The following is a 60,948-nucleotide window of genomic DNA, read 5'->3' on the forward strand; positions in this document are numbered from 1 at the left end:
GACAACAATCCGTCCAGGCCCTGAGGCAGCAAAGCAGCCCCAAACCATGATGCTCCCTCCGCCATGTTTCACAGTGGGGATGAGGTTTTGATGTTGGTGTGCTGGGCCTTTTTTTCTCCACACATAGTGTTGTGTGTTCTTCCCAAACAACTCAATCTTGGTTTCATCTGTCCTCAGTATATTCTGCCAGTAGTGCTGTGGAACATCCAGGTGCTCTTTTGCAAACTACAAACGTGCTGCAATATTCTTTTTGGCCAGCAATGGCTTCCTCCGTGGTGTCCTCCCATGTACTCCATTCTTGTTTAATGTTCTCCTTATTGTAGATGTGTCAACAAAAATGTTATCATGTGCCAGAGATTTCTGTAGGTCTTTAGCTGACACTCTGGGATTCTTCTTTACCTCATGCAGCATTCTGCGCTGTGCTCTTGCAGTCATTTTTACAGGACGACCACGCCTAGGGAGAGTAGCAACAGTGCTAAACTTTCTCCATTTGTAGACAGTCAGTCTTACCGTGGACACAGGAACATCAAGGCTCAAGGAGATACTTTTGTAACCCTTTCCAGCTTCATGCAAGTTAACAATTCTTGATCGTAGGTCTTCTAAGAGCTCTTTTCTGCGAGGCATGGTTCACATCAGACAGTGCTTCTTGAAACCAGTAAACCCAAAACAGGTGTCAGCAACACATCCAATATCATCACACTGATTGGAGTCAAGGTTGGCTCACTCCTGGCTCCAGTTAGCTCTGGGAGAAGTCATTAAGCTAGGGTCTCACATACTTTTTCCTCCCTGCACTGTGAATGTTTACATGTTATGTGCAATTAAACCATGGCAACATCTAATGTTTGTGTAGTATTATGTTCAGCAGACTGTGTTCTTCTATTGTTGTGACTTAGATGACGTTCAGAGCACATTTTATGCCCAATTCATGCAAAACTCCACGTAATCCCAAGGGGTTCACATACTTTTTCTTGCAACTGTAGGTATTCTTTCAGGTAGCTATGATGAAGTCTGTGCTTGAAACAAACAGTAGACTTCAGCTTTGAAACAGTAGTAGTAGTAGTAGTAGTAGTAGTAGTAGTAGTAGTAGTAGTAGCAAATTAGATCAGAGTCCCTTTAAGTAGGAGCTTAAGTGGACTAAGCTCTTCAGAACACCAGCTGGTGTCCCATTTAGCTGGACCCACAACTGACTCCTCAGCACCAGAGGGGTTTAGGTAGCTCACAAGATCCATTAAGAGTGTCTGTACTCACAAGGCCCAGGATCTGCTGGTTACCTTCCTCCATGATACCAGATCAGATCTGCAGTAGATGACCCCTCAGTCAGCTTTAGCAGAACCCGGGTCTCGGCATTCAGGCCCTCAGGTCACCCACCTGAAGCCTATGACAGTAGAAGCTGCAGCATTGCCTGGGAGGGCAGCATGTCCCCTCCAGGCTGGAACAATCCCATACTGGGAAGACCCAGAACTCGCCTAGGCAATCGGAAGCGGAAGTTGTCCTCCCCCCCTCCCTCCACGTAGTCTTCTGGGACACGTAACATTTCCCAGAAGGCTATGGGACCATTCACAAAGCACAGTGCTACTCGCGCATGTGCAGTGGGCACCCGGCTGTGAAGCCACAAGCTGTCACAGCCGGTTACCCACCCTGAAGATGCCAGTGCTGAGGAGGCAGGACGGTCAGTCAACCCGGCCAGTGTGAGGACACCACAGAATTGAAGGACAGGTGAGTGTCCTTTTTATAAAAGTCACCAGCTACAGCTTTTGTGGCTGATGACTTTTATTTTTTTAAATTCCGACTGGACCTCCCCTTTAGGGTAGGAGATTAAATGGACAAAACTCTTCGGAACACCAGCCGGTGTCCCCTTTAGGTAGACCGGCAGCTGAATCCTCAGCACCAGAGGGGTTTCAGTAGCTCACAAGATCCTTTAAGGGATTTTTGGGGGGGCCCCCATTCCATTTCTTTATTAATTCTGGCATGGGGGTTCTCCTCAAAAACAATACCAGACCCAAAGGCCTTGGTATGGATGGGGTGGGAGGACCCCCACACCAAAATTTAAAAAGAAATGGCATGGGAGTCCCCCTCAAAATCCATACCAGACCCGAAGGGCTTGGTATGGATGGGGTGGGAGGACCTTACACCATTTTTTTTTTTTTGTGGGGTTCCCCTTAAAATCCATACAAGACCCGAAAGGCCTGGTATGGATTGGGGGGACCCTCACACTGTTTTTTGATTGCCGACAATGTTTTTTTTTACATTCAGCTGTCAGAGGGGAACCCTGCTGACCGCTGATGACTCATCGGTTGTTAAGGACGCGGCTGCCGGCTTGCTGATCCGCTCCTTAGCAACCAGCTATTCGAATCGGTGGATCAATTTTCAGCCGATTCGAGTTCTAATGTTCTAAATATTAGAAATTCCTTAGGAAACGGATGTCCACAACAGATGTAAAAGATGATGTCCGGATCCGTTTTTCATCCAATTTTCAATTAAAAAAAAAAGCGGCTGAACGGATGAAGAAAATAGAAGGCCTGTGTGAAAGGGGGCGTAAGATGACATATCCAAGCCCTATCGCGGGATCCAGCTGCCAGTGTGCGCAATGATGTCACAAGATCAGGTCCATTTGAAGCATATGGTGGAAAGGAGAAAAAATTCTCCAATGCATCAGTCAAGTTCTCATCAGTCAAGCTCTCGTCGGTCAAGCTCTTGTCGGTCAAGTTCTCATCGGTCAGCTTCTCGTTGGTCAAGTTCTCGTCGGTCATCTTCTCATCGGTCAAGATCTCGTCGGTCAGCTTCTCGTCGGTCAGCTTCTCGTCGGTCAAGTTCTCGACGGTCAAGTTCTTGTTGGTCAAGTTCTCGTCGGTCAAGTTCTCGTCGGTCAAGATCTCGTCGGTCAGCTTCTCGTCGGTCAGCTTCTCGTCGGTCAAGTTCTCGACGGTCAAGTTCTTGTTGGTCAAGTTCTCATTGGTCAAGTTCTTGTCGGTCAAGATCTTGTCGGTCAGTTTCTCGTCGGTTAAGTTCTCGACGGTCAAGTTCTTGTTGGTCAAGTTCTTGTCGGTCAATTTCTCGTCAGTCAGCTTCTCGTCGGTCAAGTTCTTGTCGGTCAAGTTCTCGTCGGTCAACTTCTCATCGGTCAACTTCTCATCGGTCAACTTCTCGTTGGTCAAGTTCTCACTGGTCAAGTTCTCATCCGTCAAGTTCTTGCCAGTCAAATTCTCCTCTGTCAAGTCCTCGTCAGTCAAGTCCTCGTCAGTCAAGTTCTTGCCAGTCAAGTTCTCATCGGTCAAGTTCTTGTCGGTCAAGTTCTCACGACATCCGATGGGCACTCCTTTAAGAAGGAGTTATAACAAAATGTTCTCAGTTCTCTGTATGATGTCTCTACACGGGGCATCTCCTGTTAGGGGACATCTGTCTCACCAGCATTCCATCCTGAGCTTCATACATCTTGGCCAGTTCAGCAAGTACTGGTCAAGATGAGATCCATCTATAGACATTATGGTTGGAGAGAAGTCCACCTACAGATTGACGTTTGTTCAACCAGCTTGTTGGAAATGTTTCATATGCTCAGTTTGGCAGGCTATAGCCTGTAGCACTGATCAGTGTCCCCCCCCCGAACAATACCAGGCCACATGCCCTCAACAAGGGGGAGTGCTTTGGAGCAGGGCGGGCTCTGAATCTCTAGCAGCGCACAAAGTAAATGAAGAAAGTGAGACTTCCCGCTGGTAGCTAGATGTCTCATCACACAGCAGATGTTACATCACTTCCGCTTTCACCGCCAAACATGGCGTCACTTTCACACCTGCCAATCATGGAGGGTTTCCATATTTGTGTCAAACCCCCTGTTTATCTGCACAATATATTGTTTTGGGCACTGCATATGTTGTTCGTTTTGTATTTCGATCGAGTTACATATATTTGCAGATTTGCTTTTTTGAGTTTTTTTCTGTGAACTATATATGTACTTTTTTGTATCTGACATACACAATGCAGTCAGGCAAGTACCGTTCTCCTGGCCACCGGCAAACCCAGACACGTCCATCGGATTGTCAGACAGAGAAGCGTGATTGGTCCCTCCAGAGTACACGTCTCCATGCTCTAGAGTCCAGTGGCGGCGTTCTTTACACCACGGCATCCGACGCTTTGCATTGCACTTGGTGATGGAAGGCTTGGATGCAGCTGCTCGGCCATGGAAACCCATTCCATGAAGCTCTCTACACACTGTTGTTGGGCTCATCTGAAGGCCACACCAAGTTTGGAGGTCTTTAGCTATTGACTCTGGGACACAGTGGATCACCAATCACTGTAAAGAGCCAATGATGTTGGCTGTGTCATGTGATCAGCTGTGTCCAATCACAGCTGATCACATGTAAATAGGAAATGCCGGTTATTGGCAGTCCTCTCCTCACATTGACAGCGCGTGAGCAGAGGAGAGGAGAGGAGAGCCGGAAATTGGCATTCCTCAGAGGGGACATCTACACTGATCATCAGGGCACTGGTGATCAGTGTAGCCCAGGAGCGGACTGTCCAATCAGGCACTCAAACACTGCCCGAGGGCCCAGGGTCAGTATTGGGCCCCATGAGATGCCCCTAGTACCTTTCATAGTCTTTTTTGGGTGTGGTTTGAGTGTGGGTGAGGACACAGGGACCCCATGATCCCCTATTGCCCGGGGGCCCCATGAGTTGTCAGTCTGCCGCTGGTGTAGCCCCATCAATGCCACCTGTCAGTGCCCATCAATGCCACATATCAGTGCCCATCAGAGCTGCCTTTCAGTGCCAACTATCAGTGCCAGTCAGTGCTGCCTAACAGTTCCAATCAGTCCTGCCTATCAGTGCCCATCAGTGCCACCTATCAGTGCCACATATGAGTGCTGCCTTTCAGTGCCCATCAGTGATGCCTGTCAATGCCCATCAGTGCCACTGATCAGTGCTTCCTCATCAGTGCCGCCTATCAGTGCCCATCAGTGCCACTTCATCAGTGCCATATATGAGTGCTTCCTTTCAGTGCCCATCAGTGATGCTTGTCAATGCCCATCAGTGCCACCTATCAGTGCCGCCTATCAGTGCCCATCAGTGCCGCCTATCAGTGCCTCCTCATCAGTGCCTCCTCATCAGTGCCTCCTCATCAGTGCTGCCTATCAGTGCCCATCAGTGCCACCAATCAGTGACTCCTCATCAGTGCCTCCTCATCAGTGAGGCCTATCAGTGCCCATCACTGAAGCCTCATTAGCGCACATCAGCGAAGGAGCAAAATTACCCCCGAGGTGATTAAATACCACCAAAATAAAGCTTTATCTGTCTAAAAAAAAATGATAAAAATGTCATCTGGGTACAGTGTTGCATGACCACGCAATTGTCATTCAAAGTGCGACAGTGCTGAAAGCTGAAAATTGACCTGGGCAGGAGGGGGGGGTGTAAAAGTGCCCGGTAGGCGAGGGGTTAAAAAAAGTAATGTTTTAAACTATTTCTCTCCCTGATTTCTGTCCCTCAGGGGCCCCCGGGGCCCTGTACCACTGTTATGGCCAATACGTGGCCTTTGAAATGGGCACTTTTGAATAGCAAGTTGGAGTCCCATAGACTTACATTCGATGTTCGCGACAAACTTCTGGTCTGTTCAAATGTTCCACCACAAACTGAACTACGGGGGGGGTGTTCGGGCCATCACTACTGACCACCGATTTCAGGAAGGCTTCTACATGGACCACCAATGTAAGGGAGGATTCAATGATGACCACAAATGCAAGTTAGGATTTCTTTACTGACTACCAATAAAAAGAGGAGATTCTACATTGGCCACCAATGTAAGGGGAGCATTCACGGTGACCACCAATGTAAGGGGAGCATTCACGGTGACCACCAATGTAAGGGGAGCATTCACGGTGACCACCAATGTAAGAGGAGCATTCACGGTGACCATCAATGTAAGGAGGATGGTTCACTGACCACTAATGTAATAGGAGCATTCACGGTGACCACCAATGTAAGAGGAGAATTCACGGTGACCACCAATGTAAGAGGAGAATTCACGGTGACCACCAATGTAAGGGGAGCATTCACGGTGACCACCAATGTAAGAGGAGCATTCACGGTTACCACCAATGTAAGGGGAGCATTCACGGTGACCACCAATGTAAGAGGAGAATTCACGGTGACCACCAATGTAAGGGGAGCATTCACGGTGACCACCAATGTAAGGGGAGCATTCACGGCGACCACCAATGTAAGAGGAGCATTCACGGTGACCACCAATGTAAGAGGAGCATTCACGGTGACCACCAATGTAAGAGGAGCATTCACGGGGACCACCAATGTAATAGGAGCAGTCACGGTGACCACCAATGTAAGAGGAGAATTCACGGTGACCACCAATGTAAGGGGAGCATTCACGGTGACCACCAATGTAAGGAGGATGGTTCACTGACCACTAATGTAATAGGAGCAGTCACAGTGACCACCAATGTAAGGGGAGCATTCACGGTTACCACCAATGTAAGGAGGATGGTTCACTGGCAAAGTCCGATCTTAGCAGAGCCATGGCGGAGCCCACTCCTCCTTCTGCTCCCAAGGGACATATCCTGCCGACTCCTGCCACGTGTGGGTAGGTGCAGAGTGGTGCAGTGGCACTAAAGACACAATCTGGTTGCAGATGAATGCCAACTACAATCAATCCCAGCGGGAGGGTGCCGCTTAGGGTAAAACTCACAGTTCACTTCAATGCAGAGATGCAGCAGGTAAAGATGCACCACCAGCATCCATCTTCAGAGGGAGTGCAGCTTGGCCAGTCTGGTCTCCAGGTAGAGTCATTTCTTTGCAGGATTTTGTGTCCCTAGCCTGTCTCTAGTAGTCAGGAACCTTTCCCTGTCACTAATCATGTTCCATAACAAATGGGTGCTCTTTCCCTACTCTAGCCAGGGACCTATAAAGACTCTGTGGACCCAAGATGGCCCCCAGGGGTCACCTGAATGCAGTGTAGCCAATTGGAATGCTGCCTCCAGGGACCAGGAACCATAAAGAAACCAGGTTTCTCCTGGCTTCCTTGCCAGGCTGTGGTATTGCTCGGGTCGAGCGCCTACAGTGGAAGAAGCAGACTGCCCCGCCTTCTAATATGTAGCCCACCACACTGCAATCCGCAGTCATTTCATACAATATGGATCTGTAAAGCAACTCATCCCCCCATGGTTGCCTTCAGCTCTCCCTACAAGGCTTCAACAGACACTGACAAATGGGTGCCGGGAGCCCATCCTTGTATAGTGAGGGGTTGGTGCCTACATAGGTCCCTATTAATGCCCAGTCTTATTCTGCAGAGCATGATGGGAGATTTAAGATTCGGTCAGGTCAGGTACATTTCCACAAACCTTGAACCTGCACAATTCTCAGTGAGCCTACAGGAGCTATGAATGCAAACTTCATTCCCATTCATGATGCTGAGAAATACTTGAATCTTACATAGAACATGAAAGCAGCATGTTTGTACGACAGCAGATGACCAGGGGCGGACTGACAACTCATGGGGCCCCCGGGCAATAGGGGATCATGGGGCCCCAGTGTCCTTGTCCAAACTCAAAAAAGCCTATGAAAAAGGTACCAGGGGCATCTCATGGGGCCCCCTACTGACCCCGGGCCCTCGGGCACTGCCCAAGTTTCCAAATGGTCAGTCCGCCCCTGCAGATGACCCCTGGAGAAGAATGGGAGGACGGTGACCTTTCATCACAAGAAGATTTGAGGTGTTCAGAGGTGTGAGGACCTGGGAACTCATCACAGAGATCTGACCAATAAAGTCCCCGAGATATAAAACACTTTCTGCTGGTTACACTCACTGCCAGGCACAGAAATATCGGTTGTGGTTGGACGGACACATCAGGTTTCATGTAGTTTTTCTACATAAATTGCAGAGGAAACACACGTCTTCCGGAACAAAATCTTCTTCCTCTTTGAGTTCCTTATAACTTCCATTCTTCACACACAGATCGCACACCTGACTGCAGCAATGTGGCCCCTCCGTGTCCTCCTCCTGTGGGTTCTTCTCTGTCCCGGCACAGGTATGGATAAAACTCAGATTGGTGGATGGAGGTGGATGGGAGGTGACAATGTTCTACAGATGGACAGTTGTATCCTCTCCTGCAGGGTGCCGGTCATTTCTTTAGTAGGAAAGCTTTTCCATTTGGAGCTCTACCATCCCCCGGCTATTCTGAGGAGAGGACTAACCAACCTTCCTTTACATGGCTCCCCATCCATGGGGCTTCTAGATGGGACTTCAGTCCATGCAGATATTAGACCTTACATAAGACAAGAAAACATAGGAAGTCTGGAGGGACGAAAGAGATTTTCCCAATCCACCAATTTCTGAATCGTAGCCGGAAAATTTGTATTGAATCCCATGGAGCAAATGTGAGATGTAATATGTGGGGTGTACTGGGCCACCCATGAGGATACGAAGATCTGAGCAGACTTGTGTAGGACAGAGGGCTGGGGGTGGTCATTCCAACCTCTCCAGACAATCCTGGGATTTACATAAAGGGGACATGAGGTCTTTCTCCTCTCACGGTGATATGAAGGGTTCATGCTGCACCATGTAGTGGAGACATCCATCTATAGACCTTCCAGTGACGTGGGGACATGAGGTCTTTCTCTTCTCATGGTGATATGAAGGGTTCATGCTGCACCATGTAGAGGAGACATCCATCTATAGATCTTCCAGTGACATGGGGACATGGGGTCTTTCTCTTCTCATGGTGATATGAAGGATTCATGCTGCACCATGTAGAGGAGACATCCATCTATAGACCTTCCAGTGACATGGGGACATGAGGTCTTTCTCTTCTCATGGTGATATGAAGGGTTCATGCTGCACCATGTAGAGGAGACATCCATCTATAGACCTTCCAGTGACATGGGGTCATGGGGTCTTTCTCTTCTCATGGTGATATGAAGGGTTCATGCTGCACCTTGTAGAGGAGACATCCATCTATAGACCTTCCAGTGACATGGGGACATGGGGTCTTTCTCTTCTCATGGTGATATGAAGGGTTCATGCTGCACCATGTAGAGGAGACATCCATCTATAGAACTTCCAGTGACATGGGGACATGGGGTCTTTCTCTTCTCATGGTGATATGAAGGGTTCATGCTGCACCGTGTAGAGGAGACATCCATCTATAGAACTTACAGTGACATGGGGACATGGGGTCTTTCTCTTCTCATGGTGATATGAAGGGTTCACGCTGCACCATGTAGAGGAGACATCCATCTACAGACCTTCCAGTGACATGGGGACATGGGATCTTTTTCTTCTCATGGTGATATGAGGGGTTCATGCTGCACCATGTAGAGGAGACATCCATCTATAGACCTTCCAGTGACATGGGGACATGAGGTCTTTCTCTTCTCATGGTGATATAAAGGGTTCATGCTGCACCATGTAGAGGAGACATCCATCTATAGACCTTCCAGTGACACGGGGACATGGGGTCTTTCTCCTCTCATGGTGATATGAAGGGTTCATGCTGCACCATGTAGAGGAGACATCCATCTAAAGACCTTCCAGTGACATGGGGACATGGGGTCTTTCTCTTCTCATGGTGATATGAAGGGTTCATGCTGCACCATGTAGTGGAGACATCCATCTATAGACCTTCCAGTGACGTGGGGACATGGGGTCTTTCTCTTCTCATGGTGATATGAAGGGTTCATGCTGCACCATGTAGAGGAGACATCCATCTATAGACCTTCCAGTGACATGGGGACATGGGGTCTTTCTCTTCTAATGGTGATATGAGGGGTTCATGCTGCACCGTGTAGAGGAGACATCCATCTATAGAACTTCCAGTGACATGGGGACATGGGGTCTTTCTCTTCTCATGGTGATATGAAGGGTTCATGCTGCACCGTGTAGAGGAGACATCCATCTATAGAACTTCCAGTGACATGGGGACATGGGGTCTTTCTCTTCTCATGGTGATATGAAGGGTTCACGCTGCACCATGTAGAGGAGACATCCATCTACAGACCTTCCAGTGACATGGGGACATGGGGTCTTTTTCTTCTCATGGTGATATGAGGGGTTCATGCTGCACCATGTAGAGGAGACATCCATCTATAGACCTTCCAGTGACATGGGGACATGAGGTCTTTCTCTTCTCATGGTGATATAAAGGGTTCATGCTGCACCATGTAGAGGAGACATCCATCTATAGACCTTCCAGTGACACGGGGACATGGGGTCTTTCTCCTCTCATGGTGATATGAAGGGTTCATGCTGCACCATGTAGAGGAGACATCCATCTATAGACCTTCCAGTGACATGGGGACATGGGGTCTTTCTCTTCTCATGGTGATATGAAGGGTTCATGCTGCACCTTGTAGAGGAGACATCCATCTAAAGACCTTCCAGTGACAAGGGGACATGAGGTCTTTCTCTTCTCATGGTGATATAAAGGGTTCATGCTGCACCATGTAGAGGAGACATCCATCTATAGACCTTCCAGTGACACGGGGACATGGGGTCTTTCTCCTCTCATGGTGATATGAAGGGTTCATGCTGCACCGTGTAGAGGAGACATCCATCTATAGAACTTCCAGTGACATGGGGACATGGGGTCTTTCTCTTCTCATGGTGATATGAAGGGTTCACGCTGCACCATGTAGAGGAGACATCCATCTACAGACCTTCCAGTGACATGGGGTCTTTTTCTTCTCATGGTGATATGAGGGGTTCATGCTGCACCATGTAGAGGAGACATCCATCTATAGACCTTCCAGTGACAAGGGGACATGAGGTCTTTCTCTTCTCATGGTGATATAAAGGGTTCATGCTGCACCATGTAGAGGAGACATCCATCTATAGACCTTCCAGTGACACGGGGACATGGGGTCTTTCTCCTCTCATGGTGATATGAAGGGTTCATGCTTCACCATGTAGAGGAGACATCCATCTATAGACCTTCCAGTGACATGGGGACATGGGGTCTTTCTCTTCTCATGGTGATATGAAGGGTTCATGCTGCACCTTGTAGAGGAGACATCCATCTAAAGACCTTCCAGTGACATGGGGACATGGGGTCTTTCTCCTCTCATGGTGATATGAAGGGTTCATGCTGCACCATGTAGTGGAGACATCCATCTATAGACCTTCCAGTGACGTGGGGACATGGGGTCTTTCTCTTCTCATGGTGATATGAAGGGTTCATGCTGCACCATGTAGAGGAGACATCCATCTATAGATCTTCCAGTGACATGGGGACATGGGGTCTTTCTCTTCTCATGGTGATATGAAGGGTTCATGCTGCACCATGTAGAGGAGACATCCATCTATAGACCTTCCAGTGACATGGGGACATGAGGTCTTTCTCTTCTCATGGTGATATGAGGGGTTCATGCTGCACCATGTAGAGGAGACATCCATCTATAGAACTTCCAGTGACATGGGGACATGGGGTCTTTCTCTTCTCATGGTGATATGAAGGGTTCATGCTGCACCTTGTAGAGGAGACATCCATCTATAGACCTTCCAGTGACATGGGGACATGGGGTCTTTCTCTTCTCATGGTGATATGAAGGGTTCATGCTGCACCATGTAGAGGAGACATCCATCTATAGACCTTCCAGTGGCATGGGGACATGGGGTCTTTTTCTTCTCATGGTGATATGAAGGGTTCATGCTGCACCATGTAGAGGAGACATCCATCTACAGACCTTCCAGTGACATGGGGACATGGGGTCTCTCTCTTCTCATGGTGATATGAAGGGTTCATGCAGCACCATGTAGAGGAGACATCCATCTATAGACCTTCCAGTGACATGGGGACATGAGGTCTTTCTCTTCTCATGGTGATATGAAGGGTTCATGCTGCACCATGTAGAGGAGACATCCATCTATAGACCTTCCAGTGACATGGGGACATGGGTTCTCTCTCTTCTCATGGTGATATGAAGGGTTCACGCTGCACCATGTAGGGGGAAGACGTGAAGCTCTTTGGTGATTGACCTTTGAGATGCCTTGAGGTCTAACTCACAGCTTATTTCTGGTGTAAGTTATTCGTTTTCTCTTGGAGTATCGTTCAGTTTGGTTTTATAATACAATGTCATTATAACGTTTCCTCCATGGACCGTTCTCTTTATTTTTGGGGGATGACTTTGGGGGAGGGTATAAAACAGGACATGTGCTGTATGTAGGGATGGCTGAACCTCGGCTATCTGGCCATTCAGACAAACGTTGACCCCTTACCCCTTCAGTGGGAGCCAACCATCCCGTGTAATGGTGGTATTACTTCCACTACTATACATGAAAGCTTCCCTATATCAGTGGTTGTCGAGGATGTTGGCGGGTCCAGGTACCACCAAGTCCTGAACCTGGAACTACGTTGTAACTGAGCACCACAAACCAAAAACTATGTTTAATAAATTGTAATATTCAAAGCAAACTCCCCCATTGGTCCATGTCTATGCTTTATTTTGATAGGAAATTGCTTTGAAAAACACCCCCTAGCATTTCCAACCATCTTCTGGCCATCTTGAATGAGGGCAGATGATTCAAGTGGCATGTACTTCCTGGAATCCATCCACTCTTAGCTCAGGCATGCAGGCAGGAGGGAATGCTTAGCTGAGAAAGTTCCTCCTCCCCTGTGATGTATGACATCATCTTGGCCTAGGCCAGAGCCCTGAAGAAAAATAAAAAGCAGCATAAGGATTACAAATAGTCAATGTTGATGGAGAGGGAAGTCCCACAACCAGTGAGGTCACCAGCCTCTTCCACTTACATGGCCAGGACTCCTCCCCCATGGGGTGGTGGTGACATCACTGACCAAATATGGCAATGGTCATAGACCAAATATGACCGGGTCCATACTTGATGAGTGATGTCACCACATCCCCGCCCCCTTGCATATGATGAGGGCTGTCATTAACACTGGAGTGCAGTGTCAATGATTGGGGGAGGGGCATATGGATGATTTTTTGTCAGGGGATGACCATTGGCAGACAAAGTTCGTTGTGATTGGGGCTGGATTTACAACGTTGGATTTTTGGGGTATTTCATTAATAAAGGAATTGTCAAAAACGCACCGACTTTATTTTGTGAATGTGGGTGTGCAGATATCTGGGGGGTCCCTTATATAAAGGGGGCTTCCCAATTCTGATTCCCCCCCACCAGGCAGTCAGTGAGCAGTATGTAATGGGAGGGCAGGCAGTGAGCAGTATGTAATGGGAGGGCAGGCAGTGAGTAGTATGTAGTGGGAGGGCAGGCAGTGAGCAGTATGTAGTGGGAGGGCAGGGAGCAGTATGTAAGGGGAGGGCAGGCAGTGAGCAGTATGTAGTGGGAGGGCAGGCAGTGAGCAGTATGTAGTGGGAGGGCAGTAAGTGAGCAGTATGTAGTGGGAGGGCAGTAAGTGAGCAGTATGTAGTGGGAGGGCAGTCAGTGAGCAGTATGTAGTGGGAGGGCAGTCAGTGAGCAGTATGTAGTGGGAGGGCAGTAAGTGAGCAGTATGTAGTGGGAGGGCAGTAAGTGAGCAGTATGTAGTGGGAGGGCAGTCAGTGAGCAGTATGTAATGGGAGGGCAGGCAGTGAGCAGTATGTAGTAGGAGGGCAGGCAGGGAGCAGTATGTAGTGGGAGGGCAGGCAGTGAGCAGTATGTAATGGGAGGGCAGGCAGTGAGCAGTATGTAGTAGGAGGGCAGGCAGGGAGCAGTATGTAGTGGGAGGGCAGGCAGTGAGCAGTATGTGGTGGAAGGTCAGGGGCCCTGAAGAGGGACAGATGGATTGAATTCTTGCTGGGGAAATTTCTTATCAGCCACTTGCCACTCGGCTGGTAATTCAAGCGTTCCTGGGCTGCTCTCTCTGCTCCTCCTCCTGCTCCTCCTCCTTTCCATTCTCCAGCTGCTGGACCAGACATAATGAAACAGCAGCTGTCAGCAAAGGGAAGGATGTGGTTCAAGCTGGAGGTAGCTGGAGGGACTCTAGAAGGGTGTGATTGCTAAATTGCTCCTCAACTCTAATCATTGCACCAGATTGTATATAAGATTTGTATCTGCCAGTGTGTGGTCAGCCATCTGGATTGGAGTGGAGTCTCCCTCCGGTGGTGGGCAGAGGTAGTGCGGGCTGTGGAAGGATATCACGGCTGATCTTACATACGGTTTTATATATTCAAAGTTAAGTCCCCTTTATTCCCTCTTACCCCCAGCCTCGGTTAGCTAGTCGCTGTGGGCGTGGCGTGTGGGGGAACCTGTGACAATGTGTGTTCTATGAGGGGGGAGGGGAGCGTACACTGTGACCTGACTGGGGTCTGTATTCTGTCTGTGCAGGAAATGTCCCGAGTGTTCAGGAGGAAATATTCACCCGGCCAGGATCTGACCTTCTCCTCCCCATCAGACACCATCTCACCCTCAGCCATATCGATAGACAGAGGTGTGACTGGATTTACTGGGGCTTTTTCCAATTTTCTGGCAAAAAGGGTAGCGGAATAGCTGAACACAAGTTTTGTGAGCCATTTGATCTCAGACATTTCCCCAATACGAGGATATCGGAGAATGGAAGTCTGATCATAGATGGTGTGACTCCGGAGAATAAGGGGGTGTACAGTGCGAATATATACAACTCTACAGGAGAACTAATACACGTTGATGAGTACACCGTCCATGTAGAAGGTAAGTCCCGTCCAATCCCCACCTCCAGTCCTAGCAGTGTCCTCCACGCTCCGTGTCCTTATATCCATACATGATAGAGTAGAAGATCCGGGAGACATGTATGTACAATGTCCTCCACGCTCCGTGTCTTTATATCCATACATGATATAGTAGAAGATCCGGGAGACACGTATGTACAGTGTCCTCCACGCTCCGTGTCTTTATATCCATACATGATATAGTAGAAGATCCGGGAGACACGTATGTACAATGTCCTCCACGCTCCGTGTCTTTATATCCATACATGATATAGTAGAGGATCCGGGAGACACGTATGTACAATGTCCTCCACGCTCCGTGTCTTTATATCCATACATGATATAGTAGAAGATCCGGGAGACACGTATGTACAATGTCCTCCACGCTCCGTGTCTTTATATCCATACATGATATAGTAGAAGATCCGGGAGACACGTATGTACAATGTCCTCCACGCTCCGTGTCTTTATATCCATACATGATATAGTAGAAGATCCGGGAGACACGTATGTACAATGTCCTCCACGCTCCGTGTCTTTATATCCATACATGATATAGTAGAAGATCCGGGAGACACGTATGTACAATGTCCTCCACGCTCCGTGTCCTTATATCCATACATGATATAGTAGAAGATTCGGGAGACACGTATGTACAATGTCCTCCACGCTCCGTGTCTTTATATCCATACATGATATAGTAGAAGATCCGGGAGACACGTATGTACAATGTCCTCCACGCTCCGTGTCTTTATATCCATACATGATATAGTAGAAGATCCGGGAGACACGTATGTACAATGTCCTCCACGCTTCGTGTCTTTATATGCATACATGATACAGTAGAAGATCCGGGAGACACGTATGTACAATGTCCTCCACGCTCCGTGTCTTTATATCCATACATGATATAGTAGAAGATCCGGGAGACACGTATGTACAATGTTCTCTGCTTACTGCCCCATCCTCACCATTCCCTGTGGATTCAGATCTGAAGCCCTCAGCCCTCCCGAAGTTGCTGTGACCTGACCTGTGCTGGTCCTTCTGCTCGGTGGTCTCCATGTGTTAGATCTGACCATCAATGGTCGTGTGACAGACCCCCAATGCACACACTGACAAAGCATCAATCTGGAGACATTGGAGGGGATTTCAGTGACCCCAGTTGGGGCTCCAACCCTCAGGTTGACCTCTGACCCGGATGGAGCTCCTCTCCACTGTAAGTTGGAGTTCAGTTTACTGGGATGGAGCCGATTCATCAACATTGGAGGGTGGAGCTTCTGCCAACAGCAACTAATCAGATTCCACCTCTTAGCCAATGTGACAAAGAATTATGATTGGTTGCTGAGGGCATTCCCCCCCCCGTGTGCTCATTTTCCTCTCCATATCTCTGACTTGGAGCGCCCAGATGAGGTTGTGTAGCGCTGTGTATGGAGGTCACATGACTGCATCCCAGAGGAATCCACCAAGAACCGCCAGGCGGAGGTCTCCTTTAGAGGAAACTTGTCACACCCAGTTCTGTATCATCCAGTGTACAGAATATCTCTCACACAGCAGTAGCCATGTACAATGTACGGTGTTCTTAGAGCTGATCGTCCAGATGAGGTTGTATAGCGCTGTGTATGGGGGTCACATGACTGAAGAAAATCGATGTGATGTTGGTGGAGTGATCCGTCTCCTCCAGTCTCCAGGAAGATGTCTGCACACCTGTCTACAGGTAAGGATGGGGGAGGGGCATGCTGTGTATATATTGGACCTTATCAATGGAAATGATTGTCTCTCTCAGTTCCAGTATCGGTTCCGGTCCTCGATGTCCTGTGTCTCCGGAATGGCAAAGCTGAGATCTTCTGCAGGGTGGAGGCCGGGACTAACCGAAGACTGCATTTATACGTGGATAAAAAACCCTATTGGGTGTCTTCCACTGACCCCTCTATTTTTAAAGGCATTGTGGCCTCACCGGGACCCTGGAACATCACCTGTTCTGTGGAGAATGAGGTCAGCCAATCGAAGAACAACAGAGCCGGGGTCACCTGCCCAGGTGAGGAGATCAGAGGTGTCATGGATGGGCAGAGGTGGTACACAGAGACTTCAGCTGGTGGGACTTTAGAGGGTCACTTTGTAGAGGTCCCTAAACATTCTCTTCTCCAACCCTCTGGTTCTCCCCTCAGAAGAAGTCATTTTATTTGTCTACAATGAAGGAAATGGGATTTATATCCATAATCAGCCCCTACAGTTCCAACCTGTTCGATATGACCCACTAGCGCCCCCTCTCCAGTCTTGATAGAAATTCAGGTTATCGAGTTTTCTGTAGATCAACTGCATTTGTCCAAACTCTCCATCTCCAACCTAAACGGAAATTCTACTTCATTGTCTGTAATTCGGCAGTGGAGATCTATCTCAATATATAAACTATTTGGTCTCATGGTCTTCCAGAAAAGTGACCCCCCCCCCCGGGGGGAGGTGGGGGTGGGGGATGGTTGGTCTACTACTGGAGTTCAGTGTGTTGGCTTTGCCCAGAGTGAATTTTCACTTATCTCAGTGAATGAGGCAAAGCTGTGCTGACTTCCATCATCCAATCATGTATGAGAACGCATCCTTTTCCTTGTTCATGATTGGGTGTTCTTCGCTTATCTTCACCTCATTCACTAAGCTGACCTAAAATGTACCTTGCAGAGTGAAGTTCTATGAGGGGGGAGCATAGAATGTGACCTGACTGGGGTCTGTATTCTGTCTGTGCAGGACATGTCCCGGGTGTTCAGGAGGAAATATTCACCCGGCCGGGATCTGACCTTCTCCTCCCCATCACAATCCATCTCACCCTCAACCATACAGATAGATGGAGGTGTGACTGGATTATCTGGTACTACCGGGAGTCACCTGGGCACCCACTGAGAGAAATAGCGGAGCACAGGGAGTGTAAGCCGTCTGAGATCGAAGATTTCCCCAATACAAGGATGTCGGTGAATGGAAGTCTGGTCATAAACAATGTGACTCTGGAGAATGGCGGGATATACAGTGTGATTATATACAACTCTACACTAGAAGTGATACTGAGAAATATCCACACTGTCATTGTAGAAGGTAAGTCCCGACCAGTCCCCACCCCCAGTCCTGGCAATGTATCTCCATCTATTCCAAGTCATCACCCTCTGGGCATTTCTCCTGGGATAAAAATGGGGTTCGGGGGCTTTGTACCATGTGACGGGCACAGCATAGTTCCATACAGAGGCGGACTGACCATTTGGCCACTCGGGCATTGCCCCATGAGATGCCCCTGGTACCTTTCATAGGCTTTTTTGAGTGTGGTTTGAGTGTGGGCAAGGACACAGGGGCCCCATGATTTCCTATTGCCCGGGGGCCCCATGAGTTGTCAGTCCGCCCCTGGTTCCATAGTTAGTCTGGCTGAAAAAAGACAAAAGTCCATCCAGTTCAACCACGAAAGAAAAAATTTATAATCCTACACCCACACTTGATCCAGAGGAAGGCAAAAAGAAAACCCAGCAAAGCACAATCCAATTTGCTCCTGCAGGGGAGAAAATCCCTTCCTGACCCCCCGAGAGGCAATCGGATATTCCCTGGATCCACGTTCCCTATAAATGTTATATCCAGTTATATTCTGCGTATCCAAGAAAGGATCCAGGACTTTCCTCCAGCAATCCACTGAGCTGGCCACAACCAACTCTGGAGGGAGTCTATTCCACATTCTCACAGCTCTTACTGTGAAGAAACCTTTCCGTGTTTGGAGATGACATTTCTTTTCCTCCAGATGTAAAGAGCGCCCCCTTGTCCTCTGTGATAACCTCAGGGGGAATAACAGTGCTTGAGCCACATGATTGCCGACAACATCCGATTCAGGGAAGGTGAGGGCACTCTTAGAAATGAGGACCTCAAGGATTCTTTGATGTTCAGGCTGGACCCCTACCAGATAATCACCGACTACTGACTGAAAAATATTTGTGACTATTGTCTCTCAGATAATACATTCCAATGTTCCTTTCAAGACAGAACCTACCTTGTCTCTCCCTCCTAAATGTTGGCTTAGAAAAGCCGCTTACATACTGCCCAGCCATTGTACAATAATTCTGGTATTGGCTCTAGAAAAAACTCATTAAAATGTTTACTCTGAGGATCGCACACCTCCCCCTCTTGAAGTGGTCTCAGAGTTTTGTTCTTGGTGGGCTGAATCTTAGGTTGGGTGCCAGACAATTCAGTCTTCTTCACATTTTATTGGTTAACTCAGTTTCAGGAGAGAAGGTTTGAGGTTTCTGGATACAAAAATAGTAGAGCATTCTGGAGTAGCAGTAGGCCCTCAAAGAGCAGCCTCTAGGTAATAGGTGGTCCTGTGAAAGCAGCTAGAGAGATCTATGGCCCTGTAAGAGCGGTCACCATTTTTCTTGGGGTGGATCTCTCCCTAATGCAACGGGCAATGAATTCTTCTCACGATGTTAAGACAATATATTCTAGTCTGCTACTCTGCAACCCTCAGGCTGAGGAAAGGCCTAAGTGGAAGTCATTCTAGATATACATCCTAAGCGGAAGTGCTTCTAGATATAAGTCCTAAGAGGAAGTCCTTCTAGATATACATCCTAAGCGGAAGTCCTTCTAGATATACATCCTAAGCAGAAGTCCTTCTAGATATACATCCTAAGCGGAAGTCCTTCTAGATATACATCCTAAGCGGAAGTCCTTCTAGATATACATCCTAAGCGGAAGTCCTTCTAGATATACATCCTAAGCGGAAGTCCTTCTAGATATACATCCTAAGCGGAAGTCCTTCTAGATATACATCCTAAGCGGAAGTCCTTCTAGATATACATCCTAAGCGGAAGTCCTTCTAGATATACATCCTAAGCGGAAGTCCTTCTAGATATACATCCTAAGCGGAAGTCCTTCTAGATATACATCCTAAGCGGAAGTCCTTCTAGATATACATCCTAAGCGGAAGTCCTTCTAGATATACATCCTAAGCAGAAGTCCTTCTAAATATACATCCTAAGCAGAAGTCCTTCTAAATATACATCCTAAGCAGAAGTGCGTCTAGATATACATCCTAAGCGGAAGTCCTGTTAGATATACAGTCAGGTCCATAAATATTGGGACATGGACACAATTCTGACATTTTTGGCTCTATACACCACAATGGATTTGAAATGAAACGAACAAGATGTGCTTTAACTGCAGACTGTCAGCTTTAATTTCAGGGTATTTACCTCCAAATCAGGTGAACGGTGTAGGAATTACAACAGTTTGCATATGTGCCTCCCACTTGTTAAGGAACCAAAAGTAATGGGACAGAATAATAATCATAAATCAAACTTTCACTTTTTAATACTTGGTTGCAAATCCATTGCAGTCAATGACAGCCTGAAGTGTGGAACGCATAGACATCACCAGACGCTGGGTGTCATCCCTGGTGATGCTCTGCCAGGCCTCTACTGCAACTGTCTTCAGTTCCTGCTTGTTCTTGGGGCATTTTCCTTTCAGTTTTGTCTTCAGCAAGTGAAATGCTCAATCGGATTCAGGTCAGGTGATTGGCCATTGCAGAACATTCCACTTCTTTGGTGGCTTTTGCAGTCTGCTTTGGGTCATTGTCCATCTGCACTGTGAAGCGTCCAATGAGTTGTGAAGCATTTGGCTGAATATGAGCCGATAATATTCCCGAAACACTTCACAATTCATCCGGCTGCTTCTGTCAGCAGTCACATCATCAATAAATACAAGAGAAGCAGTTCCATTGGCAGCCATACATGCCCACGCCATGACACTACCACCACCATGATCACTGATGAGGTGGTATGCTGAGGACCATGAGCAGTTCCTTCTCCATACTCTTCTCTTCCCATCACTCTGGTACAAGTTGATGTCGGTCTCATCTGTCCATAGGATGTTGTTCCAGAACTGTGAAGGCTTTTTAGATGTCGTTTGGCAAACTCTAATCTGGCCTTCCTGTGTTTGAGGCTCACCAATGGTTTCCATCTTGTGGTGAACCCTCTGTATTCACTCTGGTGAAGTCTTCTCTTGATTGTTGACTTTGGCACACATACACCTACCTCCTGGAGGGTGTTCTTGATCTGGCCAACTGTTGTGAAGGGTGTTTTCTTCACCAGGGAAAGAATTCTTCGCTCATCCACCACAGTTGTTTTCCGTGGTCTTCCGGGTCTTTTGGTGTTGCTGAGCTCACCGGTGCGTTCCTTCTTTTTAAGAATGTTCCAAACAGTTGTTTTGGCCACGCCTAATGTTTTTGCTATCTCTCTGATGGGTTTGTTTTGTTTTTTCAGCCTAATGATGGCTTCACTGATAGTGACAGCTCTTTGGATCTCATCTTGAGAGTTGACAGCAACAGATTCCAAATGCAAATAGCACACTTGAAATGAACTCTGGACCTTTTATCTGCTCATTGTAATTGGGATAATGAGGGAATAACACACACCTGGCCATGGAACAGCTGAGAAGCCAATTGTCCCATTACTTTTGGCCCCCTAACAAGTGGGAGGCACATATGCAAACTGTTGTAATTCCTACACCGTTCACCTGATTTGGATGTAAATACCCTCAAATTAAAGCCGACAGTCTGCAGTTAAAGCACATCTTGTTCGTTTCATTTCAAATCCATTGTGGTGTATAGAGCCAAAAATGTTAGAATTGTGTCGATGTCCCAATATTTATGGACCTGACTGTACATCCTAAGCAGAAGTCCTTCTAGATATACATCCTAAGCAGAAGTCCTTCTAGATATACATCCTAAGCAGAAGTGCGTCTAGATATACATCCTAAGCAGAAGTCCTTCTAGATATACATCCTAAGCAGAAGTCCTTCTAGATATACATCCTAAGCAGAAGTGCGTCTAGATATACATCCTAAGCGGAAGTCCTTCTAGATATACATCCTAAGCAGAAGTGCGTCTAGATATACATCCTAAGCAGAAGTCCTTCTAGATATACATCCTCTCCTGGAAAAAGCCCAGGAGGTCAGGAGAAAAAAGAGAATCAAATATTGATCACCTTTCTAAACCATACCTCTAAACAAACATGCGGGGATTGGGTGAGCCAAACATTCATAACTCATTGGTTGTCCTTCCTATGCTGGATATTGGAACCTCCTTCTCAGGAAAAGGCAGAAACAATCAACCCTATGAGCTTGGGAAGCCTTAAAAAAGGTAAAACAAAAAACGCTGAAACTGGTTCTGAGCTCAGCAGTAAACAGACTAGAGTTATTACGGGACTCAGCATAGGAAAGTCCTCTATACAAGCTACAACCCGTCTCATCTCTCCTCCTTTCATTGGGGTCCACTCAAGCTGTTTCCATGCTGCCCGGCCACTGTACAGTATTTGTGGCTACAGGCTCTAAAATAATTCTCTGATTTCTATTTCAAGGTAAAACCCGCCTCATCTCTTCCTATTATATTGCAGCCTAACCAAGCTGCCTCCATACAGTCCAGCCACTGTACAAAATGTGTGGCTACTGTCTCTAAAATAATACCCCGGATACCCCTCCATCTTACACTACAACAGGGGTCTCCAAACTATGGCCCTCCAAGTCCCATCATGCCTCTGGGTGTCTTGCCTGTGGCCAGGGCCGTGGATAAGGGGGTACCACCAGTCCTCCTGTACAGGGCCCAGGCCAGCAAAGGGGCCCAGGCAATTGGGTGAATCGGATGTGGCAGAAAGGGTGAGTGGGGCAATTACTAAAACCAATCCCCTGTATGGCTCTCCCTGCAGCAGCTGAAAGCTGGGTCCACCATTCCCCCCCCCAGCTGGCTTTCAGCTGCTGCAGAGAGAAACATACAGGGGATCATTTCCAGTTCCAGCCCCTGCCATTCATGAATGAACACAATGAGTGATCGGTACCAATCACTCAATGTGTTCATTCATAACTGAAGCATAGTAAACTGTGTTTTTTTATGGGGGGGCTGTTAGGTTGGCTGTATGGGCCCCTGTGATTTGGGGGGCCCTGTCAGGTTGGCTGTAAGGGGCCACGTAGTTTCTAACAGTAGCCCTGCCTGTGGCTGTCAGAGTCTTGCAAGACCTCATGGGACTTGCAGTTCTTCAGCACCTGGAGGGTCATAGTTTGGAGACCCCCTGCTCTAGATCATGGGGGAAAAAAGACCTCATCACACTTTTCCACAAAACTAAATCAATCGCTTCCTCCCATCGATGCATAAAGACTCCAATAAATAAAATGTAGAAAACATATAAAACATATAAAACGTAGGAAACACAATATATGAACTCCTCACAAGATCGAATAGGTCCCCCAACCAGCTGAACAAAACGCACGTCCATAGCTTTACAGATAGTCGGCGGTGTAAAACGCAAAGGGGTACTCTACCGCATAGATTTTGGGAATGTCCTCTTTTTGGCCTTTTTTTTGGACAGCTGTGCAGGTACTTCAATCTGAAGTCACAGAAGTCCCAATAGGCAATGCCCTTCTGGTGTTCCTATCTCAGCTCACCCCTCAGCCAGAAGATACAGGAATAGGCCATCGATTCATCTGGTGAATGCACCCAGAGCCCGTACGCCTATCCTATGGACACCAACATCTCCCCAACTAGCACAGCCGTTCTTCTGAATCAATGAAACGATATGGATGGAGGACTGAACTGCCTCCCTGTATCACAGAGAGGAACAGTCCTGGCACTTCTGGAGAAAGCTTTGTTCCACACCAGAATGCAGCTCTCATCTTCTCCATCATCTTCACTGACCTGCCCTCTATTCAATGGTAATGTAAAGTTGAATCCCCCATCTTCATTCCTGCGACATGAAGTCAAATCAAACACTCCTCCCCACCCTCATCCTCTGCAGGTCTCGCCTGATCCTCCCCCTTGAGTAGGATGATGACACCGAGCTTTGGGTTGGTACTTGAGTGACCTTGTTCTTTCTATGAGGTCATGGATGGTGAGGACATCTCCCGCACTATGACTTCTCAGCACAGAGGGAATTTGTGATTAGAATGGAAGAGAAGAATGGGTAATTAGGGTGCTGGGGGCCAGGGACGCAACACCAGGCAATTATCAAGGTATTCCTGGCATTAGGACCATTACCAACCTGTTGTAAGCAGAGGCGTAGTTACCACAAGGAAAACAAGGCATTTCCCAAGGGCGGCATTTTTCAGGTGGGCAGCACCGTCCCATGAAAGAAGGTATGGCAGAAGGGACACACGCAGCACGAGGACCAGGTGGGATCTGAGAGAGGTTCGGGCTGCTTGATGGTGTATGCAGAGCCTGACTCTTGTTCCCGGGGATGTCCGGAGCTGTGAAGGTGAGTGTCTTATCTGTTCCCGGGGTGGGGGGTTGCCAGTGTATGGGCAGCGGTGGTAGTGGAAGGTTCTCTCTGGTGGGTGGGGGGCTGGGGTGTTGTTGGTCAATGTCAGGCTCTCTTCATGGGGGAGGGAGGTGTTGGTTGGCCTCAGGGTCTCTCCGTGGGGTAGAGACAATTTTTGTGTTGCCTAGGGCAGCATGAAACCACTGGGTGTAAGGTCAGCAGATTTTATAAAGCAGCTGTGGTTCCCCATCCCCCCACCTTCATAGAGGGTCCATATACTATTGACTGTGTATGTTGGGGTGATGTGATGGCTGGTGACCCTCTCACATGGTCCCATCTTCACTTGGCCCGCTGTCATTGTGTGATGATAATCTGAGCCTCTGCTATCCTCCATGTTTACTGGACGAGGTATTAAATGTCCGGCTACGTCCTTATCAGGACAACCAGAATCTCTGCCCTGTTACCCGTGTGACTGTCCTGTTATCCTGACCCTGCTGGACTGAAGATCTGACCGGGCTTGATATATAATATTACTGTTCTGTACAACTCTCTCATTGTCCTCCATTATCTCCATTTAGGAGGTCGGTCTGGTTGGGGTCACCTCCTGTCTCCCGGAGCGGTCTTTGTCCTCTACACTGGGCTCCTCGTCTTTATGGTCAATGACCTGAGGAAGATGAAGAATGAGAAGAATCAGAGCGAGAGGAGGACGAGGAGAAGGGATCGGGTGGAGATAGAAATGGAATCAACTTACTATGATGACTGCAACTGAAACCTCTACTGTGCCGGATTTGTAGACCTGCAAGGCTTTGCCCTTACCTCGTGACAGACATTTATCCAACATTTTGTGTATATATATATATTTGGCCGATGCTGAACCTCCTCCCGGCACATATCGATCGTTTCTCTTTATAAAACTCATCACCATCTGTATGACTATAAGACCCGCCAGCCATGTATGAAACTAATGGACCTTTGACCTCCTTTGGACATCAGTGAAAGCTACAAAAGGGTGACCACCTAGGAGACAAGTCCTGGAAAGAAACGGTCACCTGCTTATCTTCTGGACTGAAAACCTCCCTCCTATTGGTCATTTCATGTAATTCACTAATGTAATTATTAGTCTCCTCCCAGTCTGGGGTGGGACCTCTTTACCTATGCTGATTTCCTTGATTTGTCCCCTCTGCATTCAACAAGAAGATCAGAACAATTTCCTCTTTTTATTGTCTTCATACATGTGTTAAATAAAGCTTTGATCACCATAACAAAGAGTCTCTTGTTCCTGGAGATGGGTGTGGTCCTCATTGTCAGGACAATAAATGGCGCCCCCTGTGAGGATAGAAGACTACATGGATGGCCAGTGACTCAGATGTGGAGAAGGAGGTCAGACCAGACTACTGGTCCTTTGTAATAGAATTGTTGCTCGCAATGTCCTTCACAGGAGATGAGGGTTTCATGTTGGACTTGTCGCTCCGCATTTTACTTTCCAAAACTTTCTAAAAAAAGGAAAATAAAAAGAATTGGCACCCTTCCCTTCTATTAGAATGTAAGGCATTGTATACTTTCTGATGTTTCTTGTTATAACTCGGTATCAGTGAAGTTCTATTCTCGGCGTTGTTGGTTTCCTTCCCTTGTAATGATGGGTCACATGTCTGCAGTCTGTAGTGTCATGGCTGATCGATTCCCTATGTCCATGTATTCATTCACCTAGCTTGTCCCTGTGTGACAACTTCCTGTTCCGGGTCACACAGCACCCAGCCCATGCCTCACCATTTTCCTCTGTGCTGTATCACAAATGTGAGAGTGATCATGTGACGAAACACGCCTCCTCCCTACATGGCTCCGCCTGCTTGTGTCTGAGTCATATCTACACAATGAAGTTCTCACCTTGTTAGAATTTCTGTTTATAAAAAATTATATTTTTATCGTTTTTCGCCTTTTAAATGATGGAAGATTGACAGATATTAGGTTCCAGTGACATCCTCTCCTTGGAAGGACTGTTTGTGGAGATGAGGAGACACCGATGGCGTCCAATATCCCAGAAGAATGGAGTCTCACCAATAGACCTGGAAGTAGGGAAATCCCAGGTACTCCGTAAGGGTTTCAGGCAAATTGGACAAAGTTTTCTTTTCCTATTAACAGGAAAAAAGTTGAATAATTAAATAATGTTTCCGAGACTTCAGACCTCGCTCGGTATGGTGGACCAGGCCACCTCTGGTTGTCCGGGTGGAGGAGACTCGGCAATCTTGTATAGCCCAGTCAATGGTTGCTCCTCTATTGGTCACTGAAGGGAAGGACTTTGGGAAAAGACAACTGCAAACCCTTCAAGATGTCTTATAGATAACCGGTTCCCTCCCGGCCTATGGCGCAAAGGCGGCAAAACAGCTCGTCCCTCCGGGAGGACGCCATATGGTGCCAGAGAATGCCCCCGGGGGACGCGCAGCATGCCGGTCTCTTGTCGGCTCTGTCCCACGTACACAGCACATCCCTGATGAGGGTAAACAGCCAATGAAATGGTGTCCTATCACAGCCAATCACAAGTAACTTGCTGTTACCGCTTCTCCTCCTCACACACGGATCCTGCATGAGGAGGAGAAGGGGAACAGGGAGATACAGCACTCAGTACTCTGCATCACACTGCCCATTGCCTGTCACAGCTGCCCATCAACCTACCTGTCACAGCTGCCCATCAACCTACCTGTCACAGCTGCCCATCAACCTACCTGTCATAGCTGCCCATCAACCTACCTGTCACAGCTGCCCATCAACCTACCTGTCACAGCTGCCCATCAGTGTACCTGACACAGCCGCCCATCAACCTACCTGTCACAGCTGCCCATCAACCTACCTGTCACATCTGCTCATCAACCTACCTGTCATAGCTGCCCATCAACCTACCTGTCACAGCTGCCCATCAGTGTACCTGACACAGCCGCCCATCAACCTACCTGTCATAGCTGCCCATCAACCTACCTGTCACAGCTGCCCATCAACCTACCTGTCACAGCTGTTCATCAACCTACCTGTCACAGCTGCCCATCAACCTACCTGTCACAACTGCCCATCAGTGTACCTGACATAGCTGCCCATCAACCTACCTGTCACAGCTGATCACATACCTGTCACAACTGTCCATCAGTGTACCTGTCACAGCTGCCCATCAACCTACCTGTCATACAGCTCATCACGTACCTGTCAGTACAGCCCATCAGTGTACCTGTTCAGCAGAGCCCATCAGTGTACCTGTCAGTGCATACACCTGTGCAGCCCATCAGTGTACCTGTCAGTGCATACACCTGTGCAGCCTATCAGTGTACCTGTCAGTGCATACACCTGTGCAGCCCGTCAGTGTACCTGTCAGTGCATACACCTGTGCAGCCTATCAGTCTACCTGTCAGTGCATACACCTGTGCAGCCTATCAGTCTACCTGTCAGCGCATACACCTGTGCAGCCCGTCAGTGTACCTGTCAGTGCATACACCTGTGCAGCCTATCAGTGTACCTGTCAGTGCATACACCTGTGCAGCCCGTCAGTGTACCTGTCAGCGCATACACCTGTGCAGCCCGTCAGTGTACCTGTCAGTGCATACACCTGTGCAGCCCGTCAGTGTACCTGTCAGCGCATACACCTGTGCAGCCCGTCAGTGTACCTGTCAGCGCATACACCTGTGCAGCCCGTCAGTGTACCTGTCAGTGCATACACCTGTGCAGCCCGTCAGTGTACCTGTCAGTGCATACACCTGTGCAGCCTATCAGTCTACCTGTCAGCGCATACACCTGTGCAGCCTATCAGTCTACCTGTCAGCGCATACACCTGTGCAGCCCGTCAGTGTACCTGTCAGTGCATACACCTGTGCAGCCCGTCAGTGTACCTGTCAGTGCATACACCTGTGCAGCCCGTCAGTGTACCTGTCAGTGCATACACCTGTGCAGCCTATCAGCGTACCTGTCAGCGCATACACCTGTGCAGCCCGTCAGTGTACCTGTCAGTGCATACACCTGTGCAGCCCGTCAGTGTACCTGTCAGTGCATACACCTGTGCAGCCTATCAGTCTACCTGTCAGCGCATACACCTGTGCAGCCTATCAGTCTACCTGTCAGCGCATACACCTGTGCAGCCCGTCAGTGTACCTGTCAGTGCATACACCTGTGCAGCCCGTCAGTGTACCTGTCAGCGCATACACCTGTGCAGCCCGTCAGTGTACCTGTCAGCGCATACACCTGTGCAGCCCGTCAGTGTACCTGTCAGTGCATACACCTGTGCAGCCCATCAGTGTACCTGTCAGTGCATACACCTGTGCAGCCCGTCAGTGTACCTGTCAGTGCATACACCTGTGCAGCCTATCAGCGTACCTGTCAGCGCATACACCTGTGCAGCCCGTCAGTGTACCTGTCAGCGCATACACCTGTGCAGCCCGTCAGTGTACCTGTCAGCGCATACACCTGTGCAGCCCGTCAGTGTACCTGTCAGTGCATACACCTGTGCAGCCTATCAGCGTACCTGTCAGCGCATACACCTGTGCAGCCCGTCAGTGTACCTGTCAGTGCATACACCTGTGCAGCCCATCAGTGTACCTTTCAGAGCACCCATAACTGAGCCGCCATCACTGCCGCCCATCAGTAGTGTACCCATCACAGTTGCCTGACATACTGCCAAGATGTCATAAAAATATTACTGTAGTGAGGAGGCTTTCCAAATCCTGAGCATGGCGGACGAGAGCAGCGAGGAGCTCTCACCATCCGATTCCGATTTGGATTACAAGACAATAGAAAGCAGTGGATCGGTGACCGAATCGGAAGAGGAAGCAGTCCCTCCTAAAAGAGTAAGACGTTCTGAAGACCAGACAACCACGAGCAGTGCCAACGTACCAAGGCCATTACACCCAATTGGTCCATCAGCAAACGCCAACAGAGCTAGACCCCAGGATGACAGGCCCGGTACCAGCACTGGACCCCAAGAGTCAGGGCCCAAACATACCTCCCAGATACCCTCTGTGGCTGCCTTCCAGCTCAGGATCAGCTACAATCCACCCTTTCACTACACAACCAGGCGTTCAGCCCAACACAGAAACATTTTCCCCAGTTGATTTTTTTTAATGTATTTTTCCTGATAATTTCCTTCAATTGTAGATCAGACTAACCTATTTGCCCAGCAATATATCGCAGACAACCCCCAATGCATGCTATGCCCGTCCATTCGAGGGGAGACGGCTTACAGTAGAGGAGCTTAAATTGTTTTTGGGTCTTACGATCAACATGGGGCTTACATTCATATTGGTCCACCCACCCCGTCCATCACATTCCCATCTTCTCATCTGTAATGTCCTGGTCACGTTATGACATGATAATGCGCTTCCTGCCTTTCAGTGATTATTCCCAGTGCCCTCCCCGAGATCAGCCAGGATAGGACAAACTCTATGAAATTCACCCCCTAATTTATTTTCTTTCTAAAATATTTTTTGAAATTTATGTCCCTGACCAAAGTATCTGTGTGGACGAATCTTTTGTCCACTTTACTGGCCGGCTGGGATTCAAGCAATATATTCCCAGTAAAAGGGCCAGGTATGGACTGAAGCTCAACAAGCTGTGTGAAAGTGCCACGGGATATGTGCATGCCCTCCGCGTGTGTAACGGAACCGACCCCAGACTGCGCTTCGGTACTTCTGATAGACTACCGCTTCCCCATCCGAACACCAACCACAGACACCACAGCCAACCATACAAGACTACACGACACCGGTCTTGAAGTAATCCAGAAAGTAGACTAGTTTATTTTAACACAGATACAAGATATATACACTTAGGGGACAATCCCCCCTCCCTGCATAATGACACAGGGCGGGGCAATCCCCCCTCCCTGCATAATGACACAGGGCGGGGCAATCTACATTTAGTAATAAGAGACACACCAGCAGACAGTCCCATCAGGAGGGAGGGCTGCTGGAGACACCCCCCACCAAGCCAATACACATAAACACATACAGTTGCAAGAAAAAGTATGTGAACCCCTTGGGATTCCGTGGAGTTTTGCATGAATTGGGCATAAAATGTGCTCTGAACGTCATCTAAGTCACAACAATAGAAGAACACAGTCTGCTGAACATAATACTACACAAACATTAGCTGTTGCCATGGTTTAATTGCACATAACATGTAAACATTCACAGTGCAGGGAGGAAAAAGTATTTGAACCTTTGGACTTAATAACTGGTTGACCCTCCTTTGGCAGCAATAACCTCAACCAAACGTCTCCTGTAGTTGCAGATCAGACCTGCACAACGATCTGGAGTCATTTTGGACCACTCCTCTTCACAAAACTGTTTCAGTGTAGCAATATTCTTGGGATGTCTGGTGTGAATCGCTCTCTTAAGGTCATGCCACAGCATTTCAATGGGGTTGAGGTCAGGACTCTGACTGGGCCACTCCAGAAGGCGTATTCTGTGCTGTTGCAGCCATTGTTTTGTTGAATTACTTGTATGCTTTGGGTCATTGTCCTGTTGCATCACCCATCCTCTGCAGAGCTTCAGTTGGTGGACAGATGGTCGTACGTTTTCCTGCAAAATGTCTTGATAAACTCTGGAATTCATTTTCCCATCAATGACAACAATCCGTCCAGCCCCTGAGGCAGCAAAGCAGCCCCAAACCATGATGCTCCCTCCGCCATGTTTCACAGTGGGGATGAGGTTTTGATGTTGGGGGGCTGGGCCTTTTTTTCTCCACACATAGTGTTGTGTGTTCTTCCCAAACAACTCAATCTTGGTTTCATCTGTCCACAGTATATTCTGCCAGTAGTGCTGTGGAACATCCAGGTGCTCTTTTGCAAACTTCAAACGTGCTGCAATATTCTTTTTGGACAGCAATGGCTTCCTCCGTGGTGTCCTCCCATGTACTCCATTCTTGTTTAATGTTTTCCTGATTGTAGATGTGTCAACAAAAATGTTAGCATGTGCCAGAGATTTCTGTAGGTCTTTAGCTGACACTCTGGGATTCTTCTTTACCTCATGCAGCATTCTGCGCTGTGCTCTTGCAGTCATTTTTACAGGACGACCACGCCTAGGGAGAGTAGCAACAGTGCTAAACTTTCTCCATTTGTAGACAGTCTGTCTTACCGTGGACACAGGAACATCAAGGCTCAAGGAGATACTTTTGTAACCCTTTCCAGCTTCATGCAAGTCAACAATTCTTGATGGTAGGTCTTCTGAGAGCTCTTTTCTGCGAGGCATGGTTCACATCAGACAGTGCTTCTTGAAACAAGTAAACCCAAAACAGGTGTGTGTTTTTTAAGGGCAGGACAGCTGTCAGCAACACATCCAATATCATCACACTGATTGGAGTCAAGGTTGGCTCAGTCCTGGCTCCAATTAGCTCTGGGAGAAGTCATTAAGCTAGGGCCTCACATACTTTTTCCTCCCTGCACTGTGAATGTTTACATGTTATGTGCAATTAAACCATGGCAACATCTAATGTTTGTGTAGTATTATGTTCAGCAGACTGTGTTCTTCTATTGTTGTGACTTAGATGACGTTCAGAGCACATTTTATGCCCAATTCATGCAAAACTCCACATAATCCCAAGGGGTTCACATACTTTTTCTTGCAACTGTACATCCCATAATAGTTTGCTCCCAAACCAGACAAACAATAGAACAATGGGATGCAGTCACATGGCATTAAACAATCAACAACCCCCACCCCACCTATCTCTTAGACATGTCTACACAATATCAGGACAGATCACCCTGTACCCCTAACAGGCACAGGGTGACTTACACATAAGAGGGATATGGGGAGCTGAGACAGGGGTCTCCCCACCTCTCTAAAGTGAGCTGGGTTCCATGGGCCCCCCACCCAAAGTGACTCCCGTCACAGCGTGCATGAAGGCAAGGACTCCCAGCTCCAGCCCCCTGGGTGCCCAACCTACACAAGTGGAAAAATTGTCTGGGACCTGGCCTTTCCACTTTTCCAAGAGGGGTATCACATCTACCTAGACAATTATTATACAAGCCTGCCCCTTTTCCACCACCTGTACCTTGAGAAAATGGTGGCCTGCGGTACCAACCGAAAAAAGCAGGAAGGGCTTCCCACAAAATTTAGTGAACATAATTCTACAAAGAGGGGAATCTGCAAGTCTGAGGAACGAGGAAGTGCTGGCCGTGAAGTGGAGGGATAGGAGAGATGGTTCTGCCCCGTCCACTATCCATAATGACACCATGGTGGAAATTCATAGAAGACAAGGTCCCATCCAAGAGCCAGAGTGTAGCCACAATTATAATCAATTCATGGGGGGGGGGGGTGGATTTAAACGATCAGATGCTGCAGCCATATTTATCAGCAAGGAAGTCCCTCTACTACAATATACTTTTTTCACATGGCCATTTTTTATGCATACATCACCTATCAAAAATCAATGGAGAGACCTACCCCCTTCCTCAAATTCATAGAAGACGTCCTCACTGCCCTAATCTATCAGCAAGGATCTCCACCACAAACCATTCGCTCCGATTGTATCAGCAGACTTCATGAACGCCATTTCCCTGAGAGGATTCCACCATCAGAAACAGGAAGAAGATGCAGAAAAAAATGTACGGTATGCAACAGAGGGGGGTTAGGAGAGACATTAGTTTTCATTGTCCCCAATGTCCCTCCCAACCAGGCCTATGCATCGGAGACTGCTTCAGACGTTATCACGCTGACAGGAGTAGAGATACCGCTGTCACTATCAATGAAGAAAGATGCCCCATCCCTACAGTAAACCATCGCACCCAGGGCAGCCACCCCTCCCCTTATCCCCAAATCCAATTCGTAACCACCATCCCATTGGTGGTCATGAGATTTCCCTTCGGACTGTGTTAGCCTCCTGTGATGTTTTATGACGTATACATTTTAGTATGGGTTCCCTCACCACCAGACACAGAAATACCGGTTGTGATTGGACGGACACACCAGGTTTCATGCAGCTCTCCACAAGGGCGGGCTGACAACTCATGGGGACCCCGGGCAATAGGGTATCCTGGGGCCCCTGTGTCCTCACCCACACTAAAACCACACCCATAAAAGCCTATGAAAGGTACTAGGGGCATCTCATGGGGCCCCCTACTGACCCCGGGCCCTTGAGCAGTGCCAAAGTGCACGAATGGTCAGTCCGCCCCTGGTTCTCCATAAATTGCAGAGGAAACACACGTCTTGTGGTGCAAAATCTTCTTCCTCTTTATGTTCTTTATACCGTTCATTCTTCCCACAAACACTGCACACCTGACTTGTGGATTCCACTTGTGAGACCCCCCAAGTCGCATGACACGTGAAATCCCATGTTAGTCAATGAGAGCCGTCTGAATTAGCATGACTGAAGCAGCTCCGAGTTCAGAAAAGGTTCCTGAGCTACTTCAAGGAGACACCTATCCTTCTTGTACCCATAGACTTTAATGGAAGTCGCCTTCAAGTCAGATCCTCGTCTATATTGATGTGGTTTGGATCCGACATGACAGGACCTGACATTCTCATTGGCCACAGGCAAAGTCGCATGGCATGAAAGTCGCATCAAGTTGCATCAGAGGAGTACTCAAGTCACCAGCAAAACGCCAGGAAGGTGCCTGGTATGGTCGTGCGACTTTCAGGTCACAGTAGTGTGAACCGAGACTTACTACTGACCCCTGAACTCTGCATCCCTTACTACTGACCCCTGAATACTGCATCACATACTACTGACCCCTGAACTCTGTATTACATACTACTGACCCCTGAACTCTGCATCACATACTACTGACCCCTGAACTCTGCATCACATACTACTGACCACTGAACTCTGCATCACATACTACTGACCCCTGAACTCTGCATCACATACTACTGACCCCTGAGCTCTGCAATACATACTACTGACCCCTGAACTCTGCATTACATACTACTGACCCCTGAACTCTTCATTACATACTACTGACCCCTGAACACTGCATCACATAATACTGACCCCTGAACTCTGCATCACTTACTACTGACCCCTGAACTCTGCATCACATACTACTGACCCCTGAGCTCTGCAATACATACTACTGACCCCTGAGCTCTGCAATACATACTACTGACCCCTGAACTCTGCATCACTTACTACTGACCCCTGAACTCTGCATCACTTACTACTGACCCCTGAACTCTGCATCACTTACTACTGACCCCTGAACTCTTCATTACATACTACTGACCCCTGAGCTCTGCATCACATACTACTGACCCCTGAACTCTGCATCACATACTACTGACCCCTGAACTCTGCATTACATACTACTGACCCCTGAGCTCTGCATTACATACTACTGACCCCTGAGCTCTGCATCACTTACTACTGACCCCTGAACTCTGCATCACTTACTACTGACCCCTGAACTCTTCATTACATACTACTGACCCCTGAGCTCTGCATCACATACTACTGACCCCTGAACTCTGCATCACATACTACTGACCCCTGAACTCTGCATTACATACTACTGACCCCTGAGCTCTGCATTACATACTACTGACCCCTGAGCTCTGCATCACTTACTACTGACCCCTGAACTCTGCATCACTTACTACTGAGCACTGAACTCTGCATCACATACTACTGACCCCTAAACTCTGCATCACTTACTACTGACCCCTGAACTCTGCATCACTTACTACTGACCCCTGAACTCTTCATCACATACTACTGACCCCTGAACTCTGCATCACTTACTACTGACCCCTGAACTCTTCATTACATACTACTGACCCCTGAGCTCTGCATCACATACTACTGACCCCTGAACTCTGCATCACATACTACTGACCCCTGAACTCTGCATCACATACTACTGACCCCTGAACTCTGCATCACATACTACTGACCCCTGAGCTCTGCATCACTTACTACTGAGCACTGAACTCTGCATCACATACTACTGACCCCTGAGCTCTGCAATACATACTACTGACCCCTGAACTCTTCATCACTTACTACTGACCCCTGAACTCTTCATCACATACTACTGACCCCTGAGCTCTGCAATACATACTACTGACCCCTGAACTCTTCATCACTTACTACTGACCCCTGAACTCTTCATCACATACTACTGACCCCTGAACTCTGCATCATTTACTACTGACCCCTGAACTCTGCATCACATACTACTGACCCCTGAACTCTGCATCACATACTACTGACCACTGAACTCTGCATTATATACTACTGACCCCTGAACTCTGCATCACTTACTACTGACCACTGAACTCTGCATCACTTACTACTGACCACTGAACTCTGCATCACATACTACTGACCACTGAACTCTGCATCACATACTACTGACCCCTGAACTCTGCATCACTTACTCCTGGCCCCTGAACTCTGCATCACATACTACTGACCCCTGAACTCTGCATCACATACTACTGACCCCTGAACTCTGCATTACATACTACTGACCCCTGAACTCTGCATCACATACTACTGACCCCTGAACTCTGCATCACATACTACTGACCCCTGAACTCTGCATTACATACTACTGACCCCTGAACTCTGCATCACATACTACTGACCCCTGAATTCTGCATCACATACTACTGACCCCTGAACTCTGCATTACATACTACTGACCCCTGAACTCTGCATTACATACTACTGACCCCTGAATTCTGCATCACATACTACTGACCCCTGAACTCTGCATCACTTACTACTGACCCCTGAACTCTGCATCACATACTACTGACCCCTGAATTCTGCATCACATACTACTGACCCCTGAACTCTGCATCACTTACTACTGACCCCTGAACTCTGCATCACATACTACTGACCCCTGAACTCTGCATCATTTACTACTGACCCCTGAACTCTGTATTACATACTACTGACCCCTGAACTCTGCATCACATACTACTGACCCCTGAACTCTGTATTACATACTACTGACCCCTGAACTCTGCATCACATACTACTGACCCCTGAACTCTGCATCATTTACTACTGACCCCTGAACTCTGCATCATTTACTACTGACCCCTGAACTCTGCATCATTTACTACTGACCCCTGAACTCTGCATCACATACTACTGACCCCTGAACTCTGCATCACTACTGACCCCTGAACTCTGCATCACATACTACTGACTGCTAAACTCTGCATCATTTACTACTGACCCCTGAACTCTGCATTACATACTACTGACCCCTGAACTCTGCATCACATACTACTGACCCCTGAACTCTGCATCATTTACTACTGACCCCTGAACTCTGCATCACTTAATACTGACCCCTGAACTCTGCATCACATACTACTGACCTCTGAACTCTGCATCACTTACTACTGACCCCTGAACTCTGCATCACTTAATACTGACCCCTGAACTCTGCATCACATACTACTGACCCCTGAACTCTGCATCACATACTACTGACACCTGAACTCTGCATTACATACTACTGACCCCTGAACTCTGCATCATATACTACTGACCCCTGAACTCTGCATCACATACTACTGACCCCTGAACTCTGCATCACTTACTACTGACCCCTGAACTCTGCATCACTTACTACTGACCCCTGAACTCTGCATCACTTAATACTGACCCCTGAACTCTGCATCACATACTACTGACCCCTGAACTCTGCATCACATACTACTGACCCCTGAACTCTGCATCACATACTACTGACCCCTGAACTCTGCATCACATACTACTGACCCCTGAACTCTGCATCACATACTACTGACCCCTGAACTCTGCATTACATACTACTGACCCCTGAACTCTGCATCACATACTACTTACCCCTGAACTCTGCATCACTTACTACTGACCCCTGAACTCTGCATCACATACTACTGACCCCCTGAACTCTGCATCACATACTACTTACCCCTGAACTCTGCATCACTTACTACTGACCCCTGAACTCTGCATCACTTAATACTGACCCCTGAACTCTGCATCACATACTACTGACCCCTGAACTCTGCATCACATACTACTGACCCCTGAACTCTGCATCACTTAATACTGACCCCTGAACTCTGCATCACATACTACTGACCCCTAATCATCACATCAGGACTAAAGAGGTCATCTCTGTCAGGGCAGGAACGCTGGAATGGGCAGGCAGGCCTATGGTACGGTCACGCTGCGACTGACGACAGCCACTACCCACAGACCAGAGTCCCTCAGGGCGCGGAGTCTAAGCCCCAGGCTACCCTTCACCAGGGCCCCTGATGGTGGGGATGGACTTGACGCAGCCTGAGACCAGGTCGCAGCCCCCGAGTGACCCCAGCTGCGATAACGACTGCCGCCAATGGCGTACAGCTGGTGGGAGCTAGATGGGATCACGAGTAGAGTAGTCAGACAAGCCGGGTCAATAACAACGGAGCAGACAGTACTAGACGGTAGGCAAAGAATACTCAGGTCACGGGCCGGGTTCAACAACAGGAGGTCAGATAAAGGGTTAACGCAGAGAGTAGTCTTGTCCAAGCCGAGTCGGTTACCAGGAGAGCAATGGGAACAACACAAGAGCTTGCAACAGGGCAACATACAGGACACAAGTGCAGAGCACACTTGCAGACAGCAGGTTTAAATGTGCTCAACCACACCCTTCTGAGGAGGAGCCGCAGAAGCCTGAAGGCATAAAGGTTCCCACCATGCTTTGCAGAAAACCAAGATGGAGGCCAGCTCATGGAGATGCACAAGCTCTGAAGAAAGGTAGGACCTTGACAGTACCTCCTCCTCAAGGGCCCCTCCCCCTCCGTGGCTCCACAAAAGGTTTCTGAGGAAATCGGGCGTGAAAAGCGCGGAGGAGGGCAGGAGCATGAACATCCGCGGAAGGAACCCAGGAACGTTCCTCGGGACCATAACCACGCCAATGGACCAAAAACTGTACCCGACCGCGGACCAACCGAGAATCCAAGATGCGGCTCACCTCATACTCCTCATGACCGTCGACCCTGATAGGACGAGGACGAGGCAGAGAGGCAGTAAAGCGATTACAGATCAGAGGTTTCAACAGGGATACGTGGAAGACATTGGAGATGTGCATCCCAGGAGGAAGAGCAAGGGCATAGGCCACCGGGTTCACCCTGCGAAGAATGCGGAAAGGACCAACAAAACGGGGGGCCAGCTTTGGTGTGGGCACCCGAAGCTTGAGGTTGCGAGTGGACAACCACACCCGATCTCCGACCTGGTATGAGGGAGCGGGCAACCGTCTACGATCAGCCTGGAGCTTCTGGCGCTGTGCTGAGTCCTTCAAGGACCTCTGAATCTGCCCCCATGAGGAGCGCAGAGCAGCCAGGTGGTTATCCACAGCCGGAATGTCCTGTGGAGAGAACAACTCAGGCAATACAGCGGGTTGGAACCCATAGTTGGCCATGAAGGGGGACATCCCAGAGGAGGAGTTGACAGCCGAGTTCCTCGCAAACTCTGCCCATGGCAGGAGATCGGCCCAGTTGTCCTGATGATCCGATATATAGCAACGAAGGAATTGTTCCAGGGCCTGGTTGGAACGCTCCGCAGCCCCATTGGACTGAGGGTGGTAGGCCGAAGAGAAGGAAAGCTCGATACCCAACTGGGAGCAGAAGGCGCGCCAGAACCTGGACACAAACTGGCTCCCACGGTCCGAGACAATCACCTTGGGCAACCCGTGCAAGCGAAAGATCTCCTTGGCGAAAACCGTAGCCAGTTCCTGTGCAGTCGGCAATTTCTTGAATGGAACGCAATGGCACATCTTAGAAAAACGATCGATCACCATAAGAATGACCGTATGACCTTGAGACGCAGGAAGATCCACAATAAAATCCATTCCCAGGTGTGACCAGGGACGCTCCCCATTGGGAATGGGTTGCAGAAGGCCCAATGGAAGGTGCCGAGGAGATTTATTCTGGGCACAGACCGAACAAGCTGCTACATATGAGGCGATGTCAGAACGGAGAGATGGCCACCAGAATAACCGAGAAACGACCCAGGACAATTGGTTCCTACCAGGATGACCGGCAGTCTTGGCATTATGGTAGGTACGTAGCAAGCGGGTACGCAATCCCTCAGGTACAAAACATCTTCCAGCAGGTCTCTCAGGGGGAGCGTTAGTTTGAGCCGCCAAAATCTGCTCCCCAAGGGGAGAAGTCAGGTTGGTACGAATGGCAGCCAGGATCTGGTTAGGAGGAATGACCGAGGTCGGCTCAGAGTCCTCCCTGGACAGCTCAGAGTATTACTGCAACAAGGCATCAGCCCCTGACATTCTTGGAACCAGGCAAGTAAGAGACCACATAGTTAAAACGTGACAAAAACAGAGCCCACCTGGCCTGACGGGGTGTCAACCTCTTAGCCTCCGAGAGATATGTGAGGTTCTTGTGGTCAGTGAGAACTAGGACCGGGACCACAGAACCCTCAAGCAGGTGCCTCCATTCCTTGAGAGCCAGAATAATGGCCAACAACTCCCTGTCTCCAATCTGGTAGTTGCACTCTGCAGAGGAAAGCTTCTTGGAGTAGAACCCACAAGGAAGTAGGGGTCCCTCAGGTGACCGTCGCTGGGACAAGAGGGCGCCTACTCCTGTCTCAGATGCATCAACCTCGAGAACAAAAGGCAACCCAGGATTGGGATGAGACAGAATTGGGGCCGAAGTGAAGGCGGCTTTCAGAGCCTTGAAAGCTGAGATGGCCTCGGGTGACCACTCGTGAGGGTTACTGCCCTTCTTGGTCAGATCTGAGAGAGGCTTTGCCAATGTGGAAAAGTTCCTGATAAACTTCCGATAATAGTTGGCAAATCCCAAAAAGCGCTGAATGGACCGAAGACCACTGGGACGAGGCCACTGCAGAACCGCTGAAACCTTCTCAGGGTCCATAGAAAAACCCATCGGGGAAATGATGTAGCCTAAAAAGGCAACCTGGGATTGGTGAAATTCACACTTCTCGAGCTTACAGAAAAGCTCGTTTTCACGTAACCGTTGCAGCACCCGCTTAACATCCTGGATATGAGTCTCCATAGACGCAGAGTAAACCAGGATGTCGTCCAAGTAAACCACCACGCACTGCTGCAACAAGTCACGTAAGACATCGTTAATAAACTCCTGAAAGACCGCGGGTGCGTTACACAACCCGAAGGGCATAACCAGGTATTCATAGTGGCCGGTTCTGGTGTTGAACGCGGTCTTCCACTCATCGCCCTCCTTGATCCGTACAAGGTTGTAGGCAGCCCTAAGGTCGAGCTTAGTAAAGACCGTTGCTCCCTTGAGGCGGTCAAACAACTCGGTGATCAACGGAATAGGATAAGCATTTTTAATCGTGATCCGATTGAGACCCCTAAAATCAATGCAGGGTCTCAGCTCACCTCCCTTCTTTTTCACAAAAAAAAACCCAGCTCCTGCTGGAGATGTAGACTTGCGAATGTGCCCCCGGGAAAGCGCATCCGCAACGTATTCCTCCATGGCCTGATTCTCTGCCACCGAAAGAGGATACACCCTGCCACGCGGAGGAGTAGCACCAGTTTGTAAGGTTATGGCACAATCGTATGGACGATGAGGAGGCAGGGCACCGGCGCGCACCTTGTCAAACACGTCCAGGTACTCCCCATATTCAGTGGGCAGCACAGAGTCCGAGGAGGTGCACAGCACCTTAACCGGACCACGGATGCAACCAGCCCCACACCGTGGTGACCATGAGAGAATCTCGGCCGATCGCCAATCAAAGGTCGGATTGTGCCTCTGAAGCCAGGGATAGCCCAAAACCACGGAGTAGTGCGGGGAAGAAATCACCTGGAAACAGGCCAATTCCCTGTGAACAGCCCCAATAGCTACCTCCACCGGCAGGGTCTCGTGGGTAACCTGCGATGGCTGCAAGGGCCTGCCATCTATCGCCTCGAGAACCAATGGAGTCTCTCGAGCCTGCAGAGGAATGGAGTACTGGGCAGCAAACGAACTGTCCATAAACAAACCGCCAGCCCCAGAGTCTACCAGCGCCTGGGCCGTCACCGAGCCTCCTGCCCAAGAGAGGACAACGGTGATAAGCGGTTTATCTTTACGGGAAACCGGGGACGAGGAAACTCCACCCAAGATCTGCCCCCGACAGGATCTCAGGTGCGGGCGTTTCCCGGACGGACCGGACAGGACTGCCGAAAATGCCCCCCGAGTCCACAGTACAGGCAGCGACCCTCCCGACGCCGAGAGGCCCGCTCCCCCTCGGAAAGGCGAGCAAACCCCAGCTGCATGGGCTCACTACCAGACAAACCATCCCCAGGAGGCGTGGGAGGAGAGGGAGGCACGGGTGGGACAGAAAACGTAGGCGCCAAACGGTTAGGAGGCCTCCGCAGCCGCTCCTTAAATGAAGGCCTCTCTCTGAGCCTGGTGTCAATCAAGATTAGGAAGGAGATGAGTGCCTCTAACTCCACAGGCAGTTCTTTGGCTGCGATCTCGTCCTTCAACGCATCAGAGAGACCATGAGAGAAAGCAGCCACCAGAGCCTCATTGTTCCAACCCACCTCTGCCGCCAAAGTACGAAATTCGATGGCGTACTCGGCAACGGTTCGTGAACCCTGATGCATGGACATGAGCAATTTGGCAGCAGAAGCGGAGCGAGCGGGTACGTCGAATACCGTACGGAAGGAGGCAACGAAACGGGTAAACACGTGAATCACCGGGTCATTCCTCTCCCATAAGGGATTAGCCCAGGCCAAGGCCCTATCAGAGAGCAGCGAGATTAGGAAGCCCACTTTTGCCCTCTCAGTAGGGAAAGCGTGAGGTATTAATTCAAAGTAAATCCCCACTTGGTTAAGAAAACCACGACACTGACTCGGTTCCCCCCCAAAGCGCTGAGGAAGAGGGGCAGAACCAGTCATACCTCTGGGTACCGCGGGTTCCGCAACAGATGCAGAGGTAGGTGCAACAACCGGAGCAACAGTGGGAGAGTCCACCGGAGTAACAACTGACCTAATAGCCCCAGGGGTAAGGTGCGCTGTGCGTGCAAGCAGAGCCTGCAACGCCTGAGCGAACTGATCCAACAAGCGATCCTGTTGGTCAAGTCTGGCGAGTAACATAGGGATCGAAGGCGTACCTGCACCATCAGGATTCATGGCACTTGTGTAATGTCAGGGCAGGAACGCTGGAATGGGCAGGCAGGCCTATGGTACGGTCACGCTGCGACTGACGACAGCCACTACCCACAGACCAGAGTCCCTCAGGGCGCGGAGTCTAAGCCCCAGGCTACCCTTCACCAGGGCCCCTGATGGTGGGGATGGACTTGACGCAGCCTGAGACCAGGTCGCAGCCCCCGAGTGACCCCAGCTGCGATAACGACTGCCGCCAATGGCGTACAGCTGGTGGGAGCTAGATGGGATCACGAGTAGAGTAGTCAGACAAGCCGGGTCAATAACAACGGAGCAGACAGTACTAGACGGTAGGCAAAGAATACTCAGGTCACGGGCCGGGTTCAACAACAGGAGGTCAGATAAAGGGTTAACGCAGAGAGTAGTCTTGTCCAAGCCGAGTCGGTTACCAGGAGAGCAATGGGAACAACACAAGAGCTTGCAACAGGGCAACATACAGGACACAAGTGCAGAGCACACTTGCAGACAGCAGGTTTAAATGTGCTCAACCACACCCTACTGAGGAGGAGCCGCAGAAGCCTGAAGGCATAAAGGTTCCCACCATGCTTTGCAGAAAACCAAGATGGAGGCCAGCTCATGGAGATGCACAAGCTCTGAAGAAAGGTAGGACCTTGACAATCTCCCAGATCAATCCAAGATGGCTGCCAACCTTAAACCACAATTGCTGGCAATTTAATATCCTTTTCTCTTTGTAATTGTCAGTGCTTGAAAAACATTACTGCTCCTGGAGGAAAGGAGTTTTAAATAAAGTTTGCATTTATACCTGTACCCCAGGACGGTCCCCACCCCCCACGTTGTTTTTTGATATGCTTTGCCTATTGGTCCAGAAAATGGGCACCTTTGATTTAATAGATTCAGATCCTATTAAGTTTAATGGCGTTCAGGTTCAGCATCAAAAATTCTTTGAAGTTCTATGAACGCTGACCCCAGGGACATTCGATTCATCCATAATTAAGACCAGACGAGGAGGACAGAGGGGAAAACAAAGAATAATAGACAAGTAATGCTCACCATTGGCACCTGTAGGCTGGTCTGGCCTTGTTCTCCACATCTGTGTCACTGGCCAACCAAGTAGGCAGTCTATCCTCACAGGGGGCACCAGGAGTTTGGAGTGGCAGGACATTTTGAAGCTCTGCGTGCCTCGCTCAAACCAAATCCAGGACAGGTTGGCTCCTCCCTAATCTGAGATTAGAGGTATTGACCAAATGAGGAGGACAGAGGGGAAAACAAAGAATAATAGACAAGTAATGCTCACCATTGGCACCTGTAGGCTGGTCTGGCCTTGTTCTCCACATCTGAGTCACTGGCCATCCAAATAGCCAGTCTATCCTCACAGGGGGCGCCATTTATTGTCCTGGCAATGAGGACCACACCCATATTCAGGGACAAGAGACTCTTTGTTATGGTGATCAAAGCTTTATTTAACACATGTATGAAGACAATAAAAAGAGGAAATTGTTCTGGTCTTCACACTGAATGCAGAGGGGTACAAGTCAAGGAAATCAGCATAGGTAATGAGGTCCCACCCCAGACTGGGAGGAGACTGAATACATTATACCTGAAATGACCAATAGGAGGGAGGTTTTCAGTCCAGAAGACAAGCAGGTGACCGTTTCTTTCCAGGAATTGTCTCCTAGGTGGTCACCCTTTTGTGGCTTTCACTGATATCCAAAGACGGTAAAAGGTCCATTAGCTTCATACGTGGCTGGCGGGTCTTATAGTCATACAGATGGTGATGAGTTTTATAAAGAGAAACGATCGATATGTGCCGGGAGGAGGTTCAGCATCGGCCAAATATATATATATATACAAAATGTCAGATAAATGTCTCTCAGAGATGAGGGCGAAGCCTTGCAGGTCTACAAATCCGGCACAGTAGAGGTTTCAGTTGCAGTAATTATAGTAAGTTGGTTCCATTTCCATCTCCACCCGATCCCTTCTCCTCGTCCTCCTCTCACTCCGATTCTTCTCATTCTTCATCTTCCTCAGGTCATTGACCATAAAGACGAGGAGCCCAGTGTAGAGGACAAAGACCGCACCGGGAGACAAGAGGTGACCCCAACCAGACCGACCTTCTCCTAAATGGAGATAATAGAGGACAATGAGAGAGTTGTACAGAACAGTAATATTATATATCAAGCCCGGTCAGATCTTCAGTCCAGCAGGGTCAGGATAACAGGACAGTCACACTGGTAACAGGGCAGAGACTCTGGTTGTCCTGATAAGGACGTAGCCGGACATTTAATACCTCGTCCAGTAAACATGGAGGATAGAAGAGGCTCAGATTATCATCACACAATGACAGCGGGCCAGGTGAGGATAGGACCATGTGAGAGGATCACCAGCCATCACATCACCCCAACATACACTGCCAATAGGATATGGACCCTCTATGAAGGTGTGGGGGATGGGGAACCACAGCTGGTTTATACAATCTGCTGACCTTACACTGGGTTGGTAATGGTCCTAATGCCAGGAATATCTGGATAATTGCCTGGTGTTGTGTACCTGGCATCCAGCACCCCAATTACCCAATCTTCTCTTCCATCTTACACAAATTTCCACTCTGCTGAGAAGTGGCATCCCTTGTCATCGTGCGGGAAATGTTCTCACCATGACCTCATAGAAAGAACAATAAATACACTCAGCGCTGAGTTCATTTCATGGTTGCCAACATCCCAAGAGTGGTATACCCAAAGGTGTGTTCCCCAACAGTTTGAACTGGGACTTTCAGCACATGAGCACTTCCACTGCATAATAATGTGGCCTTCAGAAGATGCTCACGTGCTGAGAAGCATTGGGCAACTCAGGCTTGTGTTTGAACTTCGGCATCCACATTCAATAGTCCGCTGTTATTCCAGGTGATCACTGCGTGAGAGGATCGCCCCCCCTTGGGGATTGGTTATTCTCCTCCCCTCCTCCTTGTGATTCCCTTTTCACCATCCAGCTCTTTGAGCACCAGAATGCCACCAGTGAGCATTACCAGAATAAGATTGCTTCATGCCTTTCTCTGCACAGCTATGTTATTCCCGAAGAAAACCAGATGAATGCCTTTCCGGCCATCTTTCTCCTCAGCATACCCCTGAGGAGGGACTTATGTTCTGAAACGCGTCGGGTTTTCTGCTGAAGTTCATTCACCTTTCACTGCCTTCTGGGTTGTAGAAGTCACAACACCACGTCTCAGCTCTCAGCAAGTTATATATACAGTTTATTTACTATACTATACGTAGGTTCTTAAAATGTTTGTTATATGTGAAATTATGATGTCTTGTCACATCTTTGGAATAAGTGATCTATTCAATTATTATCTATTGTCTGTTCTGCATTGCGCTTAAAGTCCCAGTTCAAACTGTTGGGGAACACACCTTTGGGAATACATAGACAGAACAATGTCACTCAACATTGCGTTTGCCAGCATCCTACTCCCTATCCTCTAAAGGACCATAGATATAAGCAGTGGTGATCTCCCGATCTCTTGTATCCTGGTCTCCTGATATCTTGTATCTATCTAGTATCTTGTATCCTGGTCTCCTGATATCTTGTATCTATCTAGTATCTTGTATCCTGGTCTCCTGATATCTTGTATCTATCTAGTATCTTGTATCCTGGTCTCTCCATATCTTGTATCTATCTAGTGTCTTGTATCCTGGTCTCCTGATATCTTGTATCTATCTAGTATCTTGTATCCTGGTCTCCTGATATCTTGTATCTATCTACTATCTTGTATCCTGGTCTCCCGATATCTTGTATCTATCTAGTATCTTGTATCCTGGTCTCCTGATATCTTGTATCTATCTACTATCTTGTATCCTGGTCTCCCGATATCTTGTATCTGTCTAGTGTCTTGTATCCTGGTCTCCCGATATCTTGTATCTATCTAGTATCTTGTATCCTGGTCTCCCGATATCTTGTATCTATCTAGTATCTTGTATCCTGGTCTCTCCATATCTTGTATCTATCTAGTATCTTGTATCCTGGTCTCCTGATATCTTGTATCTATCTAGTATCTTGTATCCTGGTCTCCTGATATCTTGTATCTATCTACTATCTTGTATCCTGGTCTCCTGATATCTTGTATCTATCTACTATCTTGTATCCTGGTCTCCCGATATCTTGTATCTGTCTAGTGTCTTGTATCCTGGTCTCCCGATATCTTGTATCTATCTAGTATCTTGTATCCTGGTCTCCCGATATCTTGTATCTATCTAGTATCTTGTATCCTGGTCTCTCCATATCTTGTATCTATCTAGTATCTTGTATCCTGGTCTCCTGATATCTTGTATCTATCTAGTATCTTGTATCCTGGTCTCCTGATATCTTGTATCTATCTACTATCTTGTATCCTGGTCTCCCGATATCTTGTATCTATCTAGTATCTTGTATCCTGGTCTCCTGATATCTTGTATCTATCTACTATCTTGTATCCTGGTCTCCCGATATCTTGTATCTATCTAGTATCTTGTATCCTGGTCTCCCGATATCTTGTATCTATCTAGTCTATTGTATCCTGGTCTTCCGATATCTTGTATCTATCTAGTATCTTGTATCCTGGTCTCCCGATATCTTGTATCTATCTAGTCTATTGTATCCTGGTCTCCCGATATCTTGTATCTATCTAGTGTCTTGTATCCTGGTCTCCTGATATCTTGTATCTATCTAGTATCTTGTACTCTAGTCTCCTGATATCTTGTATCTATCTAGTGTCTTGTATCCTGGTCTCCCGATATCTTGTATCTATCTAGTATCTTGTATCCTGGTCTCCCGATATCTTGTATCTATCTAGTGTCTTGTATCCTGGTCTCTCGATATCTTGTATCTATCTAGTGTCTTGTATCCTGGTCTCCCGATATCTTGTATCTATCTAGTATCTTGTATCCTGGTCTCCCGATATCTTGTATCTATCTAGTATCTTGTATCCTTTTCTCCCGATATCTTGTATCTATCTAGTATCTTGTATCCTGGTCTCCCGATATCTTGTATCTATCTAGTATCTTGTATCCTGGTCTCCCGATATCTTGTATCTATCTAGTATCTTGTATCCTGGTCTCCTGATATCTTGTATCTATCTAGTATCTTGTATCCTGATATCTTGTATCTATCTAGTATCTTGTATCCTGGTCTCCCGATATCTTGTATCTATCTAGTATCTTGTATCCTGGTCTCCCGATATCTTGTATCTATCTAGTATCTTGTATCCTGGTCTCCTGATATCTTGTATCTATCTAGTATCTTGTATCCTGGTCTCCTGATATCTTGTATCTATCTAGTATCTTGTATCCTGGTCTCCCGATATCTTGTATCTGTCTAGTATCTTGTATCCTGGTATCCCGATATCTTGTATCTGTCTAGTATCTTGTATCCTGGTCTCCCGATATCTTGTATCTATCTAGTATCTTGTATCCTGGTCTCCCGATATCTTGTATCTATCTAGTGTCTTGTATCCTAGTCTCCTGATATCTTGTATCTATCTAATATCTTGTATCCTGGTCTCCCGATATCTTGTATCTATCTCGTATCTTGTATCCTGGTCTCCCGATATCTTGTATCTGTCTAGTGTCTTGTATCCTGGTCTCCCGATATCTTGTATCTATCTAGTATCTTGTATCCTGGTCTCCCGATATCTTGTATCTATCTAGTATCTTGTATCCTGGTCTCCCGATATCTTGTATCTATCTAGTATCTTGTATCCTGGTCTCCCGATATCTTGTATCTATCTAGTGTCTTGTATCCTAGTCTCCCGATATCTTGTATCTATCTAATATCTTGTATCCTGGTCTCCCGATATCTTGTATCTATCTAGTATCTTGTACCCTGGTCTCCTGATATCTTGTATCTATCTAGTATCTTGTACCCTGGTCTCCCAATATCTTGTATCTATCTAGTATCTTGTATCCTGGTCTCCTGATATCTTGTATCTATCTAGTATCTTGTATCCTGGTCTCCTGATATCTTGTATCTATCTAGTATCTTGTATCCTGGTCTCCTGATATCTTGTATCTATCTCGTATCTTGTATCCTGGTCTCCTGATATCTTGTATCTATCTCGTATCTTGTATCCTATTCCCCTGGTATCTTGTATCTATCTAGTGTCTTGTATCCTGCTCTCCCGATATCTTGTATCTATCTAGTATCTTGTATCCTGGTCTCCCGATATCTTGTATCTATCTAGTATCTTGTATCCTGGTCTCCTGATATCTTGTATCTATCTAGTATCTTGTATCCTGGTCTCCTGATATCTTGTATCTATCTAGTATCTTGTATCCTGGTCTCCTGATATCTTGTATCCATCTAGTATCTTGTATCCTGGTCTCCTGATATCTTGTATCTATCTCGTATCTTGTATCCTGGTCTCCCGATATCTTGTATCTATCTCGTATCTTGTATCCTGGTCTCCCGATATCTTGTATCTGTCTAGTGTCTTGTATCCTGCTCTCCCGATATCTTGTATCTATCTAGTATCTTGTATCCTGGTCTCCTGATATCTTGTATCTATCTAGTATCTTGTATCCTGGTCTCCTGATATCTTGTATCTATCTAGTATCTTGTATCCTGGTCTCCTGATATCTTGTATCCATCTAGTATCTTGTATCCTGGTCTCCTGATATCTTGTATCTATCTCGTATCTTGTATCCTGGTCTCCCGATATCTTGTATCTATCTCGTATCTTGTATCCTGGTCTCCCGATATCTTGTATCTGTCTAGTGTCTTGTATCCTGCTCTCCCGATATCTTGTATCTATCTAGTGTCTTGTATCCTAGTCTCCCGATATCTTGTATCTATCTAGTATCTTGTATCCTGGTCTCCCGATATCTTGTATCTATCTAGTATCTTGTATCCTGGTCTCCTGATATCTTGTATCTATCTAGTATCTTGTATCCTGGTCTCCCGATATCTTGTATCTATCTAGTGTCTTGCATCCTAGTCTCCCGATATCTTGTATCTATCTAATATCTTGTATCCTGGTCTCCCGATATCTTGTATCTATCTCGTATCCTGGTCTCCTGATATCTTGTATCTATCTAGTATCTTGTATCCTGGTCTCCTGATATCTTGTATCTATCTAGTATCTTGTATCCTGGTCTCCTGATATCTTGTATCTATCTAGTATCTTGTATCCTGGTCTCTCGATATCTTGTATCTATCTAGTATCTTGTATCCTGGTCTCCCGATATCTTGTATCTATCTAGTATCTTGTATCCTGGTCTCCCGATATCTTGTATCTATCTAGTATCTTGTATCCTGGTCTCCTGATATCTTGTATCTATCTAGTATCTTGTATCCTGGTCTCCTGATATCTTGTATCTATCTAGTATCTTGTATCCTGGTCTCCCGATATCTTGTATCTATCTAGTATCTTGTATCCTGGTATCCCGATATCTTGTATCTGTCTAGTATCTTGTATCCTGGTCTCCCGATATCTTGTATCTATCTAGTATCTTGTATCCTGGTCTCCCGATATCTTGTATCTATCTAGTGTCTTGTATCCTAGTCTCCTGATATCTTGTATCTATCTAATATCTTGTATCCTGGTCTCCCGATATCTTGTATCTATCTCGTATCTTGTATCCTGGTCTCCCGATATCTTGTATCTGTCTAGTGTCTTGTATCCTGGTCTCCCGATATCTTGTATCTATCTAGTATCTTGTATCCTGGTCTCCCGATATCTTGTATCTATCTAGTATCTTGTATCCTGGTCTCCCGATATCTTGTATCTATCTAGTATCTTGTATCCTGGTCTCCCGATATCTTGTATCTATCTAGTGTCTTGTATCCTAGTCTCCCGATATCTTGTATCTATCTAATATCTTGTATCCTGGTCTCCCGATATCTTGTATCTATCTAGTATCTTGTACCCTGGTCTCCTGATATCTTGTATCTATCTAGTATCTTGTACCCTGGTCTCCCAATATCTTGTATCTATCTAGTATCTTGTATCCTGGTCTCCTGATATCTTGTATCTATCTAGTATCTTGTATCCTGGTCTCCTGATATCTTGTATCTATCTAGTATCTTGTATCCTGGTCTCCTGATATCTTGTATCTATCTAGTATCTTGTATCCTGGTCTCCTGATATCTTGTATCTATCTCGTATCTTGTATCCTGGTCTCCTGATATCTTGTATCTATCTCGTATCTTGTATCCTATTCCCCTGGTATCTTGTATCTATCTAGTGTCTTGTATCCTGCTCTCCCGATATCTTGTATCTATCTAGTATCTTGTATCCTGGTCTCCCGATATCTTGTATCTATCTAGTATCTTGTATCCTGGTCTCCTGATATCTTGTATCTATCTAGTATCTTGTATCCTGGTCTCCTGATATCTTGTATCTATCTAGTATCTTGTATCCTGGTCTCCTGATATCTTGTATCCATCTAGTATCTTGTATCCTGGTCTCCTGATATCTTGTATCTATCTCGTATCTTGTATCCTGGTCTCCCGATATCTTGTATCTATCTCGTATCTTGTATCCTGGTCTCCCGATATCTTGTATCTGTCTAGTGTCTTGTATCCTGCTCTCCCGATATCTTGTATCTATCTAGTATCTTGTATCCTGGTCTCCTGATATCTTGTATCTATCTAGTATCTTGTATCCTGGTCTCCTGATATCTTGTATCTATCTAGTATCTTGTATCCTGGTCTCCTGATATCTTGTATCCATCTAGTATCTTGTATCCTGGTCTCCTGATATCTTGTATCTATCTCGTATCTTGTATCCTGGTCTCCCGATATCTTGTATCTATCTCGTATCTTGTATCCTGGTCTCCCGATATCTTGTATCTGTCTAGTGTCTTGTATCCTGGTCTCCCGATATCTTGTATCTATCTAGTGTCTTGTATCCTAGTCTCCCGATATCTTGTATCTATCTAGTATCTTGTATCCTGGTCTCCCGATATCTTGTATCTATCTAGTATCTTGTATCCTGGTCTCCTGATATCTTGTATCTATCTAGTATCTTGTATCCTGGTCTCCCGATATCTTGTATCTATCTAGTGTCTTGCATCCTAGTCTCCCGATATCTTGTATCTATCTAATATCTTGTATCCTGGTCTCCCGATATCTTGTATCTATCTCGTATCCTGGTCTCCTGATATCTTGTATCTATCTAGTATCTTGTATCCTGGTCTCCTGATATCTTGTATCTATCTAGTATCTTGTATCCTGGTCTCCTGATATCTTGTATCTATCTAGTATCTTGTATCCTGGTCTCCTGATATCTTGTATCTATCTAGTATCTTGTACCCTGGTCTCCTGATATCTTGTATCTATCTAGTATCTTGTATCCTGGTCTCCCGATATCTTGTATCTATCTAGTATCTTGTATCCTGGTCTCCCGATATCTTGTATCTATCTAGTATCTTGTATCCTGGTCTCTCGATATCTTGTATCTATCTAGTATCTTGTATCCTGGTCTCCCGATATCTTGTATCTATCTAGTATATTGTATCCTGGTCCCCCGATATCTTGTATCTATCTAGTATCTTGTATCCTGGTCTCCCGATATCTTGTATCTATCTAGTATCTTGTACCCTAGTCTCCCGATATCTTGTATCTATCTAGTATCTTGTATCCTGGTCTCCCGATATCTTGTATCTATCTAGTATCTTGTATCCTGGTCTCCCGATATCTTGTATCTATCTAGTATCTTGTATCCTGGTCTCCCGATATCTTGTATCTATCTAGTATCTTGTACCCTAGTCTCCCGATATCTTGTATCTATCTAGTATCTTGTATCCTGGTCTCCCGATATCTTGTATCTATCTAGTATCTTGTACCCTGGTCTCCCGATATCTTGTAACTATCTAGTATCTTGTACCCTGGTCTCCCGATATCTTGTAACTATCTAGTATCTTGTATCCTGGTCTCCTGATATCTTGTATCTATCTACTATCTTGTATCCTGGTCTCCTGATATCTTGTATCTATCTAGTATCTTGTATCCTGGTCTCCTGATATCTTGTATCTATCTACTATCTTGTATCCTGGTCTCCTGATATCTTGTATCTATCTAATATCTTGTATCCTGGTCTCCCGATATCTTGTATCTATCTCGTATCTTGTATCCTGGTCTCCCGATATCTTGTATCTATCTAATATCTTGTATCCTGGTCTCCCGATATCTTGTATCTATCTAATATCTTGTATCCTGGTCTCCCGATATTTTGTATCTATCTTGTATCTTGGTCTCCTGAGATCCTGTATCTATCTAGTATCTTGTATCCTGGTCTCCCGATATCTTGTATCTATCTAATATCTTGTATCCTGCTCTCCCGATATCTTGTATCTATCTAGTATCTTGTATCCTGGTCTCCTGATATCTTGTATCTCTCTAGTATCTTGTATCCTGGTCTCCCGATATCTTGTATCTATCTAGTATCTTGTATCCTGATCTCCTGATATCTTGTATCTATCTAGTATCTTGTATCCTGGTCTCCCGATATCTTGTATCTGTCTAGTGTCTTGTATCCTGCTCTCCCGATATCTTGTATCTATCTAGTATCTTGTATCCTGGTCTCCTGATATCTTGTATCTCTCTAGTATCTTGTATCCTGGTCTCCCGATATCTTGTATCTGTCTAGTATCTTGTATCCTGGTCTCCCGATATCTTGTATCTATCTAGTATCTTGTATCCTGGTCTCCCGATATCTTGTATCTATCTAATATCTTGTATCCTGGTCTCCCGATATCTTGTATCTATCTAATATCTTGTATCCTGGTCTCCCGATATTTTGTATCTATCTTGTATCTTGTATCCTGGTCTCCTGAGATCCTGTATCTATCTAGTATCTTGTATCCTGGTCTCCTGATATCTTGTATCTATCTAGTATCTTGTATCCTGGTCTCCCGATATCTTGTATCTATCTAGTATCTTGTATCCTGGTCTCCCGATATCTTGTATCTATCTCGTATCTTGTATCCTGGTCTCCCGATATCTTGTATCCATCTAGTATCTTGTATCCTGGTCCCCTGATATCTTGTATCTATCTAGTATCTTGTATCCTGGTCTCCTGATATCTTGTATCTATCTAGTATCTTGTATCCTGGTCTCCTGATATTGTATCTATCTAGTATCTTGTATCCTGGTCTCCCGATATCTTGTATCTATCTCGTATCTTGTATCCTGGTCTCCCGATATCTTGTATCTATCTCGTATCTTGTATCCTGGTCTCCCGATATCTTGTATCTATCTAGTGTCTTGTATCCTGGTCTCCCGATATCTTGTATCTATCTAGTATCTTGTATCCTGGTCTCCCGATATCTTGTATCTATCTAGTATCTTGTATCCTGGTCTCCCGATATCTTGTATCTATCTAGTATCTTGTATCCTGGTCTCCCGATATCTTGTATCTATCTAGTATCTTGTATCCTGGTCTCCCGATATCTTGTATCTATCTAGTATCTTGTATCCTGGTCTCCTGATATCTTGTATCTATCTAGTATCTTGTATCCTGGTCTCCTGATATCTTGTATCTATCTAGTATCCTGTATCCTGGTCTCCTAATATCTTGTATCTATCTAGTATCTTGTATCCTGGTCTCCTGATATCTTGTATCTATCTAGTGTCTTGTATCCTGGTCTCCCGATATCTTGTATCTATCTAATATCTTGTATCCTGGTCTCCCGATATCTTGTATCTATCTATCATCTTGTATCCTGGTCTCCTGATATCTTGTATCTATCTAGTATCTTGTATCCTGGTCTCCCGATATCTTGTATCTATCTAGTATCTTGTATCCTGGTCTCCCGATATCTTGTATCTATCTAGTATCTTGTATCCTGGTCTCCCGATATCTTGTATCTATCTAGTATCTTGTATCCTGGTTTCCCGATATCTTGTATCTATCTAGTATCTTGTATCCTGGTCTCCTGATATCTTGTATCTATCTAGTATCTTGTATCCTGGTCTCCCGATATCTTGTATCTATCTAGTATCTTGTATCCTGGTCTCCCGATATCTTGTTTCCATCTCGTATCTCTCATACATACACAGGCCAGTTTAGACAGGGGCCAGTTAACCTTCCAGCATCCTTTTCCTGATGTGTTTTTTCTCTTTTACTAATCACTAATATTTCACTTGTTTTGTTTCTTCGTTTGTCAGTATTATATAAGTTGCACCTTCAAAGTTTTAGGCATGCTGTACCCCTCATATGGTACAAAGCCCCCAAAACACCATTTTTATCCCAGGCTGTAATGCAACAAAACAGGAGAAATGCCCAGAGGGTGATGACTTGGAATAGATGGAGACACATTGCCGGGACTGAGGGTGGGGACTGGTCGGGACTTACCTTCTACAATGACAGTGTGGATATTTCTCAGTATGACTTCTAGTGTAGAGTTGTATATAATCACACTGTATATCCCGCCATTCTCCAGAGTCACATTGTGTATGACCAGATTTCCATTCACCGACATCCTTGTATTGGGGAAATCTTCGATCTCAGACGGCTTACACTCCCTGTGCTCCGCTATTTCTCTCAGTGGGTGCCCAGGTGACCCCCGGTAGTACCAGATAATCCAGTCACACCTCCATCTATCTGTATGGCTGAGGGTGAGATGGATTCTGATGGGGAGGAGAAGGTCAGATCCCGGCCGGGTGAATATGTCCTCCTGAACACCCGGGACATTTCCTGCCCAGACAGAATACAGACCCCAGTCAGGTCACATTCTACGCTCCCCTCCCCCCTCATAGAACTTCACTCTGCAAGGTACATTTTAGGTCAGCTTAGTAAATGAGTTGAAGATAAGCGAAGAACACCCAATCATGAACAAGGAAAAAAAAAATAGAGAGGATGCGTTCTCATACATGATTGGATGATGGAAGTCAGCACAGCTTTGCCTCAGTCACTGAGATAAATGAAAGTTCACTCTGGGCAAAGCCAACACACTGCACTCCATTAGTAGACCAACCATCCCCCACCTCCCCCCGGGGGGGGGGGGTGGTGTCACTTTTTTGGAAGACCATGAAACCAGTTTATATATTGAGATAGATCTCCAGTGCCGAATTACAGACAATGAAGTAGAATTTCCGTTTAGGGTGGAGATGGAGAGTATGGAGGATTGTTTTGACAAATGCAGTTTATCTACAGAAAACTCGATAACCTGAATTTCTATCAAGACTGGAGAGGGGGCGCTAGTGGGTCATATCGAACAGGTTGGAACTGTAGGGGCTGATTATGGATATAAATCCCATTTCCTTCATTGTAGACAAATAAAATGACTTCTTCTGAAGGGAGAGCCAGAGGGTTCAAGAAAAGAATGTTTAGGGACCTCTATAAAGTGACCCTCTAAAGTCCCACCAGCTGCCCATCCATGACACCTCTGATCTCCTCACCTGGGCAGGTGACCCCGGTTCTCTTCTTCTGCGATTGGCTGACCCAATTCATCACAAGACAGCTGATCTCCCAGGGTCCCGGTGAGAACACAATGCCTGTAATTTTAGAGGAGTCATTGGAAGACAGCCTATAGGGTCTTTTATCCACGTATACATACATTCTTGGGTCAGTCCCCGCCTCCACCCTGCAGGAGATCTCAGCTTTGCCATCCCGGAGACACGAGACATCGAGGACCGGAACCGATACTGGAACTGAGAGAGACAATCATTTCCACTGATAAGGTCCAGTATATACACAGCATGCCCCTCCCCCATCCTTACCTGTAGACAGGTGTGCAGACATCTTCCTGGAGACTGGAGAAGACCGATTGTGACTATTCGCAGGTCTCCACCAACAACTAAATCCCCCCACTAACGTTACATCGATTTTCTTCATTCATGTGAACCCCATACACACCGTTATACACTCAATGGCCACTTTATTAAATCCCCCTGTTCATTTGCTTGGTAACACAAATTGCTAATCAGCCAATCACAGGGTATCATTTAGGCATCTAGACGTGGGGAAGACAACTTTTTGAAGTTCAAACGGAGCATCAGAATGGGGAAGAAAGGGGATTTAGGTGACTTTGACTGTGGCATGGTTGTTGATGCTGGGGGGGCTGCTCTGAGTATTTCAAAAACTGCTGATCTCCTGGGATTTTCCTGCACAACCATCTCTAGGGTTTACAGAGAATGGTCCGAAAAAGAGAAAATATTCAGTGAGCGGCAGTTGTGTGGAGGAAAATGCCTTGTTGGGGTCAGAGGAGAATGGGCAGACTGGTGGGAGATGATAGAAAGGCATCAGGAACTCCAATAACCCCTCGTTACACCCAAGGTCTGAAGAATACCATCTCTGAACACACAACACATCCAACCTTGAAGCAGATGGGCTACAGCAGCAGACCACACCGGGTGCCACTCCTGTCAGCTAAGAACAGGAAACGGAGGCTGCAATTTTGGACAATAGAAGACTGGAAAAACGTTGCCTGGTCTGATGAGTCTGGATTTCAACTGCAACATTCAGATGGTAAGGGCAAAATTTGGTGTAAACAACATGAAAGCATGGATCCATCCTGCCTTGTATCAATGGCTCAGGCTGGTGGTGGTGGTGTCATGGTGTGGCGGATCCATCCTGCCTTGTATCAATGGTTCAGGCTGGTGGTGATGTCATGGTGTGGGGGATCCATCCTGCCTTGTATCAATGGCTCAGGCTGGTGGTGGGGGTGTCATGGTGTGGGGGATCCATCCTGCCTTGTATCAATGGTTCAGGCTGGTGGTGGTGGTGTCATGGTGTGGTGGACCTATCCCGCCTTGTATCAATGGTTCAGGCTGGTGGTGGTGGTGTCATGGTGTGGGGGATCCATCCTGCCTTGTATCAATGGTTCAGGCTGGTGGTGGTGGTGTCATGGTGTGGGGGATCCATCCTGCCTTGTATCAATGGTTCAGGCTGGTGGTGGTGGTGTCATGGTGTGGGGGATCCATCCTGCCTTGTATCAACAGTTCAGGCTGGCGGTGGTGTCATGGTGTGGTGGATCTATCCTGCCTTGTATCAACGGTTCAGGCTGGTGGTGGTGGTGTCATGGTGTGGGGGATCTATCCTTCCTTGTATCAATGGTCCAGGCTGGTGGTGGTGTCATGGTGTGGGGAAGATTTTCTTGGCATACTTTGTGCCCCTTAGTACCAATTGAGCATCATTTACACACTACGGCCTACCCGAGTCTTGTTGCTGACCATGTCCATCCCTTTATGACTCCAGTGTCCCCATCTTCTGATGGCTCCTTCCAGCAGGATAATGCTCCATGCCACAAAGCTCAGATCATCTCCAACTGGTTTCTGGAACATGACAATGAGATCACCTCACCAAGATATCGGGGGAGACCAGGATACAAGATACTAGATAGATACATGATCTTGTATCCTGGTCTCCCGATATCTTGTATCTATCTAGTATCTTGTATCCTGGTCTCCTGATATCTTGTATCTATCTAGTATCTTGTATCCTGGTCTCCCGATATCTTGTATCTATCTAGTATCTTGTATCCTGGTCTCCTGATATCTTGTATCTATCTAGTATCTTGTATCCGGGTCTCCCGATATCTTGTATCTATCTAGTATCTTGTATCCTGGTCTCCTGATATCTTGTATCTATCTAGTATCTTGTATCCGGGTCTCCCGATATCTTGTATCTATCTAGTATCTTGTATCCTGGTCTCCTGATATCTTGTATCTATCTAGTATCTTGTATCCTGGTCTCCCGATATCTTGTATCTATCTAGTATCTTGTATCCTGGTCTCCCGATATCTTGTATCTATCTAGTATCTTGTATCCTGGTCTCCCGATATCTTGTATCTATCTAGTATCTTGTATCCTGGTCTCCCGATATCTTGTATCTATCTAGTATCTTGTATCCTGGTCTCCTGATATCTTGTATCTATCTAGTATCTTGTATCCTGGTCTCCCGATATCTTGTATCTATCTAGTATCTTGTATCCTGGTCTCCCGATATCTTGTATCTATCTAGTATCTTGTATCCTGGTCTCCTGATATCTTGTATCTATCTAGTATCTTGTATCCGGGTCTCCCGATATCTTGTATCTATCTAGTATCTTGTATCCTGGTCTCCTGATATCTTGTATCTATCTAGTATCTTGTATCCGGGTCTCCCGATATCTTGTATCTATCTAGTATCTTGTATCCTGGTCTCCTGATATCTTGTATCTATCTAGTATCTTGTATCCTGGTCTCCCGATATCTTGTATCTATCTAGTATCTTGTATCCTGGTCTCCTGATATCTTGTATCTACAGTATCTAGTATCTTGTATCCTGGTCTCCTGATATCTTGTATCTATCTAGTATCTTGTATCCTGGTCTCCTGATATCTTGTATCTATCTAGTATCCTGGTCTCCAATGGCCTCCACAGTCACCAGATCTCCATCCAATAGAGCACCTTTGGGATGTTGTGAAATGGGAGATTCGCATCAGGGATGTGCAGCCGACAAATCTGTAGGAACTGCATGGTGCTATCATATCAATATGGACCAAATCCTCTGAGGAATGTTGCCAACACCTTGTGGAATCTATGCTACGAAGAATGAAGGCAAAAGAGGGTCCAACCCAGGACTAGTGAGGTGGACCTAATAAAATGGCCGGAGACTGTACAATCTTATCTGGGCAATCCAAGTCAGAGATATGGAGAGGAAAATGAGCACACAGGGGAGGGAATGCCCTCAGCAACCAATCAGAATTTTGTGTTACATTTCCTAAGAGGTTGAACCTGATTAGTTGCTGTTGGCAGAAGCTCCACCCTCCAAAGTTGATGAATCAGTTCTATCCCAGTAAAATGAACTCCAACTTACAGCGGAGAGGAGGCTCCGTTCAGGTCAGAGGTCAACCTGAGGATTGGAGCCCCAACCGGGGTCATTGAAATCCCCTCTGAGATCTCTAGATTGCTACATTGTCACTTTGTGTATTGGGGGTCTGTCACACGACCATCGATGGTCAGATCTAACACATGGGGACCCCGAGCAGAAGGCCCAGCACAGTTCATTCACAGCAACTTGAGGGCTGCAGATCTGAACCCACAGGGAATGGTAAGGATGGGGCAGTAAGCAGAGGACATTGTACATACGTGTCTCCCAGATATTCTACTATATCATGTATGGATATAAAGACACGGAGCGGGGAGGACACTGCTGGGACTGGAGGTGGGGATTGGGCGGGACTTACCTTCTACATGGATTCTGTACTCATCTGTCATTATATGGTCTCCTGTAGAGTTGTATATATTCAGACTGTATAACCCGTCATTCTCCAGAGTCACATTGTCTGTTCTGTCCTCCTTATGTGTGAAGGTACATAGCTTGACAGACAGCTAAACCTTTCTCGGCAATGAGTTGACAAAGAAGCAACGTCCAACTTTGTCTTTATTGCAAAGATATAAGAGGTGAAACTGAGGAACAGAAAATAAGGCGCTTAGTAACACTGTCTGCCATGTGACAAAGCATATTATACATTACAGTAAGGCAATGCACATATAAACACATGTAAGACATGTAGGTTACATAAAACACAGATGCATAAGATATAGACATGTGTGTAGACGTACCGACGATGCTATTGTGAACCTGAATGTGAGGGCTGGATCCTACCAGCAGCGTGGTTACCACAGGAATGGAGTCTGTGATGAGGAAATGGCTGCTATGAGCAGGGCTGATGATGTAATCAGAGTTCATAGGCTACAAGCTATGGAAGCTGAAATGGGTCAAACTTCTACTGTGAAAAGATGCAGTGTATACAAACAGCCACTAGATGGAGCAGTTACACAATGAACAGAGAATTACAAACTGATAAAACATACTAATAATACCTAATTAACAAAGAACAAATTGCTGAAGGCATGACACTCCCCGTCTGGTATCTAAAGGATACCACATTAAATCACCCCTGGAGAGAGCAACAAAACCAGTTCAGTAACGGGTCTGAGGAAGAGTTTGGGCTCCTGTTGTCTGCAGACCTTGACCTCCACTTTTCTGACTTTCCCATCTTCACTTGGGAACACCTTGGTTATCAGTCCCAAAGGCCAGTCATTTCTTCTTGACTGAGAGTCTTTGACAAGAACAACATTACCAACCTCCATGTTGGGTTTGCTGGTTTGCCATTTATTCCGGACTTGTAGAGTAGAGATGTATTGTTTTCTCCATTTATCCCAGAAGGTATCTGCTAGAGTCTGCACTCGTCTCCACTGACACTTGTACAAGTCTTTAGCACTAAATTCTCCAGGAGGAGCCGATGCTGTACCGACTTTTTGGGTGAGAAGAGTGGAAGGGGTGAGCAAGAAGGGATCTTCTGGATCACTGGATATTGAAGTCAAAGGTCTGGCGTTCATGATCGCCACTACTTCGGCCATGAAGGTTGAGAGGGTTTCATGGGTGAGCCTCGAAGTTCCCAGCTGTAGAAAAACAGAATCAAGGATCCGGCGAGCTATGCCAATCATACGCTCCCAAGAGCCTCCCATGTGAGACGCATGTGGGGGGTTGAATGTCCATTTACAGTCTTGGGCGGCAAGATATTTCTCTACATGGTCACTGTCAATGTTTGAGGGGATATGCAGTTCTTTGCAGGCCCCAACGAAGTTGGTACCTCTATCAGAGCGGATTAGTTTAACTGGGCCTCTGATGGAGATGAAACGTCTGAGAGCATTTATAAAGCTGGATGTGTCTAAAGACTCGATAACTTCTATATGCACAGCCCTGATACTCATGCATGTAAATATGACTGCCCAGCGTTTGCTGTTTGCCTGGCCTCCTCTAGTGTGCCGTGTGGTGACAGACCAGGGACCAAACACGTCAAGACCAACATTAGTAAAGGGAGGTTCTATACTGAGTCGGTCCGCAGGGAGGTTAGCCATCTTCTGTGACTGAAACATACCACGTAGTTTTTTGCAAGTGACACATTTGAAAATAAGACAACTCACAAGTCTTTTCGCTCCCACTACCCAAAATCCAGCTGTACGTAAGGCTCCTTCAGTGAACAAACGTCCCTGATGTTTAGTCTTCTCATGGTAGTGTTGCA

The 60,948-nt window shown here is 47.0% G+C and overlaps 2 protein-coding genes across 2 annotated transcripts; one reads left to right on the forward strand and one right to left on the reverse strand.

Annotated features, from left to right (window-relative positions):
* The first annotated feature begins 7,952 nt into the window (after positions 1–7,952).
* LOC149435316 (uncharacterized) lies at positions 7,953–25,362 on the forward strand. The gene is made up of 5 exons (XM_089662795.1): positions 7,953–8,024; positions 14,279–14,620; positions 16,421–16,672; positions 17,374–17,715; positions 24,473–25,362. Exons 1-5 carry the CDS (start codon positions 7,973–7,975, stop codon positions 24,661–24,663), a joined length of 1,179 nt encoding a protein of 392 aa, XP_089518921.1. The 5' UTR covers positions 7,953–7,972; the 3' UTR covers positions 24,664–25,362.
* Positions 25,363–43,399: 18,037 nt separating this feature from the next.
* On the reverse strand, positions 43,400–60,437 carry LOC149435317 (uncharacterized). Its single transcript, XM_089662796.1, has 5 exons — positions 59,483–60,437; positions 59,104–59,326; positions 55,333–55,584; positions 54,287–54,628; positions 43,400–44,081 (listed from the first exon to the last, which is right to left on the reverse strand). Exons 2-5 carry the CDS (start codon positions 59,132–59,134, stop codon positions 43,888–43,890), a joined length of 819 nt encoding a protein of 272 aa, XP_089518922.1. The 5' UTR covers positions 59,135–59,326; positions 59,483–60,437; the 3' UTR covers positions 43,400–43,887.
* Between the last annotated feature and the right edge of the window lie 511 nt (positions 60,438–60,948).

Source organism: Staurois parvus, unplaced genomic scaffold, assembly GCF_062004578.1.
Source record: "Staurois parvus isolate SC_StPar_1 unplaced genomic scaffold, SC_StPar_1.0 ptg001544l, whole genome shotgun sequence".
Taxonomy (NCBI): Eukaryota; Metazoa; Chordata; class Amphibia; order Anura; family Ranidae; genus Staurois; species Staurois parvus.

Coding starts and splice junctions, on each gene's coding strand:
- LOC149435316 (XM_089662795.1), top strand. CDS start 7,973: ATGTGGCCCCTCCGTGTCCTCCTCCTGTGGGTTCTTCTCTGTCCCGGC. Junction 16,673..17,373: donor AGCCGGGGTCACCTGCCCAG/GTGAGGAGATCA, acceptor CTGTCTGTGCAG/GACATGTCCCGGGTGTTCAG. Junction 17,716..24,472: donor CCACACTGTCATTGTAGAAG/GTAAGTCCCGAC, acceptor ATCTCCATTTAG/GAGGTCGGTCTGGTTGGGGT.
- LOC149435317 (XM_089662796.1), bottom strand. CDS start 59,134: ATGACAGATGAGTACAGAATCCATGTAGAAG. Junction 55,585..59,103: donor GTACAGAATCCATGTAGAAG/GTAAGTCCCGCC, acceptor TGTCTCTCTCAG/TTCCAGTATCGGTTCCGGTC. Junction 44,082..54,286: donor CCACACTGTCATTGTAGAAG/GTAAGTCCCGAC, acceptor ATCTCCATTTAG/GAGAAGGTCGGTCTGGTTGG.